This window comes from Aplidium turbinatum, chromosome 11, assembly GCF_918807975.1.
Source record: "Aplidium turbinatum chromosome 11, kaAplTurb1.1, whole genome shotgun sequence".
NCBI lineage: Eukaryota > Metazoa > Chordata > Ascidiacea > Aplousobranchia > Polyclinidae > Aplidium > Aplidium turbinatum.
In genome coordinates, this window is record NC_137482.1 from 108665 (window position 1) to 172506 (window position 63842).

General features: G+C 40.0%; 2 protein-coding genes across 2 annotated transcripts; one reads left to right on the forward strand and one right to left on the reverse strand.

Annotated features, from left to right (window-relative positions):
* Positions 1-240: 240 nt before the first annotated feature.
* LOC145779388 (ubiquitin-fold modifier 1) lies at positions 241-20323 on the forward strand. Its single transcript, XM_082590968.1, has 4 exons — positions 241-325; positions 861-923; positions 7124-7221; positions 20105-20323. Coding segments are annotated over exons 1-4 (261 nt in total). The 5' UTR covers positions 241-323; the 3' UTR covers positions 20203-20323.
* A 5239-nt stretch (positions 20324-25562) lies between these two features.
* On the reverse strand, positions 25563-51014 carry LOC145779645 (ankyrin repeat and LEM domain-containing protein 2-like). Its single transcript, XM_082591283.1, has 12 exons — positions 50841-51014; positions 49738-49849; positions 30276-30387; positions 29340-29549; positions 29066-29280; positions 28410-28521; positions 28118-28344; positions 27876-28053; positions 27364-27762; positions 27231-27293; positions 27031-27162; positions 25563-26868 (listed from the first exon to the last, which is right to left on the reverse strand). Exons 1-12 carry the CDS (start codon positions 51012-51014, stop codon positions 26766-26768), a joined length of 2037 nt encoding a protein of 678 aa, XP_082447409.1. The 3' UTR covers positions 25563-26765.
* Between the last annotated feature and the right edge of the window lie 12828 nt (positions 51015-63842).

The window sequence follows — 63842 nt, forward strand, 5'->3', positions numbered from 1 at the left end:
TCGGTCAGAATGTTTGAAAAAGTAAACGCACACAAATCAATTTTAGTGATGGGAAAGAAAATAATTTGGATTGTAGCAAGAGTTTTTGATTGACCCATGTAATTTTCAACACATAACTGGACTGTTTCATCAGTAAAATACAAACAAAAAGTCTGTAACAGAATTGTGCAAGACCATTAGCATTTTTCTGTGTATTATGACATGCTGAATATCTGCATAATATGTTTATTTAATTTTTAGATCATTCAGTGTAAAATTGATAAATTTCAAAGACAATTTACCATTTCCCAACTGACCAAGTAAATCTTCACTTAACAAAGATCATGTAAGTCGCTGTATTGTTCCTTGAGAGTGATTTAATTGTTGTTGTTCGTAACCTGACGTTTGCTACTAAGTTTGGAGTATTGGAAAAACATTTTATTTACTCCCATGACAAGTGATGATACGCAACATTTGGTTGGATTATCAGCTACTAGCTCACTTGCACCCACAAATATATTTTACAACTTTTTATGAAAAATCATTGATGGCCAGGAATTTTAAGTGGAAGACAGATCAGTTTAATATTCCAACTATATATATAAATCAAACTTGTAATCTAAGCAATATGCTCACATTTCATTTAAACTGTATTTATGTTTATAGAATTTTAAAAAATTTTGAAATGTAGTTACACTGAGATTGTTGCCGCAATAACATCTCGGCAAGACACCAATAAACATGACAAAGTATAATGAGAGCAGCTGAATTAATGAGTAGACAACTAGACATGTCCCTTTGCTGTTTTCTCATGTGTTGCATCTGTGATAGCAGTTTATGTTGTCGCAATGTGTAAAAAATGAAATATGATTATCTTCCAGGGCGGCAGCAAAAGTGACATTCAAGATAATTTTGACCTCTGATCCCAAGCTTCCATACAAAGTGTGAGTGAGTCTCTCTGGTGCCCACTTCTGATGGTTTTAGTCCGTATTTTTTTATTCAACTTCACGTTTGTGAGTGTATTGGTTATGGTCAGTTTTGTATTTGATTATTGGTTGGTTACAATGGTTAGTTTTGAATCTTTATCCTCGGACTGACAAAGCCTTGAGTTTGGTTATTCCTGGTAGTTTCGCATACTTGTAGAATGTACAGGCTTTTGGCATAGGGTCGGTTACAGAGATTGACGGAGTGAAATTTTCGATTGTTGAAGTTTTGTTACCCAGGGAATTGTTTCATCTATAGGGTGTCACTGAATGGAGAGCAGTCCTTAGAGGCTTAGAATGCATTGCTCAAGTGCACGTTCTGAGAGTCGAACCAGCGATACTTGATCAAAGCTTCTTCGTTCACAAAGTTATGTGCTAACGACTAACCTACTGAGCTATAGGAACTGGACAGACATTATTTTAAGGCCTTCGTCAAGTCACAAATTTTTCAATTAGTTTTATCTTTGTATTTTTTTTCAAAAGAACATTTGTAAAGTATATAATACAATTTTTAACCAAGTTTTTATCTGGTTCATATGGAAAGCTTTTACTCGTGGTACTAAGTAGTTTTAACTTTCACTGGATTATATCAATAAGAATTGCATCATTTACCCATCTGGTAACCTTGGTACTGTTGTCTGCTATCCAAAAAATTCAAAGATCTGAGATCAGACAAACCGTTCCGAATAAAATGCAAAAAAAAGTTATACAAAAAGAGGCAGCATATATTTTCACATTCAAGTTGAATTTGACTTTGGATGGTGATGTTGTATGTGACTTTGGATGTCCACTTGTCCAGTCTATGATGGAAAAGACTTGGACAAAAGTCTCATTGTATGGAGGGTGGGGTCGTGGTAGTTTTAGCTTTTCTTTCTAGTGTTTCGTTTTTCTTGGGCTTTTTGTATCTATTTTTTTCGAAAAATTCTGTGCCTTCCCTGTTTCTTTTTTCTTCAGAGTGATCTGTCACAAGCAAGTAGTTCCCATCTTTGTATTATATCTCATTTTTAGTCTATCGGGGTCTTTTCCTGTCTCCAGTTCACCATAAAGCATTATTCATATCAAGGAAGTCTCGTTGGGTCCATCCGCATGACAGCTGTGCTGTCCAGCGAAGGCGGTATTACAATAATGGTGGCTTCTAAACTGGGCAACCTAGCGCGATCAAGGCAAGCCAGCAGCCGGCGGCCATGGCCGCTAAGTAGTGCTTTAATGACCGCCGGTGCTACCTCCTCAGTCGGCCAAGTTTGGCCGCCGGTTTCTTCTAGCCCAATGGTTCTTAACCTTTTTTCTATCAAGCCCCCTTCAATAATGGTCATGTGCCTCGCGCCCCCCCCAGATTTTAAATAAGTATCATATCAAAAAAATTGCATTTTTGTCTGTTTATTGTACGCATCAAGTGAGATATTTGACACTGCTTCTTAGCAACTCGATTTTTAATGCGAGGTTTAACTCCAGAGAGTGAACAACGTAGCCTAAGTCTCCTTCAACTCTCAGCCTGTTTCTGTACTTGGTTTTGATAGCAACGAGAGCAGTCAATGCAGCTTCACAACTGTTAGAACTCGAAGAGCCCGAGTTGCGATAAGAGGGTAAACAGGAAGGTAATTGGCCCAGAACGTCTCAAGTTCCAGTTCTTTGAAGTCTTCTTTAGCTGTGGAGTTGAACTTTATCTCAAGAAACTCCTCTTGTCCTTCTTTGAAAATATCAACTAGGAAACGGGTTTCTGATGAACTTCCAGGTTTCACGCTTCTCATCCAGATCTGGAAAGTATTTGATGAACTCCGCTTTCAATTCATTAGGGTGGGTTTCTATTTGTTTCTTCAACTCAGACTCAAAGTAACCATCTTTGAGAGCAGAATCCAAGTTACTGAAGCTCGCTGGGTTTCCTTGTACAATTCGACTCTTCTAGAGGTCGAGTTTGGTTATGGAAGTTCGAGTGATGTCATGATGCTTAATGATGTTGATGTTTTTCCCTTAAAGTTTAAGGTTGAGAGTAAAGGACATTAGAGCTCGCGCCCTCCCTGATAGATGCTTCCCCGGTTAAGAACCACTGTTCTAGCCAATTATTTAATTTTGCAATAGAATGATCGTGGATTAAATGTCGAAAATATGTAGTATCAAAGAGTGACGCAGAATTAGGTCAGCGCGTCATAATCACCACTGTTGTATTGCGCGAACATTTGCTATTGTATTGAATATATCCAGCTGCGATCACCAGCGCTGTAAGTCTTGTTTGCAATTACCGACATTTATTTTAACAAAGTGTTAATCCGAAGTACTAATTTACATCGGCTGACAATGTTGTTGTTTTTATATCGATTCAATGTTGTCGGACATTGAATCGTTGTTAAAAAGGAGAACTACGTTAGTTGACGTCCGAGGGGAAAACACGTGTCTTCATAGTTGAGAACGCTGTGGGTTACTAGTGACTTCACACCCTCAATGGTGACATCATAACGGAATAAATGGTCAGGTTTTATGAAAGACGGTATGCAGTTGAAACAATTTAGGGTGGTTAGGTGGTCCCGCAATACCGGATTACAATCCCGATGAAGCAGTTATTGCGTGGTACAACGATTCTATTGCAGGACGTCGCCCAGACTTCAAGATCACTAAGTGATCATTTTAACATTGTTGCAAGTTTAATTAGGGTTGTAAAGGGGTGGAAAGTTTCCGGGAATTGTGGAAACTTTCTTGGAAACTTTCCGGGAATTTTGAAGGACCCGGGAATATTGGAAAATTTTCATTTGGCATTTATTATGTTTAAAAAATTTGTTAAATATTTCATCAATTAGAAAAAAATATCAAAAACCTATCTTAAGCATTTCTTATTTTCTTTAATTATTCTAAACACTAATTTGGTGTTAATTAACAATGAGGCTTATTATGCATACTTTTTCATTATTTAAAAAATAGTGATCATATTTGGGAACACTCACACTAAGGTCCGCAATAGGCTCGCAAATGAAAGGGTGGTAAAACTCGGAATGGCCCGTTTCGGTGAGTCCGATTCGGTGAGTCCGATTCGGTGAGTCCGATTCGGTTAGTCCGATTCGGTGAGTCCGATCCCTTAACGGGGGATTTTTTCAATTTTTTTTTTAAATTATCGGGTACCGTAGCCTAATTATCATTGCCGTTTTAGGGTTAGGGGTTAGAGGTTAAGGTTAGGGGTTAGAAGTTAGGAACTCACCGAATCAGACTCACCGAATCGGACTCACCGAATCGGACTCACCGAATAGTAGCAGACCCGGTAAAACTAGTATCAGTCAGGTCAAACTTGGCATTGTTTGAGCCAGCTGTGAAAACAAGTCAACTCAAATTGAAGTTGACTCTGAAGTCGATGACGCTGCCAGAACAGTCATTAGTACGATACATCATCTGAAGAAGCCGAGCAGGAGGAGATGCTAACCGGCAGCAACTAGAACAACGACTTTGTAACTGACTCAGTATTGTTTTTCTTTGTAAAAAACAGATTGGTGATGATTCATTTTTGGAGTTATTAAACTAAACCATGTGTTTGTATGTTCTTAAGTATTTTAGTTATACATTGTACTTTTATTCTAAACAGTATAAGACCATTATTTTCCTGTTACAACATCAAATTAAGATTGTTTTGAAAGTTTCCGAAAATTCCCCAAAATTCCCGTTAATTCCCAAAATTTCCATGGAAAGTTTCGGCTCTGAAAATTCCCGGGAATTTTGCAACCCTAAGTTTAATTCTATTTACTTGTGCTATCGTTATTTGTATTTTGGCCTCCAAGCACGCAGATTTGGCCGCCGAGAAGGAGCTCTCGGTAGGCCACGATGGCTGCCGGAAAAAAAAACACACGAGTTTTAAGGCCTGCAAGGATTGCATCGTTGGTGAGACGATTCTCCCAACGAGTGCCTAGGATTTGCCTCAGTTTCCTCTGCTCGAAGTTTTCAAGACGTTTGGTGTCACGGTGGTATAATGTCCAGGTTTTACAAGCAGTCTAGAAGTAGCAGAGTAGGATTACGGACAAACAGTTTTATAAATGCAACACAACAATAAATATACTTCATTACAACACAGTAGCAAATATTTTCAAAATTACACAATCTGTGATGGTGTAAAAGAAATCTTTTTCTACACCAAGCTGTTTTAAATTACACCATTTTTTCCAAAATTGGTGTCGGCAACGCTGCTTCTATAAATTTCAATAATCATCTTAATAATCAATTACGCCACTATTTATAGCCGGTTTGTTTTATCCAGTGTATACAGGGTTGCCATCGACTTAGACACCAAAATAAGGACAACCTAGAAATTAAATTTTCATACGAAAAAAACAAACGTTTTTGAACAAGTCTTTGCGCTTATACGGGCTATGATATATCAAAGGCGATAGTTTTTGCCAGAAACGATCTGTTCCAGCAACTCCTTGTTCGTAGAAAATACTCGGACTGCATCTCATGACAGCTCAAGTCTAGGTTTACCTTTACATGTAGCGGAGATTTAACTGTCATTTCACTGCGTTTGTTTCTTTTTTTGGTTCACTGAGCCGAAACAAGAGAGAACACCTGCTCCACAAACGCATTACTGACCGGAAGAGAGGCGATGACGCTAATCAGCTTGTAGAGCAACAGAAAAAATTCGTCTCTCGTAAAGATTTTCATTCACTTGTCCTCAGGTTCATCCTTGCGGAACACAACATCTGGAATCTTCTTGAGCAGAGCAATGACAGCTGAGACCTCATCGAAGAACTCATGCTTCATTGGCGGATCGATTTGTTTCGCTAACCCCTTAACTTTCTCATACTCAATTGTTTGATCTCTTAGCAGGGTCCAGTTGATGTGTGTTGGAATGTTGGATTCTTCTCAAATCGATAATACTCATTGACATATTCCCAAAAAAAGGTAGAAAATTTGGAATAGTTAAAAATAAGACAAAATAAGGACTCAAGTCAAAAACAAGGACATTTCTTAGAAATAAGGACAGTTAATTTTTCCAAGATATTGCCCTTTAAAATAAGGACAAATCTTAGAAATAAGGACGGTATGGCAACCCTGGATATATGTGTAGGTCGACCACTAAGTGGGTAATCCGCCAGCCGCGGCAAGCTGGCCAGATGAAAATTGCGGTGTCCGATGTTTACTCTACCTTTTTTAGGGGCTTCCCGCCTTTCCCATATGGGGTGGACTGCCGGAAATCCTAGATAGGCCAGCCCAGACACGGGTCTTGCTACCAGAATCCAATGTCACCGCAATTCATTGGGAGACGATCATCATATATTCGCCATCAATGTGTGAGACCGGACTGGAAGCTTCCAACTCTACCAAACCTGCCCCGGTTACTTGTGATATCATCGCCATTGGGCTTTGTTTGGTCTAGGTCCAAATTGAGACAAAGGCCATTCGCTTGTATAGTTTTTTAAGGTGGTCGTGACTACGCGAGGGTTACGCGCACACTCTTGGCCAGCTCCATGTCCACTGAGGTCTAATTATATTGAAACGTGCAGCTTCAAGGGAAACTGGTTGCAACGCGCTGCCGGGTACTCTGTTCACCGAGACCCGCTTTACAGGATGCCTGCCCGTCAGACACTGACCTCTTCTGCCAAAAAGAGATTGCCGTTTGGGACTTTTACGTTTGTCTATTAGCCCCAGGAGTTGCTGGAAATGATGCTAGTTTTCAGCCTGGGTTCACCTCCACATCGTGTTGAGGCATCTCCAATTCTCCATAGACATGACGAATCAAGATCCCCATAGCACACGACTAAGGAAATGTGTTCCGAAAGTGAGTGCGAATCGCTATTACCACAGCGAACTCGCAGCATCAGGCTAAAACAGGTCGTTAGTATCTACATTGTGAAGTAATCAACGATCACGCTGCTAAAAGCGAAACTCAATCTATTGCGCAACTTAGCTTAACTTGAGAATCCTTTTGCCTTAATGTTATTAAACCATGTTTGATAATTAATCTTTTCTTCTTGCGACCCCTGTAACTTCAGAATCATTCCAAAGGCCAACTCCAACTTTCTTATTTTGAGGTTTAACATTCACAAAATTCATGGCTGAAATTTTTTAAACAAAAGTTAGAAAATGCTGACACTATCAAGAATTCTGTTGAAACATCCCAAACCTCATAAGTTTCCTGCGGCAACAGCATCGTTGCAAGCTTGAGCCCGAACTGATGGATCATGATGTTACAGGCTGAGCGTTCCAGAGGCGACCCCCTTCACCGCCGTCCTCAAGTTTGCCGCGGAACAATTCAAAGTCCCGGCCGCCACCAGCGCCATCATCACCAACGGTTTGTTGATCGCGGCCTCAACAACTTCTGCAATGACCTCATAGACGGTGTGAGCAGCAGCGGGTCGCTGTTTGCTCTGACATCTATGTCGTCATCACAGGGTTGATTGAGACAAGGAGATTCTAGTGTAAGCGACTGTAGCATTCTTAAACCTCTGGTATTCACATGTTTTCTACTTTAAATCATCTTCATAGCATGCAGGCTGCCCCATTAATTGTTTGGAAACAAACTCTGCCACAGTAACTTCTGCTCTGTGGATAGACTTTGGATGGAAACCTAGAACAATGGTTCGAATACTGAGGCGACTGCTTCATTGTTATTTGTTGTGTTTGTGCCAAATCCCATGAAACGAACCTTTCTCAGTCCCAAGATGACACTTTATCGACAAAAAGTTGTAGCACTTTTTTTATTTCCTGACAGTCGTTCAAACCAACCAAGCTGTGGCCACAGAAGGGTTGCGTGACCGACATGCGTAAGGGCCTTGGTGATTCGACGCCCTGGGGCTACTTGCTGTGTTTCGCCAGTACACTTTTGAAGGTGGACACGGGTCGGGTCCTACTTACTCTTTGGTTGGACTTTATTAAATAAAAAACTAATTTCATGAAGAACCCAATTGAACAATCTCAAACATGCCTGAGGAAAGCATTTCCAATGTTGTGCAGTCATTCTGAACTCATTGCGCTGCTCAACTTTCATGTGACCTGACTTCTTCAAACGGTCAGTATTTAATGGTTTAACTGACACCCCTCGCAGCCCCGTTAAGGTAACGATAGGACGACTTTATGTCGCGAACACAAATAAAGTCGTGCACCGGCGATAGAGGTCGTACCGGTACCAATCTTGACGTCATATTCAGCCACCTTCTACATGTTTCGTTGACACATGTAATGCGTCATTGTCCGCACTTGCTCTTCCGCGTTCGACAGGGAAGTTGTTGTATGCCATGGGAGCCTCACAACCGTTCAACACGTGCATACACAACGAAGAAGCTTCAAGATCAAGCGGCGCTGGTTCGACTCTCGGGGTGTGCGCTTGAGCAACGCACGTTAAGGACTGCTCTCCATTCAGCGGCATCTAATGGATGGAATAGTTCCCCGGCAACAAGACTTCAACAATGGGAAACTTCACTCTATCAATCTCGGTGACCGGGCCGCGAAATTTTTTTCCCCTCGAGATTTCTGTCTCATTGATTCTAGTCCCTCTAAAAGTAAGATTTTCCGAAAGTGTTTTGAGAGATCGGTTGATTCAAATTGCGAAATAACTATTTGCCAATGAAATTCTGCAATGATATTAAAATATAAGCTTTCCCTAACCCTACTTTTTTTGAAAAGCTCTTGTGCACCGCAAAAATTATTTTAAAGAAAAAAAAAGTTTGACTTCGACGGGCGTCGAACCCTCGTTCTCACGATCACTAGGCAGAGGATGAAACCACTGAACCAACCGTGCCAACCAGTGCCGGATTAAGGGGGGTGCTGACTGGGCTGAAGCCCAGGGCCCCCACTTTTGGGGGCCCCCACCTCAAAGAAAAAAATCCATTAATTTGTTTAGTTGCATAGCTGGAGATTGCTGCTTTAATTCGTATCTCAAACAAGCAAGGGCAGCTCGCCTATATGTGCTGCGGTGCTAAAGCACCCCTGCCCTACCCCAGTTATTTAATTTTTTTTAACAAAAAACATATTTATTTGCTACTTTCATATCCGGAAATGGTACGGAATTTTTTTGAAAAAACATTTCAATATTGGAAACACGGCTTGCGCTGTTTTTTCATTTCGCCACGCGTCGGTTGGGTATGTTGGTAAGCTAGGCTAAGTAGCTGGGTAGGGCGATTTTTAAAACTTGTACCAATGCACTCTCATACAGGAGCATTATAGGGTGGATCAAAAAAAACGAATTTTTAGGTTCAGCTTAGTGCATCTGCCAAAAGATGCAGTTTGGGCTATCTTTTACATTGGTACTTGAAAAAACATTTTTTGACCCCGTTTGACCCCTATCTAAGAGCTCTCTAGTGACCGCCGAGGCAAAATTCCTTAAATTGACTATAATTTTTTTTCTAGTGGGTGCAGGCTAGTGGTTTTGGTGTCTATCCCCACTAAATCAAGTCTTGGGAAGTCATTTCTGCAGTTTAAAATCATCTATGGGCTAGCAAAATGACATCAGAGCCTTTATTCAGCAAAAATGCTTGAAAAAGTTGGAAATTTATTGTTTTTTTAAAAAATAGGGTAAAGAAAAACAAATTCATAATGCTTCTAAAGGTACTGCTGTTAATACACTGAAGCAAACATATAAAAGCAAACAATTACCGTATGAAGTTAATTGCAAAAATGCTGCCTTTAATTTGTGCATCCAATTATCCATAGCATTACAGTAATGGACAAAATGCATGACAACGGGTTCAGGCGAAATCAGTATGTTAGTGTTTTGTTGAGGAGCTCATATCAAATCCTGCAGACATATCTTTCTTAAAAGGAATGATGACAGACAGGACAGCCACAATAGACGGATTTGACTCTATTTTATTCGCACGAGTCAGAAAGAAAGAAAGTAGGATTCTTAGTGCAGAAAAACGACAAAAACACTCTAAAAAAGAAACGCAAAAACTGCTTCTACTGTAGCTCTTAAGATAAGGAACTTCTCTGGTCAGCTTGTTTACATCACATCGGTGAAATCGCTAGAGCTAGAGGTTTCAAAATAACCAGAAATGAGCATCTTGATGAGACTCCGCAAGAACTGGGATTCTATTCCACAGTGGCCAACTGCTAAGTACACTGGATATCAACAGCTTTCCAGTAACAACACATGATCTCATTCAGAACCTCAAAGATGACGTTGTTCAACTTGCACAAAGCAAATACAAATTCATTTGAGGCGACTATAAATAACTTATGAACTTGTGCATTGCTTATATCAGTCCTGGTCTACAAAATGTGAAATTCTACCGTTCTGGGGCCACACACAAGGCCAGATGGATGGCCAAATTGATTCATTCCTATTAATTGGTGCTACTGGAAAATTAAATAGCTAAGTTACCTAAGGGAACTATCACATCAGTTTCACAAGTGGCTAAATTAAAAGATCTCATGAATTTTATTTCACTTGTCTACTGTATATATTGGTTTCGGTGTAGTGTTGCTGTAGATGCTCCTTGGAACTGTTTGGCTATGTACAAGAACATTCTCAGATATGGAGCAGTGTATAAGTTGATATCAGATGCTGCTGAACGTAGCTTCAAACGTCAATTTTGGTATCTCTCTGCTGAGATGGTACCACTGGACTGGCACTGTTCAGCTCTGAAGTTCAAGAAGAGGAAAACATCAGATGGCTGATGAACTTAGGCCTATACATGTAAAACCTACAGATCCTGTTTTTACACCAGCAGATCGGTTTGGCACTGCCTAGCTACGGACCACGTTTTCCATCCGAAATCAATCTGGAATCAAAACTGACAGATTTTATCACAAAGGACTCTCGGTTTTTTTTCTCTGTTTTAGAGATAAATGATGATTTTCTTCCTTTATCAGTATAGAAATGGTCTGAATCAGAGTCGTACCAGAAAGCTGTGTACAATGTGGCTGAACATGGAGTTAAACTGAGCACCGATTACCTACATTGTGCCAGAAACGAGGAACACTATCAAAACACTTTACAAATAGTGGAAGCTAACAGAAAAGACGCACCTAATTTGAGAAAGAGAAAAAACTAAATATCCTCTTGCACAGATTAGACTAGTCGATTACATTGCCTTCTGTGACAAAATGTGTTAGTAAAAGTTTACAGTTACTGTATACATACAGATTCAATACCAGGCTTTCATGTAGCAAACTTACTAGCCTATTGGTAACTTTCTATGTGTATTTGATCTATTTCCAGTGCGAAATTAGAATCTTAGACCACTTCCGCTCACTGGAGTTGTATTTTTAGCTATTCCAACGTGTAAAAAATGTGAATTCACAGACAACTCGTATAGACAAGCATATTCTTTTAATTCCCTGTACGATAGATAGTCGAACAGGCAAAAGTTTTATGCATATTATTTTGTTGAAACATACAACTTCTGTTGAGAAGCGTGAAAATACCGTTAATTCAATATTTACTTAATGGCAAACCTGAAAATTTGAATGGGATGGTGGCCCACATAAACGTGCCCCAATTCTACTGATTTTTGGACCAGCAAAGATTCTTGGCTACTGGCTAGTGGAACAATTTCACAAATCTACAAGTCAATAAGTACAAAAAAAAAGTAAAAAACAAGGGGGTTGTGTGCACACTACCCAGGATGTGTTCAATGGGATGCTTATTCAGAAGCCAAATGCAAGTTTTGCCTCTATTAAACATCATATATATAAACTCAATTAAGTTAAGTGTGATCAGATATTTACAAACATTGAAATAAACAATATCTAAAGCTGTAATAAATGCAATAGTTAAGTTTACACTATCAAATAAATATATATGCGGCATGCAGCTGCACTATTGTATGCTTCTGTAGTCTATTGGACCTCATATCACCTCACCACCTCATTGGACTGGAGGCCAGTTTGCACACAAATGGTCACACCCTAGTGTGTTTTACCTAGGTTACACTTTTTTTAGTATTTCATCCATAAAACTGCCCAAAATATCTAAAAATGCCATTTCTTTCCCATAAAATGCCTTTTTTAGAGCAAAAATGTCATTATGCAATTTTGGCTGCCCATGCATCATTTTAGACTGCAGAAGTGACTTCCTAAGACTTGATTTAGTGGGGTTAGACACCAAAATCATTAGCCTACACCCACTAGAAAAGGTATTATGGCTAATTTAAGGAATTTTGGCTCAGCGGCCACTAGAGCGCTCTTGGATAGGGGTCAAACGGGGTCAAAAAATGTTTTTTCAAGTACCAATGTAAAAGATAGCCCAAACTGCATCTTTTGGCAAATGCACTAAGCTGAACTCAAAAATTCGATTTTTTTGATCCACCCTAAGGAGCAATAATAGCCAAAATTGTTTGGAGTTTTTGGAAAAGCTTAATATCAACATTGAAGACTGCCGCTGTCAAAGTTATGATAATGCTGCCAATATGAGTGGCAAGTATAATGGTCTTCAAGCTCTTCTGCGCGAGAAATGTAGTGTAGCTCGTTATGTGCCTTGCACAGCATATTCACTTAATTTAATCGGTAAATGTGCTGTAGAAACATGCCGTTCTGCCGCTGAGCTTTTTGAATTGTTGCAAAGCCTTTATTCAAGGCTCGTCTCGTTTACTCACCGTTGGCAAGTCCATCGAAAACTCGTAGATGGTTTGCCTGTTTTAAAGACATTATCTGATACAAGATGTTCAGCTAGATATGATGCAGTTTGTGCATTAAACAAAGGATACAGTGAGACTATTTTTGCGCTTGAAGAATTGGCCTCTGATGATGCTCACTCTCGAGAGAGCAAAGTCGAAGGATTTGTAAAAAAGTTGAAACAACTGGAGACAGTTATTTTGCTTGAAATGTGGCGTGCAATTTTGGAAAGGTTTCAAAAACAAACTTGTCCCTTCAAAAAAAGTGGATTGTGTTTGAATAATGCAGTACGGTACTACAGTTGTTACAAAGTCTCATGAGCTTTGTCAAAAGCGAAAGATCCAACTTTAAAACGTTTGAAGAAAAAGGTAAGAAGACATGTAGATCCAACACCTATGCATGTTCTTCAAAATGAATTCAAATCCAACGTTATAGGCATTTTTTGATGGGCCCTCTACAGAGCCAACGGTTTTTTCCCCAAGAGATAAATTTAGAGTTGAAGTGTATCTTGCCACAATTGACAAACTATCTGCAGAATTGGATAAGCGTTTGAAAGCATACCGTGACGTCGAAAGTAAGTTTGGTTTCATTTCAAAACTGACGGATCTTAGCCCTAACGAGATTCATCAAGCTACTGTTGCATTGATGAAGGAATATCCTATGGATTTCGAAGCCAATTTTTCAACTGAAACAGTTCATTTTCCAGAATTTTTTAAAGTGAAAACTGCTGATGGTGGAAAAGAAGCCTCAGAAAACCCTGATAAACACAAAGTGGAAGACAGTGTTGACCTCGCCATGTTCTTAATTCCAAGCGAAAAAAGGTGCGTTGAAACTTTTCCCAATGTCTTCTTTGCTCTGCGAATGTATTTGTGTATGATGATCTCCAACTGCAGTGGAGAAAGATCTTTTTCAAAATTAAAGAGAATCAAAAACGAAGTTCGAAATTCTTCGCGGCAAGAGCGAGTTTCGAATCTTTCGCTTCTAAACATTGAACACGATATTTTGGATTCATTGAATTTTGAAGAATTGATCAGCGATTTATTATCGTACAGTATATCAATAATCAGTATATCAGCGGATATGTTATCGTCAGTGGCGTAGCCAAGGGGGGGGGTTTGGGGGGTTACAACCCCCCCCCCCCCCTTTGGCACGCGTGTGACGTCACGATATTGAGAATGATGCTTTCAATCTAAAAAAAAATTGTCTAGTTTTAAACAAAATTGCATTAAAAGAGCGAGTTTTGCCAATACCAAACGTTCAAACATCTCAGCCAGGAATTAGCAACAAGAAAACACAGAGACTTTGCTTTTTTTCCGAAAAATGCCGAAGAAAACATGATCTTATCCTTTTGCTATGCTACCGGACAGCACCATTTTACAGGAATATTCGTACCCACATTTTTGTTGAAAAGGCTCTCAGAATGCACCAAATTCAAAGTAATTTTTCAAAATTTTCTGGGGGAGGCCCCCCAGGCCCCCCGTCGTTGGGTGGTCAAAACCCCCCCTTTCAAAATTCCTGGCTACGCTACTGGTTATCGTACAGTATATCAATAATCGCCCACAAGCAATTTGTAACTTATTGAAAGTGTTGCCTCTAAAAATTGTTGAGAAAGGATCGAGTTCACTTTGAACAGTGATAGCCTATCTCACAAACGGATACGTTTGTTGATGTGCTCTAAAATGATTGGTTTTGCTTTCAAAAAGACAACTAGAGAACAGTGGTGTACCTAGAGAATAGTGGCGTCGCTCGGGTAAGTTTGAGAGTTTGCGCCCCTCTAATAAAGTCAGCATTAAACGAATTATGTAATTTTGTTGGTCTAAAAATAATGTTCCTGTTTAATCGCTTTTTTCGATCCCAATCGCAGCAAAAGCACAGTAGCCTACCAACTACACAATAGCCTACACACAACTCAGGGTTTGGAGGTGGAACCACCTGCTTCTGTGAAATGCTTTTAGCGTCATTGATCGATAAACCTTTTTAGCGAAAAATGTCACTTGATAAGGGCCCCTACTTTCAACTCAGCCCAGGGCCCTATAAACCCTTAATCCGGCCCTGGTGCCAACGAGAAAATGTTGCATTCACACGGTTTTAATACAAACTTTTACCAAAATATAGACCGGGAGCCCGCGACGTCCACCCTAGGTGAAAAAGTTACCAATTTCTATTCATACAGCGATGTTCGGTGGTATGTGGGTACTCATAATCTGGAAGTCTGCCGGGCCGCCGGTGGTGGGTATGGGAATGGGGGGCATTTTTCATGGCCCAAAAAATGCGCTAGGTCAGCTGAAATAGTTACCGCTTGAAACTTAGTTGGCTGTAAAGTAAATTGTTTCTAGATGATTGTCTGGTATGTGACAGACATTTTCGGTGGTGGGGGGGCTCTGACAGACAAGTTTTATACCCCCCAAAATTTGCGCTAGGTCAGCTGAAAAAGTTACCGGATAAAACCAACTGATTATTAATCGGTGAGTGTTAAGCTTCACAAAAATATATGTGACAGACAAATTTTTTGGTGGGTGTGCCCTGACAGACGACCTAAAGTAGGTGACCTCCCTAACTGAGCTAGGTCAGCTGAAATAGTTACCGGATAAAACCAATTGAAAATTAATGTGTGAGTGTTAAGCTTCACAAAAATATATGTGACAGACAAATTTGGTGGTGGGTGTCCCCTGACAGACGACCTGAAGTAGGTGACCCCCCTAACTTGAGCTAGGTCAGCTGAAATAGTTACCGGATAAAACCAATTGAAAATTAATGTGTGACTGTTAAGCTTCACAAAAATGTATGTGACAGACAAATTTGGTGGTGGGTGTCCCCTGACAGACGACCTGAAATAGGCCTAGGTAACCCCCAGGTTTGCACTAAGTCAATTGATAGGAGGGATTTGTTAGCTGTGCTTTTGAAGTACGGTATACTAAGTAACAGAACGTGATTTATCTACTTCATTTGTCTACTCAAATAAAAATAGTTTCAGTGCAAGGAACTATATCAAGCGTTTTTGCATCTGCTTGGCTCACTACAATCTCAGCCAGTAAATCAACCGTATTCTACATTGGTTTAACGTCACCAGACGTTGAATCAATTTAAAAAAGGGTTGATTTGCTGTCTGAAATAGAGAAATGCGGTTGTCTTACATTTAGCGAGTTTGGTGATTGGAATTTTACAGCCCTAGTGCAAGCTGTTAAATTAGTTTGAAAGGGATCATTTGCTTTTGTGTCACAGTGGGCAACGACACATTACTAACAATTCACTCCTTAAAGCGCCTGATCATCTGACTATTAGTTAGTAACTATCATAATAAAGAAAAGATGGTACTACGTACGCGACATGGAAGCGCTTGATTTGAGATTAACTCGTACACAATTATATCGCGATTGGCAACGCAAAACTATAGATTAGTAACCAACATGTTGCTAATTTAACTTTACGTTGACATACGTCAAACTCTTTAGGCTCACACATATTTTTTTCAGGTCAACTATGAAAGACCTGGAGAACATCAACTATGTTTTATTTGCTGTAGCACGACTTCAGACGATGCAAAATGTAAACTTGTGAATGTAACAATCTGGACTTCATGGAAAAACATTGCAAGCATTCGACTACAATTATTATCATCCGATTGCTTTTCTGTCACCACACGTAAAATCATTCAGACCAGTTCCTCTGCGTTACCCATAGGCGTCTATCATCAGTCATGTCACAAAAGTTTACCTGTACAGCAGTTAAAAGAACATTTCAACCTAAGGCAGTTGCTTTATCTTCTGCTAAAGTCGCTAAAGTTGAAACAAGATGCAGAAGCTCGCTCCCTAAGTCGGACAAAATAGGTTTATTGAAATGATCCTGCATATTTTGCTGTCGTAAGCGAAAGAAGTACAAAAACAAAGAAGAAAACACCATTAAGGTCGCAACGATGGATGGATGCGAATCACTTAAGTCAAGAGCAGTGTTTTCTAAAAACGAAAGGAATAAATCACTAATTCGTAGTGGTGTGGACTTAATTGCCAAAGAAGCAGAGTATCACAAGTCTTGCCTGGTTCATTTTGATAGAGAGACTAAAAGCAATCCCCAAACCACCACAAACTGGAATATTCATCTCGCCAAACTCACAACCTTCCTTTCCTAACAATATGCGAATTCGTTGAGGAAAAGATGCAAAGGCCAATGCTATTTTCAATATTATTTAATCTTTACAAAGATGAGTATTTGGTAAATGGAAGAAATGATGTTGAGCTATGGTCTAACACCACACAGAACCTTGTGAGGAAAATTTCTCATAAGTTTTTTAAAGCACTAACAATAAGTAGGCAATTTTATTTACACCTCACTTCTCTCCGCCCAAGAAGAAAAATATGCTCTGATAGGTGATTATAGTGCCAATCAAGATGATCAGATTCGAGCAGTGGCACTTCTCTTACGAGGTGAAATATTGACTTGCTTACGAGCTACTCAAAACCAAAACCCCAAATCCAACAATCATAGAGAACTTGAAGGAAATGACCCCAAAACTTCCCGAATGATTGCAACGCTTCTATACCACACTATTATGCGGGTTGAAATCCACATTCAGTGATTCTCACACAGACACAATGGAAAGAAAAGTAGAATCAATGTCGTCAGATGCTGTGTATAACGTCAGTCGAGGTCATGTAAAGGCATGGAAGCACACAATACTTGGTTTAGGAGCAATGACAGGTTCCAAGTTAACTTTACAGATACCTAACAGGGAAGGCCACACAATTAACTACAATGATGTGAAAAGTTTAAAGCCGGAATTTGCATACTCCGCTTTAGCACAGGAAGAAAGTAAGAATCACGTTCTGTGGGAGAAGCATCTGATCATATTCAGGAAAGAATGGATAAAGAGTCCATCTTGACATGCAAAATGAAGCCGCTAGATATGTATTGGTTCAGCAAAAGTAGGGATTTTGCAACTCCACTCTATGCTGGTTTCATGAGCAATAACAGAGACAGAGTGGATTGTCTACCGCTACAGTGAATATGTTACATGGACCCAATAACAAGATTACCAACCAACAATGACGTTGTTAAAGGAACACTGATTAGAACGATGAAGGTTGCAACTGAAACTCACCAACAATATGCCGTGGTGACGTATGATGTAGCTGTTGCACACCCCTGGTTGCACAAAAAGCCTACTCCATTCAAGCCATTGAAGCCCCTCTTTTTGACAATCTCCTCATTATGCTTGGGAATTTCCACATGGATCTTGCATTTTTCGGAGCAGAAGGAACCTTCATAAATGATTGCGGGATAGAGTCCATATTGTCGGAGTCAAAGATCCTTGCCGGGGGATCATTACAAGGGTTTATTATAGGAAATTTTACAACAGGTGTACTGTGCTCATGTGCACGAAATTACAGCCAAGGTCATGGAAAGAAAGCTATGCGATCGATTCTTGACAACTTTAGATGCAGATGAAATTGACAACTTCTAGCAAGTCATGTCCACTATTCCAACTGACCCTGATAAAGTAGAAGTATGCTTGGCCAATCCAGTCGTCACCGAACATCGGGAAAAGTATGAATAATGCTTTAACAGGTCCATGAATGGAGTGTTTGGTGAAACCTGTCAGTTCTGGACACTATACGTGTTCTTAATAAACCGACTCTATCGAGAAGTGCAGAGATGCGTCAGGATGAACGACGTAGGCCTAAGTGGTTACATAGCTATTGTACCAATATTTCTAGAAATATATTTCGCTCTAAATTGTCTAAATTATGCAAGATGAAGATCGTTGTTCTACAACAAACTAAAAAACGCGGATCCGAAACTGAGGGCTATAGCCTACTGGATAATGGTGCTTTCTCAGGCGTAAGTTACCAAAAAGGATTACTCTAGGACGGCAGTCGACCTGTCTTTAGAGCAAACCGCGAATAGGGACGCTGCGTCGCAGGTAAAAGGAATAATTGGCTTTCGGAACTCAATAAGTGCCATAAAAAGATGTTGTGTCACAGTTACACAGAGACGTGCTTCTGCAACAGAGTTAAAATATCTTGCAGGTTTAGAACAAGCCGAAGATGCCGGCATGCCGCGAAACAATTACGCAATCACAGAATTGTTGAAGAAAACGAGCAAATGTCACTATTATGGCTGGTCGAAAACAAACGAAGTTATCATTCCAGGCTGGTTTGAAGGCGCAGCTGTACCATCTGAGCTATTTAGTAAATCGGAGGAAAGAAGTGATGAGGATGAATTGAGAGTTGTGATGAACAGTGGAGCGGAGATTCCGACTCGGAAGATGAATCTGACTTGGAATTATTTTTTTAGTCAATGACTCACCACCATTGCCAAACATTTTTTCTTATATAGGCTAGACTCTTCAGTGTTGACGAAAAATTCGGACAAAAACTTTTCAAGTATTAATAGGCTACCCTTAATTGTGATTGTTATTATAACTTAGATCTAACTAACCCTAACCCAAATTGGGTAATTGCTCAATTTGCATCATTTTTATTTTGGTATTCCATTAGTAGTTAAATTGCCTGTTATACGTAATACTTATTTTCTGTTGTGCACACATAAAACAAAACACTTCTTCAAGTTTTTTTGAGCGGTAACTCCTGTCATTGATTTAGCGCAAACCTGGGGGTTACCTAGGCCTACTTCAGGTCGTCTGTCAGGGGACACCCACCACCAAATTTGTCTGTCACATACATTTTTGTGAAGCTTAACAGTCACACATTAATTTTCAATTGGTTTTATCCGGTAACTATTTCAGCTGACCTAGCTCAAGTTAGGGGGGTCACCTACTTCAGGTCGTCTGTCAGGGGACACCCACCACCAAATTTGTCTGTCACATATATTTTTGTGAAGCTTAACAATCACACATTAATTTTCAATAGGTTTTATCCGGTAACTATTTCAGCTGACCTAGCTCAGTTAGGGGGGTCACCTACTTTAGGTCGTCTGTCAGGGGACACCCACCAAAAAATTTGTCTGTCACATATATTTTTGTGAAGCTTAACACTCGCCGATTAATAATCAGTTGGTTTTATCCGGTAACTTTTTCAGCTGACCTAGCGCAAATTTTGGGGGGTATAAAACTTGTCTGTCAGAGCCCCCCCACCACCGAAAATGTCTGTCACATACCAGACAATCATCTAGAAACAATTTACTTTACAGCCAACTAAGTTTCAAGCGGTAACTATTTCAGCTGACCTAGCGCATTTTTTGGGCCATGAAAAATGCCCCCCATTCCCATACCCACCACCGGCGGCCCGGCAGACTTCCAGATTATGAGTACCCACATACCACCGGACATCGCTGTATGAATAGAAATTGGTAACTTTTTCACCTAGGGTGGACGTCGCAGGCTCCCGGTCTAATATGTAAATGAGACAGAAATCTCGTGGGAAAAAAATTTCGCGACCGGGCCTGCGTCAGTGGTTCAAAGCCTCTACAATACAAGTATGCGAAACTGCCAGGATTAAGCTCTGCAAGAAGCTTTCCCAGTCCGAGGATAAAGATTCAATCAATTTTATTTTATTCCAAAGACCAAATGTATCTGAATAATTTCTCGTTAGCGATCCTATCAAGTTATGTTGACAATAGCGTACAGTTGCGTAAAGACATCACCTCAGGTCTTGTTTCCATCATAGATGGGATCGGAATCAACCCTGACCAAAATGCTGGAAATGTCTTTTTGAAACATGGCTCGGAGCTTCGTTTGATACCAAGAGACCGGGTCGGACGATAACGAAGTCATCTACTATGTGCTTCATTTCATCGCGAGCTTGTGCGTGTTGCTGGGATCAACGAGAAACTGCTGGTGTTTTATTGTGCAATGTTTTATTGAAATAGATTATCTTGTAAGCGTATCTATTCGTCTTCCTTCGTAACATATCTATCAGTCAACTTTACTTTCGAGCCGAGAAAACCTTTAACAGTTACAATGCAACTGATTGACCTGACTAGAAGCTGTCGAGTATCTGCTTGTTGCAACGCTGTCTTGCTTAAGCCCAAAAATGTTCATCAACTTTTCTTCATGGGCGAAGAGTCGGCGCTATAAAATCTTAATACCGGTGTCGTAGCATTCCGGGCAAGGAATCAATCCTTCCGACTGATTCGGTGGCTAGGGTGATGGCACTCAGCCATCACCCTAAATAAGAGTTAGTTGAAGTTATGCTACTGAAGAGCAGTTGCATCTCCCTGGTCGACTGTTGCTGCATTTGGTCACGTGCTGGAAACCGCAATCTTCCGTATAACACAAAAATGTTTTATTTTTGGTAGCACAAGCGGCAATAATCTTAGACTGGCGCAGCAATTCAATTTATTTTTCTTTGTCAGAATGCAGAAGAAATGATATCGTGAAAAAGAAATACAGTAACAAAACCAACAAAAGGAAAAGGTGGCAAAACCATAATGGTTTAAGACGTGCATGGAAGGATCTAATTCTACGGTACATGCATCGATAAATAATAATTAAATATAGTTACGCACGGCCACCAAATCTGAGAAACTTAATTTTCAACATTGTGGAACTCGGCGCGAAACATCAAACAAATCTCAGAAACAAAGCAGCAAAATATTAAATTTTTGACAAACTTTTTTTCTGGAGCTGTTAAGAGTGTTCACCATTGGCCTACAATTATTGCACTAGATTTTTTTTTCAGTACGGTACTTTCAAACGATCATCGTGCAGTAGATGGTCTTCGCAAGGACAGTGGTGAGAATTAAACTGTTGCGATGTTTACAAGTTGCTGCCTTTTCAAAGCATTTACTGTCTGGGCTAACAGTGGCTTGACACATCAAGACATAAAAACGTCATTAGTCAATAGCAACAATCAGTGTTGTACGTTGACGCTGAGGCTAGCGTCGTCAAATTATTTTTCAGTTGACGGAAGTGATAGCGCCGTCAACTATTTTGCCGATTTTAAGCGTCAAGCGCTAAGCGTCATTTTTTGTTTTCATGGAAAATCTCGTTTCACAATGTATTCTGGCCAGCGCGACTCATCCGAATTACCGGCTTTTGCGTTGGTTGGAATGGCTCCCTGGAATACATGCGGAAGAACTTCGCCAAATGGTGATCATCCATGTATTGAGAACGAGGGATCAGAGACAGAAAGCGAAAAATCCATGAATGGCATCGCGGACGTTGAATATAGCCTACTTTATTTCAAGAGCTCTATGCCCCTGAAAAGAGCGATGTTGGTGCAGTGGACCTCGTTAAAAGATTTATACATGCTAAACTATCACAGCACGCTTGGAACAGTGATACCTTTCCAACTAAACGTTTTCAACTTGTTTTTGAAATACAACACACCAATACCAACCAGCGCTGCTGTGGAACGCATGTTTTCACTTGGAAAGGACAATATGCGCAGGGGCGCCAGAAGCGAATGCCCCCCTGCCCTCAAATTTCTGTGGATGGGGAGGGAAGAGGGGGCAATGGTGCCCTTTTAAGGTCATGTAAGCTACTGCACACTTTGCATTATAACAATTTATGCTATTCGCTATTAGCCTAATTATAATGTTCTATTTTTGCCTCAAAATAATATTCACGACACAAAATTCTCCATCACAGTAAGTTATATTACATCATTATAAAATAGCATTATGCCCTTCCGTGCCATTGTTCTTTGTATAGCGGACACTTGTATCATTACTCGACAATAAGCTGATAGATGAGCATTATCGCTATATGTTATCTTAAAACTTACAAAAAAAATTGGCCTTTCAGCAACAAAAGTGCCCTTTTTTCATACTCCTGCCCATCCAGTCAAAAATCGCTCCGGCGCCCCTGAATATGCGTTCCAAACGCAGCAGATTGTCAGACAAACGTTTTAAAATGCTTGTTTTTCTGCAAGGAAACAACTAATAGGCTGAGCAGCTAATTACAATACAGTCTCAAAACATAATACCTGCTCTTTATTTATAGCTATTGTTAGGCTGAACTTGGTTGAAATATTTCCGTTTTATGAGACGCTGGCAAAAAATAGCGCTAGAAATTAGCGCTGACGCCGTCAATTTCCTTAAGAGCTTACGCAGTCCTTTACGCCGTAAAGTTTTTAGGCAATTCGCGCTGACGCTGACAAATTATTTCAATGACGCGTACGACACTGGCAACAATGGACAGCGAGTGACGACGCCTGTCATTCCCATATGAGGGTGACCCACTGAAGATGAACATGGCAGTTATTCTCCACATGGTTTCTGACTACAGCAGGATCTCATAAAACGCCCTCCAGTGAACTTTACAAAGCAATGAATATATTTCATAGTACCTTGCACACCAAGTTACGTTGCAATAACGGGGGAGGGTTTCGAGTTGCAAACCTCAATACATTTACCAGGAATTCATAGTAGGGCAAGGACAGGTTAGTTGATAGGCTACACCCCCCAGAACAAATAAACAATATTTTTGGGAAATGTTGCCACCAGCTGGTCAACTGTTATGATAATTATATCAGATGAAGATTTGGCAGCATGGACTTGCTTAATTTGGAAAAGATTGAAAAAAGTTAGAAATTTAGAGTTCTTAGTAATTTTTATCAGAATTTCATTACAATGAATTAGAGAAACTTGAGTTAAGGTAGAATAAATTATTTACTTATAGGCGAGATTTAGTATCTTGAGGCAAGGTAACAATGTGCAAGTGAAAAAGCTTTCCAACTCTTGTGTTGGCACAATGAAATCCATGTAAGGATAGTTGAGACACTGTATCAACTAACCTGCATGACCAAAATTATCAAGGTTTTATGGCAATTTTTATGCAATATCTACATTAATCGCCTCTAAACCTTAAGATAGGCCTAGATTGTATTGGGCAAAGTCAATGATGTGATAGTTAGGGGTAGTGTTCCCTGAAGATTTTGACAAGTCTGCTAGTGCCCCAAAATTTAATTGCTATGAGAAAAATAGCAAACTTAAAAGTATTGACATGTGCCCAAAAAGGTTGCATTATGTTTTACAGATAATAATTCAATATCTTGTATAAATTAATTCAATAATTGGTTTGTGTATCAGACATAACTGGTATGCCACAGTTTTATAAAAGAAAAACAGGCAAATGCAACCGTTCAACTGCTGAAGATTTTCCAAAAGCAGCTGAAGAATGCAAAAAGGGGTGTTCATTAAGAAAATCTGCAGCAATGTTCCACACATACAAGATGACTCTTCATCGCTACATGAAAAAGTTAAAAATTGGATCAAATGGGGTACAAGGCTGTCTCTATTTCCCATTCCATTTTCACCCCTGCAATGGAGTCGGACTGAAGGAGGAAGATGCAAGGGACAGGGTGAAATGGGATTAAAACAATTGCTGCGCGGAAACAATCGGCCACCCCCACTAGTGGGGAACAAACCGACGATGGATTATGATGAATGTAAGAGGACTTAGCAGCTCATATTATTGTACTAGCTGATCAATATCATGGTCTTTCATTGCCAAAATGCAAAGAATTAGCTTATGATTTTGCTGGGCTAACAATTTAAATATGCCTGAAACCTGGAGAAAAAACAAAACAGCAGGAAAAGCATGGTGGGTTGGTTTCAAACAGCGTCAAAAGATCTCACTCAGAGTGCCAAAGGCAGCATCAATTGGACGGGCTTCGGCATTCAATCGACACAATGCCACTCTTTATTTTAATAATTTGGCTTTTGTGTTAGATCAGCATAAGTTTGAAGCAAGACAAATGTTTAACCTCGATGAAACTGGTCTGACCACTGTCCAAAATCCTCGATAGTTACGTCAAAAGGAGCAAAAGTGTTGGTTCTATCACATCCTCTGAACGCGGTGAGTTGGTGACTGCTATTTATGTGCGCAAATGGTAGTGTGATACCACTATTGTTCGTATTTCCACGAAAAACATACAAAGACCATTTTATTCGAGGTGGGTCACATGGTTGTATTGGGAAAGCAAACCCATCAGGCTGGACCACTGCAGAGATTTTTGTGGAATACTTGGACCATTTTAAAGGGCATAGTCAGTGCTCCAAGGAAAACATGGCGTTGTTAATTCTCGACAACAATGAAAGCCATATTTCGATTTCTGCAATTGATAAATGCAAGGAGCTTGAAATTGTTTTGCTTACTATCCCACCGCATACATCACACCATCTACAGCCACTTGACAAATCAGTTTTTTATCCATTTAAAATTGCTTACAACACTGCAATGGATTTATGGATTAGATCTCATCCTGGAAAGCGGGTAACTAGATACGACATACCACAATTGGTAAATCAAGCTCAACTCACTGCTTTTGTACCCCGGAACATATTATCTGGTTTTGAAGGCCATTTAATCCAAATATCTTTACTGAGACTGATTTTGCTTTATCAAGTGCCACTGATACTGTTAATGACCCTTATAGCCTACTATTGAAATCGGATCAGTTCATCCTATCCTTTTTCCAGCAGAGAGCCCTGAACTTGCGAAAGCTGAAACTCCAGAAACATTGGATGTATCAGCTGCTTCCGCAGACATGCCCATTTCCGAAATCCCATCAATATCGATGGCTTCTGCAGATACACCTAACTCCGCAATCCCAACGCCTGCCTTATCAACTGCTTCTGCAGGCACACCCTTGTCAGCAACACCACTCCTTGATGAAGGAAGTGAAACATGCAATTCCATTTTGAACAGACCTTCTACATCCTTGTATGTTTCACCACGTGATGTAAGACCTTTGCCCAAAGCAACCCCCAGAAAGAAAAACCCAAAACGGCGACAAGGAAAAACTCAAATTTTTACACTCACGCCAGTCAGGAATGAAATAGCAGAAAAAGGCAAACAACCAAAACGTGCAAGCTCATCTAAAAAAAAACTGTTTAAAAAGAGAGATCGAAGAAACAGAAGCAACATATTGAGGAAACATCTTCTGATGAAAGCATTGCCATTCAATTAAATGACAGTGATTCTGACCATCACATTTCAGATGAAGAGATCCAAGTAAACATTGGAGATTATGTGATAGTTAAGGTAGGCCTATGTATAAATTTTAAAAACTATTAAACAACTTTCTTTTATTCTAAGAGCTGTTACTTAAAATTGTAATCTTTAATGGACTATAATTTCGTAAAAACAATCTGCAGCAGGTGGTAATGAGTGGAGGTTTGCGATAACACATTTAAAAACAAAATAGAAACTAGTTAAATTAATAGCAGCAGCTAATTATATAGTAAGCACAGTGATTTCACGATTTTAAAATTGGTTAAAGAGGTTTTTAATTTAAAATTGATAAGATGTTGGCTTGTGTTGAATAATTTTGTAATGTGGACAAAAATAGTTTAATTATTTTATAGCCAGATGACCTCTGAAAAGTTTTTTTGAAAATATCACCATCATAAAACATAAATAAAATTTCTCTAGTACCGGTAAAGCTTATTGCATGATAATTTTGCAGGTTGATGGTCGCACACACTCAGCAAAATGCATTGCCCGGATTGGTCGATACGATGAGGAGGATAATGACTATGAAGGGGTGTTCCTGCATAAAGTTCCAAAAAAACTTGAAGATCCTGACGATCAAACTTTTATAACTGATGAAGAGTCAGAGTACTCTTTTCATGCAACAGACATTTTATTCAAGCTGCCATACCCCAATGCTTTAGGAGGGTCTTCCAGAAGGAGCAACTATTTGAAGTTCTCCTTTGATTTTACAAAGTGGGATTTGGCCTACTAATCAGACAATATAATTGTTTACAAAGGGCATTCGTTTGTGTGATGTGTTTTATTGTGAACGGTAATACTCACTGCTTTGCTCATGAACATTTATTTCCTGATTTTTCTGCTTGAATACAGCCATGCATCAACTAACCTGCTGGGCTGCAATGTGTGAATCAACTAACCTTAAGAGTGTATCAACTAACCTTTTCGAAAGGTTACTTGATATATTATATATTATAGAATGTTGTATTCCAAGGTGCATAAACTGATTGCTATTTAAATGCAAGTAGCCAAACTTGGCGAAAAAGTAACCCTAAACATGAGCTTTCATATGCACCTAAAGTTGCGTCGCTACACCTAGCGTTTCGTGAAAAAAACGCATTTTATGTAAAATTTGTATCAACTAACCTGCCTTTGCCCTATACTATGAATCCCTAACATTTACAAACCTGTTGACGCCGCAACTGTAGGTAGTTGCACCATCAGTACCCACTTTACATGCGAATAAGTGCTTTGAACAGCAATATGTTTTAAAATTGTGTTCGGGATTGGATACTTCGCGATAACCGCGACGAAAAACTGGAAGTTATAAAACAAGGATGTGCCCCATTGCCATTGTGACGTCATCACAAAGTCGGTCTTGATGTGGGTCACGTGCCGGGGACGGCGGGCTTCAGCGGGGACGACCACGCGCATGGAGAGTAGTCAGGAAATCGAAACTTTTTCATGTTGAACTTCTTGGGGGTTTCCCATCTGTGGAACAGGTTTCTCGGTGGGTAAGTCATAATCACAACGATCCAAGTTTAATAGAGCACTTCACCTGGCAGCACTGAGGTTGGTAAGTTAAAGTTGCTCAGCTGCAATTGAAGGTTTTTAACCAACAAATAAGTCGAGAATCTCTAAAAACAACCTCACCTCTTCTTCTCCTCCTCATCCTTGGAGAGAACGAACTTCCTCCATCGCGCCACATTAGGATAAATGACGTCATCGACGCGTACGCCGGCCATGGCTTCGAACACTTCAAGGTCGACCTTGCTCGGGTGGTGGCTACGCAAATACAACGTTACATCAACGTCGGCCGTTAGTCGATCAAATCAATGAAACAAACAACCCACCCGACGATGAAGACCGGAGAAAGGGGAATACCCAGGCTTGGAAGACCATCACTCTTCATTTCGCTGTAACAAAACAAAAATTGTCGTTAAATCACGGTTGGTGAAGTCTCTACAACTAATCATATGACGTCACCTGAGGCACGCGCCTTCGCCGCTGCTAGTCGGAAGTTGAGGATTAGAAAGGGAAACACTGCGATTGGGTGGAGAATCCATGGAGGGATCCAGGTTTAAGATCCGTGAAAACCTTTCCGATAAATCTTGAGTCAGATCATTGTCTTGTGATGGGTCGTGGGGGGACCCGGGGGAGGCCACCGTCTCGACACGCCTGAGTCGTTTCCGTCGTTCTTTCAGCAATCGGTTTCTGACTATTTCCAATTGTCTCTCTTTGAGAACAAGCGACGTTACTCCTTGGGATGGGACTTTCTTCAGCACAGGTGAGGAGTCACCCATGTATTGTACCATCGAGTTGCTATCGTCTCCGCTTGAACTGGGTATTCCCCCAGCAAGTGATCTCCTCATCGTGCGCGCTGACCTGAGGATAATTGTTACACGTCACAAAGGCGGAAGTGGCGGCAGGTTTGTACAAACATGCGATGAATTCATCTTGGAGTCACAGTCAACTTTTACATTAAGATGACAACTCACCGTTCCTCCAAATAATCTTCCAACATCTTCAAACCATCGTCTTTGGAAAAGTCAGCATAATTTCCCAAGAAGTCCCAGTACTCCAACCATGGGATCTCCCTCGTCCTAACTATCTCCCTTCCGATCCTCTCTCCTCCGCGATCCGCATCCGATCTCCGGATGTGAATTCTCTTTCGATCTGAGAACAAACATTGCTAGATGCTTGAAAGAGCGTCCCCTAATCGTCTACCTGACCCACTTACCTGGAGTGGCCCATTGTTTGTGCATTTTGGCGGCTTCCTGGCACCCCATCGGACCAGCGATGGCACTGACGATCATCACTCCTTCCTCCGGTTCTCTGCTCGGTCCATTCTCCACATGGGGATCGCGCGGGGTCCACGGCGGAAGAACAATGGGTGGCCTCGAGTTATCATGGCAACGCATCATGGGAACAAAGTATTGGTCGCCAAGCAAATCCAGCATCTGGGGTCTGCATTGACAATGACGTGTTGACTACGAGAATATAATGACGCGAATGCCACATCGAGTGCTCACCTGGCTGTGGCCTCCTTGCACCGCGCGCCCGCGACGTCGAAAGCTGTTTCATCGTATTTGTTTTTTATATTCCTGTCAATCGCGGTGCAGGCTAGCAGCTCTGAAACGACTCCTGTGAAAAGTTAGCGTAATAGCGCGGATGAATATTAACAATATTACACTTTTAGGCGCAAAAACAAAATATCTTTGCTTACATTAAAACATGGATTGTTATGAGCGTTGACGTCATTTTTCACGTTACTCCCTCGTTTCGCCCGACTAAACACCAAAACCTCATACAAACATCAGAGGGCAAAACAACTGTTGTTACATAAGTGTTGCCAGCTCGCTAAACTTGCAGACAAAATGCTACTTTAACTTAAAATTAGACCAATCCTTGGCTGTTATAATTAGCCCAAAATCTAGAAACTCAACCTTCGAATGCGTTGGTTGAGAAATCAGTCAAGCACCTGGCAACACTTTAATTTAGCGCGATATTTTCCCAACTTTGTATCATATGCTCTCTCAGCTCCATTGTTTGTCCTTGGCCAGTAACAACAAGTCAACAAAGCAACAGAATCATGAACAAATGATGAAAAGCTTCCTAAAAACCTGGTCTCCAACATCAAAAAGTGACAAGGAACTGCAGAGGAGTGGAATAAAAATATGAGGATCACCTAAAAATCCGTGCTTGCATGCCAGATGGAGCGGAGTTTCAAAGTTGCCTTTCTCTGGTGTGTTCAGATACAAATCCACAAGGTGATCGATGCGATGCTGGCTGGATGCTCCTCCATACATGGCCTTGTGGAAGTTGGGATCTTCAATAAGTCCGATGATCTTCCTAACCATACCAGGCTGATCTGACTTGGCCGCCACATGGAGCGCATTGTATCTGCACAGCGAGGCAGTTTCATGAAGATGATCAACACATCTAACCGACAGACATCTTACCTGGTACTGGGCTTGAGCGGTACCGGACCGTCGGCGGAACTGATCAAGTACCGGGGATTCCCCAACACCAACCTATCGAATGTGACGTCATCATTGTGTTCGATGGCGCGCGCGAGTTGATTGAGCTCGACTTGTTTTGGGGTCACGTGGTCGGTGCCTTGTTCGGATGCTGGTGTAAATTCAACGCAATTAAACGTCGCTTTGTCGCATCTGCAACAACACAGTTGACTATCTAAGGTGGGAACTTCAATGTCTTCATCCTCAATCTAAGAACTCCCAGCTTAAACCCATTCAGCAACAGGGTTAGTGCCGGTCAAAGACCTTGCCCATTATTGAAGTGGTACGACCATGAAGTCTTCAACTAACTTCTGAGTAGTCGCGTGTTTCGCTTCTCGCGGACTCGTGTCAGTGTGGTAAAATAATAGAAATGATTGCCAACAAAATATTAAATAACCGCCGGTTCTCCAATCATAAACTTTCAGGCTACTTTGTCAACATGAAGTGTTAGTAGCAGCAGCGTCAATGCGTCTATCACAAACAAAAACCATGCGAAAGTTTTCAGCTAAGAATGTAGTGGAGTAGCCTCTAGAAAAGCACCTAAGGATGTGGACTGGAACATGGCAGCTTCTCACTGTGAGATGAAACAAAAGTTTCTTTTGTGGCTCAAGTATTTAAGTACTTTGTCACTAACCTGTCGAAATAAAGTTTAACGTTGGAACTGCGACTCGTTGTGTCACGTAACTCATTAATAAAATTCCTTATCTTAGCGCAAAAGAAATCAGACTTCAGACCCTTGGGAAGAGAAAGATGTTACTATGGTAACGTTCGGAAATGTTCATTTTTCATTTTGACAAACGGCAAATGTCGTTTAGTTTCGTCTCCCTAGTTCACAGCATCCTCGGTACCAAAGTTATCAAGATATCTCCATCATCTCACGTATGAATGAAGTTGTCCGCTTCTGTGGAAGATTCAAACAAGTGAATCCTCGCTCCCTTGCTCCTCTTCAGTTCATTCCAAGCATCCACTTTGTCTGTGAACAATCTTGGCTCTGAAAGTAGAAAACATATCAGCAAAGGTCACTCAGTCAGGAAACTGACCTACACCCCAACGGTTAACCCCATCAAACAAAAGGAACAGAACAATTTACCAACAGAAGCCTGAAAGTTTTGAAATTACAACATTTAATCAACATCAGTTTGTATCTGAAATGCAGTTTATGAAGTTTATAATTTTGTCTTTATTGATTTAGAAAAAAAGTTTTGATCGTGTTATCGTGTTCCGAACTTCCGATAGAAGTGATTTGGTGGGTATTGAGAAAGGTGTGATGGAATCAGAAGTAAGAGCAGTAATGGAAATGTACAAGAAAACTGAAACAGCAGTAAAACTTGAAAATAAAATGTCAAATGGTTTGAAGTGAAAGTAGAGTGTTCATCAAGGTTCAGTAATCAGTCCGTTGCTTTTTGTCACAGTTATGGATGCTTTAACACAGTGCTTCTCAACCTTTATTTGTGGCGACCCTATTTCCAAAACTACGTTTTGCACAACGTTTTGTCAGCATGAAAAAATGGGCCACACTCATATATAACACGATTAAACATAACAACAAAATTGTCGAATTTAATTAATGTGAGCCTTTACTGCTGTTTCAGTTTTCTTGTACATTTCCATTACTGCTCTTGGGTCTGCTACTATTCGGCGAGTCCGATTCGGCGAGTCCGATTCGACTAGTCCGATTCGGCGAGTTCCCTATTCGGCGAGAGCCTTTTTCGGCGAGTGCCCTATTCGGCGAGTTTTTGAAATTTTTGAAAGGAAATCATCGGGTACCGTAGCCTAATTATAATTGCCGTTTTTACATAGTTTTAACGTCGCTAAACGTTGAAATTGTGCAGAAAGGAATAAAAATAAAATGTTTGAACTATTAAATTAAAATTCGTCATGTCAGTTCAGTTGTTTTTATTTCTGACCATCATATGAAAAACAATACACGTCAACATAGCAAAGGTCGAGAAAAAGGTAGAAACGGCAAAACGCGAACGTTAAAACGTGCTTGTGACCGAAGTAAGTTACTGAGTTGAAAGAAACATACGCGCCGACTTCAGGGGGGGCCGGTGCCCCCCGTAAATTTATGGTTGAGGGGCAACAAAAATGGTGATGACAAGTGGTGTTTCAAATATAAAACACTTCGCGAAGGAGATTTAGATAATTTAAACGGACTTAAAGAATGACTAAAGCAAGAAAAGCCTACGTTGCTCTTGCCCGCAAAACAGCAGCTGATCGCATGGCTATCTCATACGGTATGGAAATTTCAAAGTAGATGGTAGAGTACTGCTGGAATAGTCACGTAACTATTCACTGCAATATTAAGTAAACCAGCTAAATTAGACGCGCTATTTTCAACGAGGTCTTCCCGCTGTGAGATCAATTGTGATTCAACAGAAAGCATTGTTTTTGCAATGTGTGAGAATTAAATTGAAAACCGAAAAAAGAAAAGGTGTTTAATGGTGTTGGTCGCAGATATTGCCTGCATTAACGACGTCTTTCACCGCTATTATCACCTAGCTAACCTGACATCATTGTTTTATGCGACCGCTAAGGTTTGACATCGACTTTAACGATCATGGAATGTTACGTAATAATAAGAACGAATATATCCTACACGCAAAAATAAAAAAATGATCTCCTCTTTCTGTTTTGTCTCGTGAGCTTTGCATATTGCTCAACAAGTGCATAAAGTTTAGAATTGACAAGAAATCATTGAATTTGAAAATTAAGTTTGAATCACTGCAAATAAACGTATTCAAAACTTTCACTTAAGCCGACGCGATTTCACAATCCGTAATCTACGTCGACAATGATTTTTAGTGCGTTCATTTTGAAAATTGCTGAGCTGGAGACAACAGCTTGTCCCGTGTTAGTTGAACTTGTCTTTTTGAGGTGAAAATCACTTGCGAACATCTCGACCTTTACTCGAGTATAGCCTACTGTATTCAATAAAAGACTATAAACACTTTCGATAAAAAACAGAAGAGAAAACACTTCGCCGTTGTCAACGCTTTGAAAGTAAGTAATTAGCGAAACGAGGTTAATAAAACTGATACCGGGTTTTCACTCTGCTTGAGATCATGATTTTTTGCGTTTTATTTCGATAACTTCACTGTCTTGATCGTTGTTGTTCACTCGCACGAAAAGGAAAGGAATCGGCTTGTTTTCCAACTGTTCCAATTATGAGCTAACAATATCAAAATTTTTACGATTAGGCGTACTGCGTGCGTAAAACTAATCCTTTCAAGCAGCGCTTCTAATAAATTCGGTTTGCGACCTATTTGTTAATATAAACACGACACTAAGCTTAATCAAAGACTATTTTAATCGAGTAAATAGCGCTATGGTTATGACGTTATCACTTTTCTCGCCCCCCAAGGTTTTTTGAAAAGTCGGCGCCTATGGAAAGAAATTTGGCACGGTCGCAACACCTTCAGAAAAATTTAAGATATGAAGGGAAAATAAAACAAAGAAAATGTTACAAAAAAAAAAAAAATAAATCATGTTTATGTCTGTAAGTTAGCACTTTTGAATAGTTAAAATGATTAGTTTGGATCAACAAATGTGTGGCCTACAGCTTGGATTTAAAAGAAATTATCGGGTACCGTAGCCCAGTTATCCCAACCAGCAAAAATTTCCGTTTTTACATCGTTTTAACGTCGCTAAATGTTGAAATCGTGTAGAAAAGAGAACTTTGCTGACTAGGATACGTTGAAGCTGAGAAACATTCACAGAAGCCTTTCGAATTGTTCCAAGAACCCATTTAGCATAACATTTCATTTGTACATTGATTCAACGTCTGAATACATTATCTTAAAAATGCAACGTATCGTAGGGCTTCTGTGAATGTTTTTCAGTTTCAACGTATCCTAGTCAGCAAAGTTCTCTTTTCTACAGGATTTCAACGTTTAGCGACGTTAAAACGATAGGCCACACATTTGGTTAGCCTTTTCATTCTGTTACTACAATGGGTTCTCATTTGTTGATCCAAACTAATCATTTTAACTATTCAAAAGTACTAACTTATACACATAAGCATGATTTTTTTTGTAACATTTTCTTTGTTTTATTTTCCCTTCATATCTTAAATTTTTCTGAAGGTGTTGCGACCGTGCCAAATTTCTTTCAACTCAATAACTTACTTCGGTCACAAGCACGTTTTAACGTTCGCGTTTTGTCGCTTCTACCTTTTTCTACACCTTTGCTATGTCGACGTGTATTGTTTTTCATATGATGGTCAAAAATAAAAACAACTGAACTGACATGACGAATTTTAATTTAATAGTTCAAACATTTTATTTTTATTCCTTTCTGCACGATTTCAACGTTTAGCGATGTTAAAACGATGTAAAAACGGCAATTGTAATTAGGCTACGGTACCCGATAATTTCCTTTTAAAAATTTCAAAAACTCGCCGAATAGGGCACTCGCCGAAAAAGGCTCTCGCCGAATAGGGAACTCGCCGAATCGGACTAGTCGAATCGGACTCGTCGAATCGGACTCGCCGAAACGGGCCATTCCGATCTTGCTCAGTGCCAATCTCATGTCATCTTCAGGACGAAGATAATTTTTCTCCATTGTTTTGATGTGAGCAAGCGCAGAAAACCCGCTCTCGCACAGGCAAGTAGTAACAAATGGCAGGAGAGCTTTTACTGCGTGCATGCCAACAACAGTCTTTTCATTCTTGACTTTTGTCCAAAATTGACCAAGGGTTTCTTTCTTAAAACAGTTCATCAATATACTGTCGCACTGAATGTCAATAAACTCCTCTTGAAACCCAAAAATGATTTGGTAGTTTTCAGTTTGAAATCAAGTCAAATTCTCGTATCAATGAACCCAAATGCCTTCTAACTCCGTCTCTACCAGTAACTGATTCAAAGCAGTAAATGTTGCTGTTTTCTGGGACGCGATCTTCCTCTTCCACAACTTTAGCTTTTCCTTAAAAGCAATCAGTTTTTCAGATACATCAACCTACATTATATGTTTAGTCTTTGCAAAGATTTATTCAAGATGTTCAAGTGCGAAAATATATCAGAAAGATACGCCACAAACAAAAGCCACTTTTAATCAGCAAATTTTTCGGCCAAGCTATGCTTCTTGTTTATCAAAAATTCCTTTACTTCCTTGCGCAGAGTTACAGTACAAATCTCTTCAGAACTTTGCCACGAGATAATCATCTCGCATCAGAAAAGTTCAACGGATGTCTGTATTCTGCATTAAAATTTTCGCATAATTTTTCAAACAGTCGTAAGTTCAGTGATTTGGCCTTTATGAAGTTGACGATGTGAATTATATCTTGCATGACAATTCCCAATTCGGTTGAAAGCCTGCAAGATGCTAAATTTTCTGGATGGACGAAGCAGTGACTGACGAGTACATTAGGTTTCATTTCTTTCACACGAGCAGTAAAACCTTTGGGGGATCTGGGCATAGCTGGAGCTCTATCACTGCAAATACTGGAGCATTTTGTCCACTCTAAACCCTCTTCATTCATAAATGAGGCGACCAAAGCAAAGATATCTTCGCCTCGTGTTGTTGTTTTCAAAGCTTTGCAGAATAAAAATTCTTCTTCCAAATTAGTCTAGTGTGGACTGTTGTGTAGGCTACACTTCACCGCAAAATGCGTGTCGCAAAATCGTCGGATGAAACCTGCGGCGTAGTTTGAATAATAGAAATTACGAAAACTAAAGTAGTGACAGGCAGTTTGTTTTAACTTTGCTCAAGAGGCATTATCATTTATCAGCACATTTTACAGCGACCCAGCCAAATGAAACGGCGACCCAGTTTTGAGTCGCGACCCAGAGGTTGAGAAGCACTGCTTTAACAGATGAACTGAATAAATCAATGAAAGAATTTCTGTATGCTGACGATTTAGTGCATATGGGAGACGTGCATATGGGAGAAGATTTAGTGCATATGGGAGAAGAATATGTCAGATTAAAAAGGGCATTGGAAGACAAAGGATTAAAAGTGAATAAAACGAATGCAATGAGGTATTGGCAGTCAATGTTATGGATCCATGCGCAATATGTGGCAGGAGAGTAATGAGCAATTCTATTCAGTGTATTAAAATAATGCAAGCATTGGGTGCACAAGAGATGTTCAGGCATTCATAGAAGGTTGATGAGTGGGATGCGTTTTGAGTGTAGAATATGTGAGGGTATTGCAGCTGATGAAACGTACGAGAAGCATGTGACATTGGGATGCGGTGAGATAGATGTTGTTACGGAGTTCCGCTATCTTTGAAATATGTTAGAAATAGATAATTGCACCAGCACAGCTATGACGGGAAGAATACGTGCGGGTTGGAAAAAGTTTAAAGAGTTGTGAACAATATCTAGAGATGGAGGAGTTGCTGCAGGCAACTAGTCGATCATGATGTTTCGAGATAAAGACCAGGCTTCTTTGAAGGATGACGATGATGGGTGCAATTTATGAAGAAGTTGAGAAGTTCAGCCAATGAACAAGAAAGGTTGTTCTCAGATGAACACTGAAAACCTGCAACAAGGTGATGGTGAGAAGTCACCTATGTTTGACCGCCCAAAATCAGAAACACTTTGTTAAAATTATTCAAGACGCAATGGCAATTCAAGACTGAGATACATGGCAAAAATTTTACCACAAAGTATAAACCATATTTTCACTTAAAAGCATATTAAATGAAATTTTCAAACGGGAATTAAGCATTAAAATGCGTAAACTGAATATTCAAGAATACATTTCAACAAAAATTACCGAAAAAAAATTGTTTTCAATGGCGCTGGCAAGGCCCAAAGTCCAATGTTTCATTTATTTTCAAAATGACCAAAAAGTGCAAACACAGCTCGAGAATACGTCATAAAAGACAGCAATAACAAAAGCCACGTTACAACATCTGATGTTTTAACATCAGATCTGAGGTTTTGAGCAAACTGTCTGGTGTTTTGATGTTGAAATGTGATGTTTTGATGTACATACATAGCCTACAGTTAAATCGCCGGCAGTAACAATTGTTGCGTGATCAGCTGACTGCTCGTCTTTTATTACGTAGACTGTACAAGTGTACAGTCGCACGCTTCGCTGCTCAGGCCCATTCTGGTTTTGAAAGCTCTGACAAAAGCACGCGCGCAATGGTGGTCAGACCGCAATGGGGCGAAATTTTACTGAAAATCGTTTTATGGTAGCATGTTAAACACAAAGAACGTGGAAAATCGCCAAGTCAGGTTTTTCCTTTAGTACCCCTTTAACACATCCAAACCAACAAACTATGGTGGAAAGTTAATTGAGTTCTACTTCTGTTGCATATGTAGTGATGTCAAATGACGAGACATAGAACAAAGTTCACATGAAGCAAAAAAGTCGCTGGCAACTGTCTGCCGCACTTTACAACTAATTAAGACTTAAGAGTCTGTTCGAATATTCTGACACCTCCCTTTAGGGGGGTTGAAACTTTAATCTTTCATCAATATATGAGTGCCGACTAGCCTACTTAGGTTAAAAGGTGATGCTCCAGAGAGGAACTGAACACACACGTAAAATAAAAAAACATAAACTTGCCAACCTCCACCGGAAGGATACGTAATGACGTAACGGACTTCATCAGCTCTAGAGTTGCCATGATCACCTAACAAAATATATTTTAAAACTAAACATAGAGTAGGTTGCTCCAAACATAACCATCCACAAATAGCGCTAAAGAATATTCCTGGTCATTGCCAAGGTTTTCACATGATTAATTGATTATGGATGGTGGGCCTGTTCGAGGGTTGGAACCAACAACACTTAGATCTAGGGTCCACGTCTTTTAGGCGCAGACAGTTAGGTGCGGAGCACTGTGGCGCCCGTTCATTTAGGTGCTATTCCTAGTAAAGTCTGCAGATTGTATCAGTTTGGCAGGTAGGGCAATGCTTTTCACACAAAATGTTTTATTGAACAGAAAAATATGTTGTATTGTTAATGCGCGTGTGGAGATGAGGTGCGAGACAATGCTTTACTACTCTTGATTTTAGCACATCACCACAGGACATTTGCTATGCATCCTGAACACAGGTTGCAGCCAGATGGAACTTTACTTAATCTGTTATCTTTCACAATTACTTCTACTCGGGATGGATTGGTCGTGTGGCGAGTACGTATGAGACAATGCTCTACTACATGAATACACTTCTATAGGGCATGTGAACCCTGGCTACAAGTTGCAAGCATAATGGTGTGACTTTGCTCGTTATTATTAAACCTAGTCAAGGTTTTGACGGAAAACTAAGTTACTCTTCACTCAAGCCTACTACCCGCTTGAATATAGGCTACGGTATATTTTTTACTGATGTTTACTGTTTAGTGTAGTTATTATTTGACTTAACTAAAAGTGAACTCAGTCATGTTCGGAAACTTGAATAATTTATTGATAAAACTTTCGCCGACGCAAACCTGGAGTAACAACAAATAAATACCGAACACGCGCATTAAAATTAGAGCTCGACCGATATCACTTTTTCAGGCCGATATTTATGAAATTTTTAGGCCGATGCCGATATATATCAGCTACGAAAAATTTGCTACCAACAAGGTTATTAAGCAACAAACCAGTCCAAGAAAGTTTATGCATTGGTTGCTGTCATAGGCGCCGAGTTTTCAAAGTAGCTGGGCGGGCGAACACATACTGTCACGTCACGTGATCACCAATAATAATGTAGAACTCCACTGTTGTTTTCCTGCCACCATGGTCCAAGATCTAGGCTTCCTAGTTCCTACTACTGTACTATAAATTGCAAATATCTAACGATAAACTGCGCTATTGAACCGAGCTTACATTGATTCTACAATTAGAACAGTTATATAACGAAGGAGCTGAATTGTAACTAATGACAACCAACGGTTTCATCCGGCCAAACCAACAGGTGTGCACAGTTTAATATCAGTGACGTAACAGACGCAACTACAAACGATAATTGTCCTGATGAACACCCAAACTTTTTAGTATTCAGACGCAACTGTGATGATTGAAACGACAAAATAGAGCATTTTGGCAGCAGAGTTAATTGATGACGTCGTTTGAGAGAAAATTACTCCTTTGAAGAACAATGCTACAGTTTTTATGGGTCCACGTCTATTAGGCGCTGACAGTTAGGCGCTGGTCTAATAGGCGCGCACACTGTGGCGTCTGGATATTTAGGTGCGGAGCACTGTGGCGCCCGGTCATTTAGGTGCTATTCCTAGTAAAGTCTGCAGATTGTATCAGCTTGGCAGGTAGAGGCTTAGGGCAATGCGTTTTCACACAAAATATTATATGTTGTTTGTTGTTTTGTTAATGCGTGTGCGTTGTTGGTCATGGCTTCAGTGAATGAAGTTGCTTAAACCGGCAATGCTTTTTCACACAAAATGTTAAATTGAACAGAAAAATATGTCATGGCTTCCGTGAGTGAAGCAGCTGAAGCTGCTTAAACCGGCAATGCGTTTTCACACAAAATATTATATTAAACAAAAATATATGGGTGAAGCTGCTTGAACCGGCAATGATTTTCACACAAAATATTATATTATTACCGTAGCCAAAAAAGGACAGGCAAAGACTATGGATCTGCCATGATTTACGACGTAGGAATACTTCCGTAGGATTACTTCCAATAATGTTCGGAAGCTTGAATAATTTATTGATAAAGCTTTCACCAACGCAAACCTGGACTAACAACAAATAAAACAATAATAAATCAATAAAACAACAATATATTTTTCTGTTCAATATAACATTTTATGTGAAAAGCATTGCCGGTTTAAGCAGCTTCACTCACGGAAGCCATGATATAATTTTCTGGCAAGCTGCCAAGCTGTTACAATCTACAGACTTTACTAGGAATAGCACCTAAATGACCGGGCGCCACAGTGCTCCGCACCTAAATATCCAGACGCCACAGTGTGCGCGCCTATTAGGCCAGCGCCTAATTGTCAGCGCCTAAAAGACTTGCTCCCGTTTTTATACCGATTTAACATCTGGTGATGTTAAAACGATGTAAAAGCAGTGGAAATTGTGGTCAGACTTTTGCCACGAATGAACTTCCTCACAGGTTTGCGCAATTTACTTGATTTATAGCACTGGGCTAGAAGTGGCAGAGTGGAGACAAACGGCGCGGCTGGACACTTTTTCTCATTTAACGGCGAATCAACGTTGTTTAACGTTGCATAAATGTAGCAATGGCAATAACTGATGAAAAATAATCGCTTAATTAGTAGATCTAGTAGGGCCTATTATATGGCGACACGGAATGGCCCGTTTCGGCGAGTCCGATTCGACTAGTCCGATTCGGCGAGTTCCCTATTCGGCGAGAGCCTTTTTCGGCGAGTGCCCTATTCGGCGAGTTTTTAAAATTTTTAAAAGAAAATTATCGGGTACCGTAACCTAATTACAATTGCCGTTTTTACATCGTTTTAACGTCGCTAAACGTTGAAATCGTGCAGAAATAAATAAAAATAAAATGTTTGAACTATTAAATTAAAATTCGTCATGTCAGTTCAGTTATTTTTATTTTTGACCATCATATGAAAAACAATACACGTCAACATAGCAAAGGTAGAAGCGACAAAACGCGAACGTTAAAACGTGCTTGAATTCGTCATGTCAGTTCAGTTGTTTTTATTTCTGATCATGATATCAAAAACAATACACGTCAACATAGCAAAGGTGTAGAAAAAGGTAGAAGCGACAAAACGCGAACGTTAAAACGTGCTTGTGACCGAAGTAACTTATTGAGTAGAAAGAAATTTGGCACGGTTGCAACACCTTCAGAAAAATTTAAGATATGAAAGAAAAATAAAACAAAGAAAATGTTACAAAAAAAATCATGTTTATGTCTATAAGCATAGGCGCCGACTCCAGGGGGGCGGAAGGGCGGCGCCCCCCCGTGAATTTAGCTCGGGGTGGCTGCCCCCCCGCAAATTATTTTTAAAAAAATCCTAAAGCAAATGTTTCTAATTTCAAATTTGCGTTAGTTTGACCTTCATTGCGGATCGATCTCAATTAAAAGATCTACTTGTTGCAACAAGAGCGCTGCTCCTAAGATAGCAAAAAAAACAGAAGTACGGTAGCTGATAAACGCCAGCATGGAGCCGTTGAAGCATAGTAACAATGATTGAAAAACGTTTTTCTTGATTTCTTCCGCTTTGTTTTTTCTTGGGAGTGTCAATAACGATGTTCAGTTTGCTCAGTTTAGTATCTACGCGTATTAAGAGCTAAAGTTCAAAGTGACTAGCATATAATTCGAAGTAGCCTACACGCCTCGAAATTCGCTTTTGTTGACGGCGGACAAACGTGTCCGGTCTGAGCAGCTATCTCGGCGGACACACCAGTTTTAGCCGTCGATCGTCATGCTTAATCACTTTATCTTGATAATAATTCTTCGCCATTTCAGAACTATAGCCTAACTACGGTTTTAGAAGGCTTTATAAAATATCAGTAAAGTCACTCTGAAAGGCTTTCATCAGACCAACGACTTGCGCTTAAAGAGTCAAAGCGCCGTGTAGCTGGTCAATACGTCACATAACTGATTAACTTCCACCGAACGAGGTCGTGTGGCTTAATGCGTCACAATACTCTGGGCAGGAGTCGGAAAATTTCTACACCAACGCTACTATTTTCTGCTGTGCAAAGTTTCACAGGCTTTTTTCTTATAAGTTTATTTTTGCGTGTCATGTAAGCGAAAGTGAATTTTCCTTGGGTCTTTTCTTTCTTACTGTAATACCAAAATTTAACAAATTTTGTTGCATCTTGCTGTAATAGCCGACTCGTATACCGTATTTACTTGATTGTAAGCCGCGGCTTATAAAGTTTTTTTTCCATCATGTTTGCGGCTTAAATTCAAGGGCGTTTTACAATCAAAGGCGGCTTACATTTTTTCTTTTTCCTTGTCGACTTTGCCATAAATGTTTTGCCGTACTGTGTCACAATCAATGTGCAAGGCGTCGCGTCGGGCTGCTTTGCGTCTTGGCAGAATGTGCTGTTTTCATTATAAAATTCTTGAGCGGTATGCAGGCCTGGAAAAAATGGGGAATCCGGGAATGACATTCCCGGGAAATTTGCTGATTCGCGGGAAATTTTTACAGTAAAAATCACGTTACTAACGTCTTCATACGAGCGTCGCAAATGCGTATTTACAAGAAACGTTATTTGCGAAATAAAGTTTGGTATTGTGATGTCATAATTGTAAATTCCAGTATACCAATGGTAGGTCTACTGCTATTTTGCATTCATTAAAATATGCTGGCGTTTGCACAACGGGAAAAAATTCAGCAGTCAATGGGTGCTTTTAGCGGATTAGCCTTTGCAGTGAAAGTGTTAATTTAATTTCTCAGAGGGAAGTTTTTCCCTTCTATCCACTTAGGGTCGGCGTTTTCGCTTACGTCATGGTGCCATGCCAACGGCGTTTTTTTTTTTGCAAAATTTTTTGTTGGCGTTTCGGCTGTAATATGAATTCAACGTGCCAGGCCTTGAATCAACGTGGAAAGACTCATTGAATAGCTAGTTTGAACTGAATTTCTCAAAGGTCTGCTTGAAACACACCGGCTTTTTCCTTACAAAGCAAAACCATAACGATGATTTATTGAAGCCAAACTATTGCTGATAGATAACAAAAGCTTTAAGGAATTCACCGAAGCGATACAAGCTGTATACGACCGTAAACGTTGTTCCAAAGTTAAGCAACAAAAATTTCGGTGTATAGACACTTGCCCGGTGACGCAAGCAAAACGCGCCCGCGTCTATTAAAGCGGCTATTCGACTGCCCGTGTTGGCGTTATTATTACTATTTGCATAACTCAAGTTAGCCATATATTCACTTCAGTTCAGCGTGTATTTTCAGTAATTCTTGGTGATAAAATAATGGCAGCTACGCCAACGTTTAAATCAAAGCTTCCGATTAGGTGTGGCTATTGCAGAGTGTCTGCGAAGGGACAGGCTTAGCGAACATACCCGTCAGCAACATCGTGGTTTTCCTATTATAGAATATGGTCAAATAAGTCTAACGGAAATGTTTTCCTCATCCACTCGGAAAAGACCACATCCCCAAGACGAGGAAAACAATCAAGGACAACAACAAAAAAACAAACAAAACAGGTGTTATTGCTAGTAGTAAAGACGTCGAAGACAGTGACGTCGAGTTATTGGAAGCGCAACATCCACAAATAAAAAAGATATTAAAGACATTAGCGACGAGATGCTCATTCACTGGAATGGGCCACACATAAGCAAGTGTAACAGCATCATGAAACAGGCTCTTGATTTACATTTCAAAGGAAAACCATGGCATTTTATTACCGGTAACGTTCGCTCGAAAATGTACAAAGTGTCTGCTGTGGTAGATGGACTAAACAACGAGAAATCGTCACTATCTTTTATGTCCCAGTAGTGTATTGTATTATTTGTAGTAATTTCGCATGGACGAAACTTGCTTGCGGTTTCTTTGATTTAAAAAAACAGCTGTTTTAGCGTCGTAATTTTGATTTTGTTGTCAAGTTAATGGCGTTTCGTTATTCTCCGTGTAGCGGACTGGTTATTTTGTAAGTTATTAGTAATTTTCGCTATGTCTTGTCACTCTTGTGTTTGTCAGCGAAACTTGTTGTGCATTGATTTGTTCATCCGCTTGGCCGTTTTTTGTGCTTTTTGCCTAATGCCTATATCATTTTTCCTAATTGGTTATGCTATTCATGCACATTGCACATAGTATACAAACTATCAACCAGTTCGAGCATGAAGTGTTGTTATTGTCAACTTGTCAATTACGTAACCAGCGGCTCGTGATGTCGTAGTGTTTCATGACATGCACACGGTGGTCAGTGAGTCAGTGGATGTAATTTGTAAGCATGCGGCGTCTAATTTATTATACCGTACCTATTGTTATTCCAATTTATTCCGATCAAAGTGGGCACATCAGGCACAAACAGTGCGTCATGTCTGCTTACGAATAAAATACGATGCCAAGATTATTTATTGGAACTATAAAGCTACAGATGGCCGTCTATAATATATTTTGCGTGAGGTTTTTCACCAGAAAACGTGTAAATGTGTAATTATGACGTCATTATCGTGATTGTAAACAACGGGAAATTTTTTCACAAAAAAACAGATTCCCGGGAAGCCAAGCATTTTTTCCAGCCCTGGCGGTATGTTATTATCGGTCAATGACCAGTAGTAACCTCTAATTGTGAAGTCGTTGTTCTGCAACGAAATTCTAGATCATTCTGTATCTGGAACGTTCTGTTGTTTTCACAATTGCCAATATCGTTTGTCATGATGTCACAAGGTTGTTTACGAATGGACCTCTGATTACGAAATCTGTATTATGTAACAGTCCTCTACCCCTACGTGACATTCTTTAGATTTCTTTAAACTTGCTTGTTTATGCCGCTCAATGCTACGTGACCGACGATGAGTTCGTGTGATGCAACACTACGTCACCTTCTCGAAGTTACTGGACTGAACAACCAACTATAAATAGTGGTGTAGTTTGTGTAATGTTTATTATGATGATTATTATTGAGTTGGTTATGGGAGTTGTGTTATGAGTTGTGGATTGGTAGTTGATGCAGAAATTATTGTTGATTGAGAGTTGAAGAAATCAATACAAGTAGATGAGAATTGGTGCTGATATAAATTGTGTTCGAAATTAGAGTTATTTGAGAAGCCGTTCGTTAAAGTTCTTCAAGAAGTCAGATTATCATTTCACTAGTAAAATTATTCGACATTTAATTGACTGCTTTTCGGTTTGACCCATTAAACTACGTCATTGAACCTTTCCAAGTCTTTTTCCTGGTAAGAGATAGAAAGAAAGCGTGACATACTGCGTTGTCTGATGCCGACAATTGTGAAGTTGTGACGTGCATTTTAAATTGTCACATGCATTTATGACGTGCATTCGAAAGAAAAAAAGGAGTTGTCAGTTTTATTTATGGCACTTAACAGTAAACAGTTTCAGCTTTGCGTGTAAACAGTATTTGCGGCTTACATTCAAGGGCGGCTTACATTAAATTTTAACACTATTACATGCGGCTTACAATCAAGGGCGGCTTACAATCAAGCGCGGCTTACAATCAAGTAAATACGGTAATCTAATTTAGTAACCAACCTTGCTGTATCATTATTACTCGATCAAAGCCAGACATTGTGACGTAAGAATTGAACTAAATTGCGCGTGATTAGTGTAGAAGTACCTGTACTCCTATCGATTCTTAGCGAAGAATTCACCTTTGTTACGCTGATTCAATGTCATCAATCCTTGAATCAACGTGAAAATCGAAAGTTTTCCTCCTTGAGTGGAAGCTAAGGGATACAGTATTCACATTTTCTAGATGCGCGCTAGAATGCGCTGGAAAATATATTATTGCAACAATTTGTTCGTTCTGTGCAATGACGATTTGTATCGCCAGTTCCTGTGTTATTTCTCGGCGGACAAATATGATCGATCTAGATGGTACTTCCCGCGGACGTCACATGCTGTCGGCGGACATGTCCGCCGTGAATTTCGAGGCCTGAGCCAGGGATATCTAAAGAAGGGGATACGAAGGCTTTTATTACGTCTGACAATAGAAGGGCTTTTGCTTAACGTAAATAATCTGTGTTTATCGTAAAATGACAATTGGCACCGATAGTTGTTTAATAGATCTTGTTATGATAACTTGCATTGCGCTATTAGCATCAGGCCTGGATATTCACAGCATGCTCATGGTTGCTTGTTAATTCAACTACCAATATACTTGCTTTACATCTAGCCTACTGCAAAGGCTTTGTGAAAAAAAACAGCTTACATGTAACTTTTCAACTGTCTTTCCAAACAGCTATTCTTTAAATATGCTCCACGTAACATTTGCTAACTGTCTTCTGTAGCTTACTGTATCAGCTGCACTACAAAACTTTCTGCGATTTTAAAAAGAACCACATGTTTAAAGCACTACAAACTACCGCCCTGGTAGTGTCATGAGAATAAGGCAATCGCTGCGAGCCTTCATATCCCCTTCTCTAGATATCCCTGGCCTGAGCCTACATTATAAAGCTTGGTGATATACAATGGCAGATAGACGCAAGCAAACATCAATGCTGACAAACAAACATCAGCATTTTGAATGTAAGCAATCAGGCGGCTAAAGAGTTTGCCCCCCCCCCGGCAATTTTCAAAACCCGGCGCCTATGTCTATAAGTTAGTACTTTTGAATAGTTAAAATGATTAGTTTGGATCAACAAATGTGTGACCTACAACCTAGACTGAAAGGAAATTATCGGGTACCGTAGCCTAGAGCTGGGCGATATTACGATACGATATTTTTTCGGCAGCGATATTTATTCACAAAGCTCCGATTTTATCGTTTATAAATGTACTGAAATTATAGCAACATTTTGCATGCGCAGTGACACAGACATCGCATGCGCAGACAACCCAGTGTGTGTGCATTGTTTACGCATTGCGAGCCGTCTGACATCGCATGCGCAGACAACCCTCAAGCGTGTGTGCATTGTTAACGCATTACAAGCAGTCTTTGTGATTACGCAATCCTGCTTATTGATTCCCACGTGTGACTGAAGTGAATTTGAATTTACGTTGCATTGCGTAGCGGCCGTAGCATAGTGTAACGGCCGTAGCCTACGGTAGCTACAGCTATGTAGATACTTTATTTTGTTTTGCTACTCACAGCTGCATCTCTATTTTGCATCAAAAACTATCAACAAGGACAGCTGCATCTGTACATGGTGGCGAGCTAATGCACTGACTTTTTCTACACTTGCAAAAGTTGCAAGAAAACTTCTGTGCATTCAAGCCACCAGTGTTAGTAGTGAAAGGGTGTTTTCACTTAGTGGCTCAATTGTTTCCAAGAAGAGATCGTGCCTAAAACCCTGCAATGCCAACATGCTGACATTCTTGTCCAAAAATCTTTAGTTTGCGACAGTTAAATCGCAGCAATTGTTTGCAATAAATGTTGCTCATTTCAGTACCAGTGCTCAGTATGTTTTTCATGCAGTTATAGAAAGCCGTGCTTTGCGACTAGCCGTAAAATATCGAAACTTAGATAATAACGTTTTATTTTTGGTAATATCGTATCGAAATTATTTTACCAATATCGCCCAGCTCTACCGTAGCCTAGTTATCCTGACCAGCAAAAATTTGTTCCAAGAACCCAGTTAGCCTAACAGTTCATTTTTACATTGTAGTAACAGAATGGAAAGGCTAACCAAATGTGTGGCCTATCGTTTTAACGTCGCTAAACGTTGAAATCGTGTAGAAAAGAGAACTTTGCTGACTAGGATACGTTGAAACTGAGAAACATTCACAGAAGCCCTACGATACGTTGCATTTTTAAGATAATGCATTCAGACGTTGAATCAATGTACAAATGAAATGTTATGCTAAATGGGTTCTTGGAATAAATCGTAGGGCTTCTCTGTGAATGTTTCTCAGCTTCAACGTATCCTAGTCAGCAAAGTTCTCTTTTCTACACGATTTCAACATTTAGCGACGTTAAAATGATGTAAAAACGGCAAGTTTTGCTGGTCGGGATAACTAGGCTACGGTACCCGATAATTTCTTTTCAATCCAAGCTGTTGGCCACACATTTGGTTAGCCTTTTCATTCTGTTAATACAATGTAAAAATGAACTGTGTTCTTGGAACAAATTTTTGCTGGTCGGGATAACTAGGCTACGGTACTCGGTAATTTCCTTTCAATCCAAGCTGTAGGCCACACATTTGTTGATCCAAACTAATCATTTTAACTATTCAAAAGTACTAACTTATAGACATAAACATGATTTCTTTTTTTTTTGTAACATTTTCTTTGTTTTATTTTCCTTCATATCTTAAATTTTTCTGAAGGTGTTGCGACCGTGCCAAATTTCTTTCAACTCAATAACTTACTTCGGTCACAAGCACCTTTTAACGTTCCCGTTTTGTTGCTTCTACCTTTTTCTACACCTTTGCTATGTTGACGTGTATTGTTTTTGATATCATGATCAGAAATAAAAACAACTGAACTGACATGACGAATTCAAGCACGTTATAGTCAGAAATAAAAACAACTGAACTGACATGACAAATTTTAATTTAATAGTTCAAACATTTTATTTTTATTTATTTCTGCACGATTTCAACGTTTAGCGACGTTAAAACGATGTAAAAATGGCAATTATAATTAGGCTACGGTACCCGATAATTTCCTTTTAAAAATTTTAAAAACTCGCCGAATAGGGCACTCGCCGAAAAAGGCTCTCGCCTAATAGGGAACTCGCCGAATCGGACTAGTCGAATCGGACTCGCCGAATAGTAGCAGACCCATGGCGACAAAACCCTGCGAATAAGGTAAGTAGGCTAGTATCAGAAGCAGGCAGATGGTTACAGAAATTACGGTATTAACATTTTCTAGATGCGCGCACTAGAATGGGCGGGAAATTATATTCTCGCAACAATTGTTCGTGCTACTGCTATGCAAACACGTTTGAGCAACTTGTGATTCTTCCAATGGCTGGTTTTGAGTGTGCTTTTTCTGGCCGATGTTTATCGGCGAAAAATAGCCGATACAATATATCAGCTGCACCTAATATAGGCCTAATATACACCTAATATAGCCATATCGGCTGACCGATATATCGGTCGAGCTCTAATTAAAATACAATAAATTTTTCTGTTCAATGTAACATTTTGTGGGAAAAACATTGCCGGTTTAAGCAGCTTCACTCACGGACGCCATGACATATTTTCTTTGTTCAATATAACATTTTGTGTGAAAAGCATTGTCCTGCCTGCCAAACTGATACAATCTGCAGACTTCACTAGGAATAGCACCCAAATGAACGGGCGCCACAGTGCTCCGCACCTAAATATCCAGACGCCACAGCATAGGCGCCTAACTAATTTTTTGGCCGTGGGGGCGAAAGCGTGTTTCATCAGCAGCAACGTAAATTCAGCGACATGTCACGCAGATGGATGACGTAATTATGTCGTCACACTAGGATTGCTTTTATTGCCACACTCGGAGTTATCGCTACGTTCGACCTACCTTTAATTATTATAAACAAAACTCGACCAAAACACATGCTATGCGTCAGCGGTTGATGGACTGCGACTCTTTAAGCTAAGCACAACATAAAGTTTAGCAACGAACTAGATTTATTAGCATGAAACAAGAGACGAAAAGGTTTATTAAAAGGTATCTGTAAATGGAATGAAAATGCTAACTTGATCATACGCTTGAAAATATACCTGTTGAAAGCAAAATCATTCATGTTTACATCAATTCAACAGCACGTCACCTTGAATAAATTTAAAAGTTGCTGACATCCATAAACAGCCCTTGAAAAATAGCTACGGAGAGACGTTTGATTAAGTTTTCGACTTGACATTGCTCCCTTTTCACTACAATATCGCAACTTATCGCGGACCAGCTTTCAAGTTTCAATTCGCTGTAATACGCCCGTTTTCGTGTTGCAGATGAAACAAAAGATGCGCATATTCCCCGCCTTTAATCGGGTTTCTATGGCAACGGTCGTGTGTACGCCATGCAGTTTGCGCGAGTCCGTTGTTGTGTTGATTATGCCGCGTGTGCGCAATGCGGTTTGTACCAGCCCTTGTTACTTTAGTCAGTGGTTACCTTCAAGTTCATTTTCACAGCAAGCGATTCACTGCCGCGACAATTCTCTGCAGAGGTTTCGACTTTCGAAAGCGACATTGAGTCTGTTTGCAAGCGCATTAAGCTAAACGCACGCTGCGTCAACGTAGCAAATTATGTTGTTTTTGGGTGCATTCAACATCTGATGACATTGAATCGACGCAAAATGGTAGATTTTTGCTATGTCTCAGGCAGCAAAATCAGTCATTTTTACATTGATTTAACGTCTGCAGACGTGAATGACAGATTTTTTTGTCTGGGGTGGGATTGTAGCATCCTACTCGTTCTAGTGATTATTTATCGGGAATCTGTTGCGGTTTGCTTTTAAAAAATGTTTTCCTGCTGCCGATCGCTAGTTCATCTATTGTTTTGTGTATCAATGCAGCATAAAAAGTTGCTCCCACGCAGAAATATGCGTGGAGGCCTGGCCCCACGGCTTAGGCGCCGATGCGGCATGCGCCACAGTGTGCGCGCCTGTTTGATCGGCCCCTAAAAGACTTGCTCCCTAGATCTATTCCACTCACCACTGCACAGAGCACGATTCCACATTGAGATTATGTTAGCAACTGGGGAACACGACATACTGGTGCAGGCTACTTGATGCAAGACAAATGGCCGCACCCAGCCCGTGGCAGATACATCTCACTGCAGGGTAGAAGGTACATAATCTAACACTTTCAAAATTATGCTGCAAAAGAATATTTCTCTGTTCAAGTTCACAGATTCCTACAATTTAATCAAACCTATAGGTTGACTTGAAGAAGTGGATTCAGGCAAGCTCCCAACTTCCGTCACTGAAGATGCGTCTCCAACCTCAGTCACTGAAGATTTGTTTTCTCTTGTTTCTTTAGTTTCCTGCACAAATCAAACAATGTCTGAGCATGCAGACGAGCAGCTGAATAAAGTCAATTTCATGCTGTGAATAATCATCTTTGGTAATAAATAAGTAAATCAACAATTTTAAACTCAAGTGTAAATGGAGTGTTAATTAAAAATCCGATAACCATTTGATTCAAGCTCATGATCCTCCAACAACTTATGAGCTCTTTTAAAATGCAAAATTTTTCTTGTCTAATTTGAAGCGCCATGATGTCAACTTTTCAAGGCAGTGAATAATGTTTATTTCTGTTCCTTGCATAGCCAGTTTGACAGAGTTTACAGTTATTCAGAATGGTCAACTGAAAATGTACGATCAAAAAAACTAATATGAGAAAATTTATAGTGCAGCTCTGGTTTCAGCTTTTTCAGAAGTTTGTGTACAACTAAAAGTATGTGAAACTGCCAGGATTAAGCTCTCAAAGAAGCTTTCCCAGTCCGAGAATAAAGATTTAATCAATCCATTCCAATAAAAGTATGACTAAAAACAATGCAAACAAACCACTCAATAATTTATTGTTCTTATCAAGTGAAATGCATCATGAACTACATTAGCGTTTTAAACAAAAAATGTGTTCATGTCTTTCCCTTAAAGCTGTCAATGCAACAAGCGCCTGAAGAATACGCATGATTGTATATAATTGCACAATAAAAAACACATGCAATTGGTCCTAATTGGCATGGTAGTCTTTGAAGAGCTCCAAAGTGAACTGTTTTAAAATCTTTAATCCAAATTGACATTGATCACTGAAATCTAGCAACAGCTATTTCGATTGATGAAACAAATATGTGTCGTGCCATATAAAGCGGTTTAAGGATGTGGAATAATAGCAGTATGCAAGTCATATGTTTTTACAACCACTATGTTTAAGAATACTGGTATGTTACAATATAATTATCTACCTAGATCATTAAAACGTTAACAAAACTCAAAGTTACAACAATTCATAGAGTTAAGCAATACTCTTGCCTGCTGCTCAGCTTGATCGGAAGAAAATGACTTCAGCAGATTTTTGGCAAGTTTTCGCTGATAAATTTTTCTTGTTGTTGGAGTAAGAGGAGCTGGATGGATACCAACTTTAATAAGTGCCTTTCGAAGCTCACAATTGCTCAACTTTGCGATGTTGTCAGGTGTAAGCTCCATGATCACACAAGGTGATAAAAACGACAACAAAGAACCACTTTTTATTTTCACCTCTAAAAATTCCGGCCATAAGCAGATTAAAGATGAAAGTATTGCTAGTTATATGTATTACCAAACTGCATTTCCCATGTCTACAATCCTACATTGACTTTATGTCAAGTACCTTGATGAAAAAACAAGTGATCAGTACTGTAATGATTATACAGGGTCATCAATATTTAGCGTTACAATCTATTTCATCCATCGAGGTTCTGGCTAAAGAGTCGAGAGTGTCGTATGGGACCATGTCAACTTTATTCCGAAAGGACCTGAAGATGTCTCCATTCAAGCATGCCAAGAAACAACAACTTTCTGCTCAAGTTGTTGATAAACAACTCCAAAGATCCTAGATTCTTCTTTCCTGCATTCAGGATGGCATGCTACCAATCTCGTTTTCAGTGATGAGAAGAAATTTGATGTTGAACATCACTTTAACTCTCAAAACGATCGGGTTTGGTCGAGGGATGGGGATGAAGCATCTCGAGTGGTGACAAGGAAACAATGTGCCGCCTCAGTGATGGTCTAGGCAGCCGTGACAGAGTCCGGTAAAAGACCCCTCTTTTATGTTGACCAGGGAATGAAATTGAACCAGCAAAACTATCGAGATGACATCCTTATTGGCGCATTGTTGCACTGGGCCCAGAAGCACTTCAAAAAACGTCCCTGGTCTTTTCAGCAGGACTCTACACCATCACATGGGGCTAAAAAGACTCAGGAGTGGCTTTCCGAGAATGTCCCGCACTTCATTCCCAAAGAGGAATGGCCCCCATCTTCCCCCGATCTGAATCTCCTTGGTCATACCTTGAGAGCAAGGTCTCGGCCACTCACCATCAAAGTTTGGAAGCTCTGAAGGTGAAACTGCAGAAGGAGTGGGCCAAAGTCCCTCAGAAAGTAATTCGTGACACATGCAAGGCTTTTCCTAAACGTCTTCAACTAGTTATTGACGCAGATGGAGGACATATTGAATAATATTTTGTGTATTAACTCTCTATTGCTTTTTCCACAATAATACATTTGCAAAAATTCTAAATTTTCTTTCATTTCATAAATATAACCAATTTAAGTTGTAACGATAAATACTGATGACCCTGTATACTTGGCCAGATGGTGAGTACCAGTAGCGTTGTCACCACACCAAATATGTACGGTACTGACGTTACACAATTATTCAGATTATAGTAACCCCTGTATTATATAGCTTGAATCACCAGTACTTATAATTTAAAAAAGAAACATGATCACTTTTAAAAACTAACAACACTTTTACACGACTTTTTGAACACCAGCCATGCAATACCTTTAAAGAGCTAAATTGATACCAGTATTGTTTACAGCCTACACTAACTGTTCCAAACAAATGCCAAATATGAAACTAAAATCTAGTCCAAACCCCATTGAAGCTAAAACTCTCCAAGCTTGAAGCTTGTGAAATTTTGTGATTCCTATTTCCTTGTATCGTACCGTGCTGCTATTTTGCATTTCATTAAACGCTGGCATTTGCACAACAACCTAACTTCTTAAAATAATTTATTAAGAATCGATTTTACGAAGGTAATAGCATCTTCAGTTAGCACATGTAAAAAAGAAAATTTGAAAAATACATAAAACGAACAAATAAAGCAAACTCCAATATTATCAACAGGCACAAAAATTCTATTTTAAACAGATGGTTACATTATATTAAAAGTTGCAAGCCTAAACTTAAACTGGTGTTCTGCCATATTTCCAACTGTATAGGATACTGGTACAATTCACGAATACATGATCATATATCAATCCATCAAGTAAATTACAACAGTTCAACAAGACGAATACAAAGAAAAACGGAATTTAGTTTACATTTCATTGCAATAACTTTACATTGATACAACGTCAAAAGGAATAAAGTGTGGATGGGTATAGTTGAAGTCTCGAAGAATCCTTGTGTTATGTGTATGACATGATGACGATGCATTGATTTGATGATTGTAAATTGTATCCTAAAAATTTCCAGCATTTGGCGGCAACTTTGTCAGTGTTGCCATTGCAGGGACCCGTGATGAATATGCATTGTTGTCAACCTTGTGCAAAATGTTTTTCTCTTATAATATTTGCGTTCCTTAAAAAACACACATGTTGGGAACAAAAATAATTGATAAATCTTTTTCCACCCTATAACCCACCGCAGCTATCACCAGTGATTCTGTTCAATAGCGATTGATTGCTTTTAATTTTCTCCGTTTCATCAAAACCTTAGGCTATATTATGACGTCATATCGGTAATTTCATCAACAATAACTTTTAAGAAATAGCGTTAGTTTCAAGTTGCTGTGAAGTAACAACTATTCAATATCTCCACAGTTCACATCTATGACGAAATCTTATAATGAGTTCACTCTTTTTTTTCTGCAATCGTCTTTTCTTTTAATCTGAAAATGATTTAGCCTACATACCTACCTCCACACAAATAGGTTTTGTTTACTTTTTTTTTCTAAGTTTAAAATTTATTCATTCTAAAATTCTCACTTCAAAAATTGACGTTCTAACTTTGAACTCACCAATAAAGAAATTCTTTGAGCTTCATAAACTGCTTCTGTTCTGTGTCATCATAGTTAATCGGAGCGTATTCACATCAGCATCGGTTCTACTGCCACCAGGGTTATTAAACATTAAACCCCTGCATTGGGATTATAGGCTACCATGTATGATTTGATCAGTGACGATCGGTGAGGGAAAGCAAGGAAAGCAGTGCTTACCTGAGCGAAAACTATGCAAAATATAATGACTGAATTCTAGGTTTAACTTCTTATTATTTTTATCACGTCTATTTTAACTTGAAAATTACTGTGTTTGTGACTAGAATTACTCGTAACGCTTGTGAGCAGTCTAAGTCCTCACCAAACCGCATGTCTTGCCTATAAATGCCAATTAACGCAAACGCTCCCATCAGAAACAATCACTGAGGCTCTAGGGAAATCAACTATCAAAGTTGCTTTCCCCACGTACAAAAACGTCAAAAAACGCCTTCGTTTTATCCAATCCTCACTCGTTTTGCAAAACGTCACCAGCTGCTTAGCCAATCAGATGTGTTATGGTTAGAGTTGCTTTCCCAGTGACGTCAATGCGTACAATGGCTGGACTAACTCGTCATACGCACAGAATGGTCTCTTGTCACGGTACACAGCACAGCATCATAAAGGCGAAAAGATTGTTGCTGTTTTTTGATGTCTCCTCGCCATGTACTTTAGCCTACTAGCTTTCATAGTCATGCCTTTGCCCTTTTTACAGCGTTGATATAACGTTACTTCGCCAATGAACGTTCAGGTGCGAATGCAATATTTAGTTTGTTAAGCTTCTATAACCTACACAGGGGGCAAACTTATCCAGCTTTTTGTACAAATTGCTTGCGGTTGTAATGTTAAGGCCTAAGTGTTAGTTTTTGTAGTGTAGGCCTAACTGAATATCTGAGAATGAACATTCATGACGAATTAAATATTTAGACAACTATTATTCCATGTCTAACACTGGACTTTGGTGCTGCAACGTTAAAATTAAGATTGTTCGTGACTTCTAAACATTAAATGGATGTATGATCACGACATAGGCGAAGCACAATTTGACAGATTTTTATTTTTGATTTGTTTTGGAAATGCTCTCAAAGCGCACCAAATTTGAAGTGTTTTTTAAAAATTTCTGGGGTAGGCCCCCCAGACCCCCCGCTGGAAGTGTTGCCTTCGGGCTTCGCCCGACGGTTGCGCCCTTCGTGCCTACTACCTTGCTGCAGCATATTTCAAGTTGCTTTCTCAACGGTTTAAGCCGGGACGTTTAAGCCACCGAACGTCACTGGATTTGATCGGTAAGCACTTTAACGCATTACCCAAAACGATAACGCAATCATTGTTCCCGACAATTTTCACCAAATCAAACGTCATATAAAAACCGTTCAAGTCTACTGAATATTACGTCATGGAAATTCCTAAAGCATGTGCCAAAATTGCACCATCGTTCATAAGAATTGTGTCAAACCTGTTTGGGCCTGTTTGGGCCTGTTTAAACAGGAAATATTACATCAGCTTTAAACACCTGTTGGAATGACTTCATAATTGTCTTTCATTATTGCGTCACAGTACTGCATACGTGAATTTGAGATATTGCTATCTATTCTGGTCATTCGTAAAATGATTGTTTGAAAGTTGGCCGCACATTTAACTGTTGGCTTAGTGCTTGCTAGCTGGACAAAGGTTCCGTCTTTTATCCAAGTAATCTGTTCTGTAGTGACAGTTTTCAGTGGTGTACGCGTTGCACCCCCTCGTTTTTGGTAGCCGTGGGCTAATTTTTACAGAAATACACTGTTTGAAAAGAAGTTCAAGTGTGTGTTTCTTCGGTCATTATATGCAGACGAAAGGATCCGGGAACTTTAAGTTACAATTTTCCCACGAAGAAATTATGGTTTACCGCTGTGACCATAAAAAATAAAAGACGAAGTTTGTAGTTGGTAGGCTAAGAAGCACTTAGAAGCAAAGAAATAATAAAAGAAGATCTTATTGGTTGGTAGTCTAAAGAAGCAAAGAAAATTAAAGACATTTCTTCTCGGTAGGCAACTGAAGAACTTTAAGCTAAAAAGTAAAGACATTTCTTCTCAGTTTGGTACAGAAGAAAAATAACTTTGACATTTATTGGCAAGAAAGAAGATTAAAGGCAATCCATCTGTGCTTGAAGATTCAAGTGGAAGAATCCAAGCAAGTTTTGTGGACGTTTGGACTTCACATACTCGTACAGCTACGGTATCGTGCATTTAAATTCTTTTTTGTATTTTTACGGTCTTTGCAGTTAAGTTTTTTATAACTACTGTAATTTTGTGTGTTTGTGTAACTTAATTTTTTAATTGTTAAATTTAGCCCTAACATTTAATATGTCTACACTCGGTGGTGACAGGGACTCGACCGCCGTCGACTCGACTGAGTTTAAGCCTGATGATGTTCTTTGCGGTCGGGCAGGCCATTCTGGGGAGGGACCCATTAACGATGAGGCTAAGTCAGTTCGAGAGGCCCGGCATCTTAGACGGGATATTTTGACTCAAATTGGGAAACTTTCTGTAGCCCTAGGTTCTTTGAGTGATAAGCAGGAACTGTTAATTTTTAGATCTAAGTTATCTACTTTAGAAGAGGAATTACGGCATTTCCATGCTCTTTTGAGTAAAATTGTTAACTCTGCAATCTTGGCAGAACTTCGTGATAGGGTAGATCCCGAATTTAACTCGTTAAAAAATAACTTCGAACAAAAAGAAAGTGAGTTCTCAGATAGGTTGGATGCTGACATACATCCTGAGGATAGCGCCTCAAATGTAAGCACTAGGATGTCTGAGAGCTCGTCACGGATAGTTGCACAAATTAACCTACAGTTAAGACGAGAGGAGCTCCAGATCCAAGCTGAGGCCGAAGCAAGAGCTGCTGAGGCCATCGCAAGAGCTGAAGCCATACGAGCTGAGGCTGCCGCGAGAGCTGAGGCCGACGCGAGAGCTGCTGAGGCCGCACGAGCAGAGGCTGCCGCGAGAGCTGAGGCCGAAGCGAGAGCTGCTGAGGCCGCCGCGAGAGCCGAAGCTAGAGCTGCTGAGTTCGCACTCAAAGACGCTCAGTTGAGGGCCGAACAACGTAAAGAGGTAGTTTTAGCTGAATATCGTTCTGAGTTGGGCTCCCGGCGTAGCTCTAGGAAGGGCTCTTCTAGGCATTCCAGAAGTGAACATCAATCACAGTTTAATTGACCTAACCTTTTCCAGACGCCTGTTCAATCCGTAAGTGGACCTGTACAATCCACATGTTTTCCAGCTGTTTCAGGAGGTCTCGGGGCCGCGGCTAAGGGTCTTCCGAAGGCTGTAGAGCTAAGGTCTGCAAATTACAACCGAACTCCTCCCCCAGAGCGTACAGGTCACGGGGCCGCCATTAGCAGTAATGCTTTGCCCCCTTCAAAGTTTTCTGCGCCGCTAGTTGCTGATCGCCCAGCTACACGTAATTTGGGTGGTTGTGAGAGGCGTATCGTGTCTCCTGATTTTAACGTGTTTGAGGATCGTGATCAGGCTGTGCATGTGACTGAGCCCACTCAGCCCCTTAAGGGATATAGCTTGTCTTCTCCCGCTAAATCGAGTTCTCAACAGCAGGATTGCTTTTTTGAATACCAAAATAGTAGGACGTTCTTCGATAAGGCGGCCTTGATTGGTTACGATGGTAATAATATACCATTTGTCTTCTTTAAAAATCGTGTTATGGCCTTGATGGCAGCTTCGCCCTTTAAGGGAACTCGTTTGACTTTGTTGCAAGCAGCTTGTGTTAGAACAGCTGCACAAACGATTGCTAATTTGGTTTCTGACACTCCTGGCTTGTCAGAGGAAGACAGGATAGAAATGTCGTTAGCTCGCTTGTCCCAACGTTTTGGAGTTCGTGGAGGTCTTTTCGCAGAACCAGAAATTAGAAAGTATCGCTATGGTAGCAAATTGACTTCTATCTCTTCAAGTGATTTGAAAGAGTTTAAAGATGAATTGTCGCAGTGTTTGCTTTACGCGAAAGCTTATGGTCAGCGTGATAAATTAGAAGGACGTTTTGTTTTGGATTTGGCTAAGCGACTCCCGTTTGACGCTAAGCAGCGTTATCTTGACTTTTTAGGTGATCAGTATGGTAGCACTGAGGAACCTACTTTTCAGAGTTTGTTTGATTTTGTAGTACGGGAGGAAACGCGCAAGTCGACTGATTTTAGCATTATGCTAATGGGCGATTCTGGTGAGTCGCAGCATTTTAAAAAGTTTGGCAAAGGAAAATTGCCTTCATGTCCGGTTAGGCAGACGTCGGTAAAACCCCATGATAATGTGATTTCAGGGAGTTCGCAGTACTCGACTGCTGTTGGCGCACCGCGCGGCGGTGTGGCCAGACGTAGTGACATACCGGCATGTTTTTGTTGTTCGTCACGTGGTCAAGTTGAATATCATTTTTTGTCTAACTGTAAAGAATTTTTGCGCTTGACACCTAAAGATCGGAGAGATGTCATTGTGACAGCTGGCAAATGCTTGAATTGTTTGCGCCAGCATGTGGTTAGGGATTGCGTTCATGCAAATAACTGTCGTAAGTGTGGGCCTACCAACGATAGGAAACACTATTTTCTTCTGCATGATTTTTATGTGACGTCACGTGATTCTCTGGATTCGGTCGGTAAAGATGATGCTGGTGCCAGAGTTCCTGTGCGTAATGTTAAGATTGGAAATGTTAAAGCAGCCTTTAACCGCGTTACTGCTGCTCGTGTTTTGAATCCAATGACTGGCAAATCGAAGTTGGTGTATTGTCAGCATGATCCTGGTTCGCAGTTGACGTTTGTTTCGAGTGACTTGGTGTGCGAACTTGGTCTTAAACCGTATGATAAAGCGTCGTTTAAAATAGATACTCTGGCTGGTCAGAAACCTACTTGTGCTGACCTTGTTAAACTCAACATCCAGTCGTTAGAGACTGATGAACTGTTTTGTGATATAACCTCGGTGGTTAACCCAGCTTGGGCTGACGATGTTAAAACTTTACCCCATAAACAAGATTTAAGTGGTTTCCGTCATTTCCATGACGTGAATATGTTTCATTTGAATGATTGTAGTACTGTAGATGTACTGATTGGCAATGACAACGCTTATTTGATGTGGACAAAAGAAGAACGTGTTGGTGAAAATCGCAGTGAACCGCATGCTTTACTCACTCCTCTCGGTTGGTTGGCTTGTGGTGGTAAGTCACCCTTAGTTGAAAGCGTTGCTAAAGTGTGCAGAGTGCAGACGTCTTCAGAGTCGGATGTCATCTCTGGCTTTCAGCGTAAAATTCAGTCTCGTGATATGGAAATAGCAGACCTGAATAAAGTCATTCAGGATTTGACTTTGCAAAATGAAACCTGTGAATTGTCTCGCAATGATAATTTGGCTAGAGAACTTGTCGAACCGAATATTGAGTTGAAAGATGGTCGATTTGAGATACCTGTTCCGTTGAAGGAAGATATTGATCTACCTAACAATTTTGTGTTGGCGTCAGATAGAGCTGCTGCTTTAAGAAAGAAAGCTTTAAAACAACCTGAACTTCGTGATTTCCTTACTGACACCATGAAAGATCTTAAATCTAATGGCTATATTGAGCGTGCGGGTGAAGCTGGAAATGTCAAGGGATTTGAATGGTATTTACCATACTTTGTGACGTCACAATTAAAAATGCGCATTGTTTACGATGGCAAGTCTGAATTTCGAGGAACTTGTGTTAATGATTTAATGTCTTCTTGTCTTGACTTGTCTGACTTGTTAAACCCTCTGGCAGATGTCTTGGCTAGATTTCGGTTTGAAAGATTTGGTTTCGTGGCCGATATGACCAAATACTTCTTTCACATTTTGGACTCTTCATTACGTAAGCCCAATTTCATTGAACTGCTTACGTATACAGGCAGTGCCGTTCAGATCGTGAACGAACGCCCTTTGGTACCTTTGAGTGACGACCTTAGGGATTTTACTGTCATCACCCCTGCCTCACTTTTGACCCCATACTTAGACCCATACTGTGCTGTTGGGCAACCACATGATCGTGACCAATTAAGAAGGGATTATCGGTTCAATTTGTCACTTTCTCAGCAGTTTTGGAGTAAATGGATCGATTTTTACTTGCCAGGTCTTCAGGGCCGGAAAAAATGGCTAAAAATGGCCGAGAATTTGGAGCCTGGTCAACTTGTAGTGGTAGGTTCTCTCCAGGACATTGGTAACGTGGGAAGTATCAACTTGGGAGGGTGCATGAGGTAGTTCCACAAATTAGGAAAGGGAAGCCTGTGGTTCGTAGAGCCAAAGTTGCCGTCTGCAACTATGATGAGAGTACGGGGAAAGTGAAAGTAGACTACGTGTTGAGGGATATTTCGTGCCTCGCCCCCGTAAAGAACACCTAAGTGTTATGGTTTGAGCCTGGTTTTGTCTGCGGTGGCCGACACTTGTCTGAGCCCAGAACAGTCGGTTATTATCGCAACTATTGTATATAGCGTCATTTTAGCGTGTACCTATGGTACCAATTTCATGTATCATCGTGTTTATTCCGTATTGTTGTTCATTCTTTGCATGCCCTTTGTATTTACGTATTAACTTAAACGTGAGTGATTCAAACAATTTGTGTATCATGTGTTTTTATTCATTGGCTCACAATTGTCGTCATTTCTTTTTAGTTATGCCATGTCAGACTGTCATAACTAGGGGCCGCTATGTTCCCGACAATTTTCACCAAATCAAACGTCATATAAAAACCGTTCAAGTCTACTGAATATTACGTCATGGAAATTCCTAAAGCATGTGCCAAAATTGCACCATCGTTCATAAGAATTGTGTCAAACCTGTTTGGGCCTGTTTGGGCCTGTTTAAACAGGAAATATTACATCAGCTTTAAACACCTGTTGGAATGACTTCATAATTGTCTTTCATTATTGCGTCACAGTACTGCATACGTGAATTTGAGATATTGCTATCTATTCTGGTCATTCGTAAAATGATTGTTTGAAAGTTGGCCGCACATTTAACTGTTGGCTTAGTGCTTGCTAGCTGGACAAAGGTTCCGTCTTTTATCCAAGTAATCTGTTCTGTAGTGACAGTTTTCAGTGGTGTACGCGTTGCACCCCCTCGTTTTTGGTAGCCGTGGGCTAATTTTTACAGAAATACACTGTTTGAAAAGAAGTTCAAGTGTGTGTTTCTTCGGTCATTATATGCAGACGAAAGGATCCGGGAACTTTAAGTTACAATTTTCCCACGAAGAAATTATGGTTTACCGCTGTGACCAATCATGCGTGACATAGTCTACGATTCCTTGCGAATTAGCTGATTGCAATCATGTGACTCAGCACGTAGTTTTGTAAGCGTTCTTCTCGAAAGTTTTTTGATACATACTAAACTAAGTGAACGAATCGCTGTCACCAGCGTAGCCTAGTGGATTAGACTTTGGGCAAGAGATATAACTTATCCATAGGCCTACTCATTTCGATTGCTTGGGTTCGATTCCAACCTCCTGTCTTCACTCTTTTTTCTTCTGAACTGAGTGCAAAAAGAATCTTTGGCTGCAATCAGGTGGTTTCAAACATCAGTGATGTCATATGTCACGCATGACTGCGTTGCTGTTTTGGTGCAGTGGAATACGTAAATGTGCCTACCAACTAAATCGACCAAACAATAAGCGTTTCTCGGCAATCGAGTTTAGCAAGAATTGACAGCGATAGACACGTCTTTCGCTCATGAAGCCCAGCTCATCAGAATAGAGTGCGACTTCTCACCCTACGACCCAATCTCCTACGGCTATGAGTAGGCCACTAGGCCTACTTCCAAAGTAGGCTAATTCGGTACCGTTGGGTTGCTCATATTAAAAAAAATGTATCAAATTACTTCAACGGTATTCGGTCGGTTGACTACTGTTCCAGTACTTTTTCAAATATTATCAAAACAAGTCGGCAGCAGTCTGCAGCAGTAGCCGAGTGGTTAGCACGTTGGGCTCGCAGTAGAGAGCCTGCATGTTCGATTCCAGCCACGCGCACTTGCTGTTGTTTCTCTGGGCAAGAAACTTTACAATAATTGCCTCTACCCAGTGATTGATTTCGAGTAATGGGTAGTACCAAATTTAAGTCATAAGTAGAGTAGACAACCGGAAACAGACGTTGCAGTCGGCTGCAGCGTGGGTCAGGTGTACGTCGGTGTACGTACACCGATGCATAGCGCTCAAGTTCGCTTTCCCGCAATGCAGGATAAAGATAATAAAACAAACAAATAAAACAAATAAAAAGGATACGGTAGTTTTTCATATATTAGGCCTACAGGGTGTTTCAAAAAAATTGACATCATTGTAGCCTACAGCAGAAATGTAGCCTACGTATACGCCGCAAATTCTAGGCCGCAGACTTGCGGCGTAGACTTTTCGTTTACGTTAACGCTTACGGCCACATTTTTTTGGATAGCTAACTTAGTTTGCGCTTGAGGCTAGCCTACGCCGTAAAGTTTTCGCAGTTTTTTAGCGCATAGCGTCAACGTATACTTTTTAATGAATTTTTTTCGCTACAACACGCCAATACCTTCCAGCGCTGCAGTTGAAAGAATGTTTTCAATGGGCAAAGACATATTGGAACCAAAACACAGCAAAATGTCAGATGAACACTTTCAGATGCTTGTGTTTCTTCGTGGAAATTCAAAATAAAACTTGTTTGTTTCGAGTGGTTTATATCGTGTGAATGTTTGGCACCTAGCAAACAAAATGAGTTTACGCTAGTGTATGCGCTGACGCCGCCAACTTTTTTACAAGTTACGTTGACGCATACGGCGTATGGTTTTTCGAACGTTTGCGTTTACGCTGATGGCGTCAATATTTTTTGTATGCGCGTACATCACTGGCCTACAGTCTTGTAACTTTGCGAATTATCGTTTATACGATCTCAAATTTTAACAGTAGGCCTATGTACAGATAGCCTACAACATAAAATTTCATCTTTTAATTTGCAGGTGTAAAAATGCCATACAATAGCGTAGAAAAAGCATTTTGTGTACTGGAGTGTGCTGGAACACAGTCGAATAAGACTGTGCAGCGTGCATTTGCGCAACGATTTGAAAGAAAAGGGCCAGATGGAAAGCAGATTTGGACATGGCATAAAAGTTCGAACAAGAAGGTTGCTTGTGCAGAGTAAAAGGATCTTCTTTTTTTTTCATTGCATTGGTAATAAATCAAGGAATAGGCCAAATACACAAAAAATGCAACAAGTGAATAGGAAATATAGCCTAGTCCATGTAGCCTATGCAACAGCAAACAGTTGAAAAACTCAGATAAAAAATTTAATGATTAAAATGTTAATTCTTATCTGGCACATGACCACGTGTCACCTTTGAGTCATTGGTGTCACTAGCGTTTGTCTCGCATGCGAGGGGTCATTGGGGTCACTAGAGTTTGTCTCGCACGCTAGGGGTAAGAGCGTAGCAGGGGCATTTAAACAGTGACTGCATTTACTACTTGGATTGAAAATTTGTTTACAAAAATACTTTTCTTCATCTTCGAAAGACAATCGCTATATTGTTGCTTTACGCGTTGTCCATTTGTTATGCAAAAATGGACAGGATATGATGTCATAATAATCCAGAGCGCGTGTTGACGTGATAGGTTAGCAGTTATGTGGGCGTGTACAGTTTAGTGGCGTTATTTGCAAAATAGAAGCGTCTGTCGATGATAATGGCAAGATGTGTAAGACAATTGATGCAGAACAATTGAAGAGGAATTAAAGGAAAGTAGGCTAAGAAAGTAGATTCAAATCCTACTCAAGTTTGCTCTTTATCGGAAGAAGTGAAGAGTTGACCAGTTGAGACACCACACTCGAAAATTGGATAAAAAGTTGTTTCAAATATTAGAAGTGTCGCGTATCACCAGATGCTTAATGTTTCTCCCGAGGCCCGACAGATTGCTGGGAAAGTAGGCCAGGACCCTGAAATAATCCAATTGCAATCTCTTGAGCAGTAAGGCGTTAAGTCCAAAGTAACACATTGTTTAGTTGGAATGTGTACAAATATTTCAACCATATCGACAATCCAGATGGATTCGCAACTGTCTAATTAAAATTTAATTTTGTACAAAATACTTTGTTTAAAAATTGACTGCTGGCCACGGTCCATAATTGCTTTTCGGATTTTATAGCTTTAAGTTCAAACATGACTCAACAAAAATATACCCAAGTAGGACTAAAGTAGGAATTATAATGCGTTTCGAGTGAGTCGAGCAATTTCGGCACAACACACAATCGTAATGAAAAATCGTT

Coding starts and splice junctions, on each gene's coding strand:
- LOC145779388 (XM_082590968.1), top strand. Junction 924..7,123: donor CCCAAGCTTCCATACAAAGT/GTGAGTGAGTCT, acceptor ATGATGTTACAG/GCTGAGCGTTCCAGAGGCGA. Junction 7,222..20,104: donor CAGCGCCATCATCACCAACG/GTTTGTTGATCG, acceptor TTTCCATCATAG/ATGGGATCGGAATCAACCCT.
- LOC145779645 (XM_082591283.1), bottom strand. CDS start 51,014: ATGGAGCTTACACCTGACAACATCGCAAAGTTGAGCAATTGTGAGCTT. Junction 29,550..30,275: donor GCGGACAACTTCATTCATAC/GTGAGATGATGG, acceptor GTGTTGTTGCAG/ATGCGACAAAGCGACGTTTA. Junction 27,163..27,230: donor TCTCCGGTCTTCATCGTCGG/GTGGGTTGTTTG, acceptor GTATTTGCGTAG/CCACCACCCGAGCAAGGTCG.